The following is a 71532-nucleotide window of genomic DNA, read 5'->3' on the forward strand; positions in this document are numbered from 1 at the left end:
ATAGTAATAAAGGGTTGTTGCCCATGTATGGGCTTGATAACTGAAAAATCAAGTGAGCCTAAGGGCCCAAGAGCACACTAGATATCTTATGGACTTTTATGTTATCTATTGTGGACATGTGATGTGGATATCTTATGGACTAGTTGTGGACCTGTGATGTTTGATCTGTGTATGACTTATTGTAGGGATCAGTGACGTCCTAATGGGATGAATTAGGACACTTAGAACTATTTTAGCTCCAAAAATAACACAAGATAAAACTATATCAATTTATATCTAAATATGCTCTAGGTTTATTTAGTATGTCTACTCTATCAATTAAAGTGCTTGCAACCTATCTAAGAAAGTAAATTATAAGTAAGTAAATGTGGAAACGTAAATAAGGTAGAGAGAGCAAACTCGGCACAAGGATTTTTTTTTCCCGTGGTATCGATGGTATGAATGCCACCTCTAGTCTATGTTGAAGCTCTATAAAAGATATGCTCCCAATCGGCACATAGTCACAACTCTTGAGCCACCAAGTCACAAAAACAAGGCTTCCACCCGAATGAGCCACCAAGCCACCAAGACAAGGTCTCACCACTAGCCTTTCTTCGAGTTCCTTGTTGCCATGATCACTTCAAAGCTTGAGCCACTAAGAAAAAGGTCTTCGTGTCCCCGTACACGCTCCTCATCGCCCCTCCACACCAAATCGAAGGGTTAACAAGTTTACCGGCGAGTCACCAAGATTCCAAGATCCCGACGTACCAAGAGGTACAAGCTTGGATCACTCCTTGATCCACTCTCTAGGCAGCAATCACCTAGCAACACACTCTCTAGGATTATAAGCACTAATCACTCTCTAATCTTATACTTAATTACCTTGGATAATCACTTTAAGTACTTTGATGGCTTAGATGGATGTCTTCTCAGGTGTATATAAACTTCTCTAGATTCCAGCTGCACACCACACCATCAAATTACTGAGTGGAGGGGTATTTATAGCCTCAAACCCGCGCACTAGCCGTTAACCCAACGGCTTTGAAAAGCTGTTAACACTGGATGATCCGGTGAGAACAGTAGTACTAACACCAGATCATCCGATGAGTACACTCTCAAAACTAGCCGTTGGAACCCCACTCAAACCACTGTGAACACCGAACACTCCAGTGTATACTACAACATTATCACAGGATATTCCAGTGAGTATATCTTAGCCATTTGAGCCAACATCTTCTCTGTATAATTGCTCTGGTGCCTTCTCCGGTGCTTATCAATCTATCAACGGACTATCCGATGAGCAATCCTCAGCCATCCAAGCGAAATGCAACCCTCTCTAGAAAATATGCTTCGGTGTACACATGACTTCATCACCGTACCATCCGATGGCTTGAGCTTCGCCTGCCTCTTTGTATTGTTCATTGTCCGGTGTATTTGTTTGCTGTACTCTTACTTCATCACTAGACTATCTGATGGCATCTAGTGACCTACAGCAGTCTCGCTATATGGCTTCTGACATTGGGAGATATGCACATTGTTGCCTATCCAGTTTAACATGGTGGAACAACCTTAAAATGTTTGTCTATTCCGTTAATCCATTGTATGCCTTCCTCCGATTTGCATATCAAGACAAGGTATGAACATTGAGTGAGGTACTCCTGAGATACAACATTGTCAAGCAGGAGTACGATTCGTTGTATCACAATGATAGGGATTCCTCTGAAAAGTACATGGTAGTTGTCGATCGCAGAATGTATGATCTAACGAATGGAAACTACTTGAATGCCGGTGATACACTCTTACCAATTGCATTCTTATTATATTAATGCTTATGATACTAATGCTTTGATCATTAACCTTCAGCGGTCGCATTGAATCCCTGGATGCACTATACGTATGGCATGGGTCCAACCTTTCTAGAAGATCTCTGGGAGGCATTCGAGAGGATGACCGATGTTAGTACTGCTGAGGAAGCACTTAATGAGGTTAAAATGTATCGGATAAAGTCTTAGTCATTCGTTGGTCCGCTCGCTTCAAGGATGGCATGTGGCGGCAGGACTCCACCTAGTACGAATTGCGTTGACATATCTAACCGTTACATCTATTTATCTACTTTTCTAAATGTTAGATCACTTTACCTACTTGCAGCGCAATGGTGGTCTATGTTTGGTTCATCTGCACCTACACTAACGATGCTTGCCAGACGCCTACTATCTCAGTGCGCTTCATCTAGTGGGTGTGAGAGGAACTGGAGTACATTTGTATTTATCCACATGAAAGTTCGCAACCAGTTAAGCTACAAGAAGCTTCATAAGTTGGTATATGTAAACTACAACATGAGAATACATAAAAATTTGGATGCAGGCATTGGGTCGACTGTTGATGACGATCCATTTCAATGGGTTATGGATCTCACATTGAATGAGAAGAACAATCCACTCAAGGACTGGATAGAGACCGGTAGATCAAATGCTACCCCAGAGCTTGATGAGGAGGACACAGATAGTGACATACTCTTGCCAACTCACATGGCGATAGACACAGTGAACCCACATGATTTGCAACGACATACTGAGGAACGTACACTATTACAATAGGCTGCTAAAGTATTAGGTGACATACACACAGGAAAGAGGAAGAAGCAATTTGCGCATCCAAAGAAGAGCAAGAAGATTAAGGGTAAGGGCAAAAGAAAAGTGCAAAGCGATGAGAGCACGGATAGTGCCTCAAAGAGCCTAACTTACCAAGAGTCTAATGACAGCAACTCAAACAGATAGCGGTAACGATGATGTTCAGGGAGGCGGTGCTCCTCCATACCCATCCTCTGCCATTACCCCCGTGCAATTCACTGATGAGAATCAGTTTATACATACCACACAGGACGAGGACCACGGTGCCCCATCCTCACAAAGGCATGTCATGCAGAGTGGCCATGATGGACCACAAGATAGTGCAAGCTATTCCAGCAACTATAGCATGGAGAGTAGTTTCAGATCGTATCCGTACGACTATCCTGTCCCCCATGCTCAGTCAGAGCCTCCTATTCAGTGGGTTTATGAGTGGTAAGACCCTGAGTTTTATGCCTTATTATAAGGACAATAGTCAACCACTTCTGCATGAACGGGGCAAAGTTGGGCAGAGTTTAAAACAGAGTTGCTATCTACACGATATATAATGCTCATGTCCACCTATGAGTACAATACAACTTAATTTAATCACCCCCCCTTTGAAGCTGGTAGTACTGAAGGTGATGATAATTGGGTAAGTATTGATGGATGTCATATGATTGTGTTTCTAGCTTTTGTATTTCCAATTCGACAAATTTATTAATTTGAGGTGCTACTTACATAATGTATGCATATATTCGATGAAACAATTATATGGTCATGCTCGTATTGCTATTAGTATCTATTTGTTTCCTTGAAAATGTTCAAAATATAGCAAAGATCATACCAAAATTTTCCCTCATTTTTTACATTTCCCCCCCTATGTGTGATATATGCAAGGAGTAGATATTATGATTAAACAAAATATAGCAAATCTCATGCCATATTTGTTTCTATTTTTGCTGAATGTTTTTGTTATTTTTATGATTTTTTTATTTTCCTAGAACTTCATGGAAATTTGAATAATTTGTTCGATAACCGCCAAAATTCAATTGGTTATCGTCCAAAATCGCTCGAATTTTGACTAGTTCGGTTATCATAAAAATCCTTCGATAAATCGCATAAATCGATCGGTTACCGGTCCAATTCGCTCAGTAACCGACAGTCCAATTCGGTCGGGTTTTGGCATCGATTTGCAAATTTTACCGATTGAATTTGTACGAATTTTCGCTAAATTTTGAGCGGTTATTGCGATAGCCACGGTTTTTCGGTAACCACTCGGCCTCGGTTTTCATGCACCAAACGAATTTGTAAACCCAGCGTCTTGACCATGGAAGCAGCCATACGAACAATCTCATACTCCCAGCGCTTAATAGCAGTAAACAAATATATATTCTATGCATATCTGGAATGTACAACAACAACACTACACTCAGTACATAGATTGAATCAAACCCTAATCACCTTAGTACAGAGAAGGGGATTCAGAGCTCAAATCTTGAACTCCATCGCGAAAACAAACCCTATAAATCATTACACAAGGGCATCAGATGGCAATGAGGAGAGCGAGGGAGATGAACTTCTCATCACTTTAGTGAGGAAGACAAGCGGTTTATGTCTATGGGGCGTAATGCGAAGTAGAGAGCAAGAGGTCAAATTTAAACATTACTCGAGTCTTTAACTGCTGACGGTTTTTCAAAAAAATCTATCTATATCTATCATACATACACAGACATATCTTATAAGAAACTGTCTATGACAATATCACAGATAAATTTTTCTAAAAGGATAATTCCTCACATGCCACTTGATAAAACCTAAATCCCTAATATGCCACTATCGGTGACTGAGGTGGACCCCACACGTCATAGACATACCAATGACATATCAGGGATTTGTGAGTTTTTACAGTGGCATATAAGGAAATGCCTATTTTCTAAACTTCTTCTGTTTTTCAAAGCATTACTCTTCCTGAGTGCAGGCTCGGTATGATAGAAACATACATATTTGTAAATACCGTATGTAAGTTCTGGCACATCCAGATAATGGTTATGTATGGATATGCCTGTCTTAGTAACCGTCTAGAAGTATTTTGTTAGTGATGGATCCTAAGAAATAATCTGTGACACTATATCTACTTTTATTGATTATGTGATAGTGCTGTTAGCTCTTGAATCAGCATGTTGCTAACAAAATAAAATCAATAATATTGCAATGAGTAACACAGATGCCAAATAGCATCACCAACAAAGACGATTAGGTCCAGCTAGAATCTTAAATGTAGAACTTAAAAAACAATTACAAATCAATCTCAAACAGAAATAAGCCCCCAAAATAGCTATTAATTAGTATAGTTGGAAATAAGATCTCCGCACTACTATAGAAAATGTCATAAGTGCTGACTTAAAAAAGTCATCAGTGACGTTTTTGAAACTAGCACTCATAGTTCATGACTTTCAATGCCGTTTTAAGAATCGGCATTGATACTCAGACTATTATTATAGTTTTGTGGAATAAATCGACACTGATAAGGAGACTATCAGTGCCATTTTTTTTGTCATGAGCTGGCATTGATACCCCCTAATCTAGTTGTTCTATGATGCAATACACTCTGCAGAATGAAAGCTACCAAAAAAAAACTTGATAGAATAATTGTATAATAATCTTGTAGAAGGATCTAAACAAATTGGTATTACTCTGCATACAATTACTCATGATTACACACATACTCAATTGTGAGTTCCATATCGTTCTTGATATTTATTCTGTTTCACGGGAAATTGTTATAAAATATGCAACCGAGTAGAATTTTATTTTATTATAATAATGCGCATATTTCCAACAACGTGGACGTGCACCGACGGGGCTCTTTTACTTGTTCAGCTCTCAACGGCGCCCAGCCGCCGTCTCCTAAACGTCTAGCCAAACGCCGACCATCGCTGTTGCCATCTCCCCTGGTCTCCGCGCCGCCGCCCTCCACTCTTACCGCGTAGGCTAAACTGTGAAACTACTTTTTTTTTTATGACGAACTGTGAAACTACTTGAACACCGCCACACTTACAGCGGTGCGGCCAGCAAACCTTCGCAAAATGAGGTGGGTCTAGAAAAGAATGAGTTCGTACTTTTATATTAGTATATATTGATAATTAGAAAAACATCTGAGAAGAAAATCAACAATAGATCCAGTACGGCATGTACACAGAGGGTGGGCAAATAAAAGAACAGTGTTGCTCATTTTACAGTATGGTCATGGACTCGTGCATGGGCTGGGTATTCTGAGAAGTAATCTTTATGGCCTATTTGGATAGGCGGTTTGGGCCCAAATTATAGAACTAATTTGAATTTGAATACCAAAATTTGTCAGAGGCATCTTCATCATGGATCCAAACACCCAGTGGACTGCCAGCAATTTTCTCACTGGGCTATGAATCGAAGAACCGGACGCCTCGTCTCTAACATCGCAGGCCTTGTCCGTACGGCCCGTCCGAACGGAGGCCAAGAAAAGCTACTCAGGCGAACACAAGTATAGAAGTGGGGAGCTTTTTTTATTTTTATATTTTTTAATTAAAAATTTAAATAAATAGATTCTTCATTAAAAAAATTACAAAACTAACACCTACCACTAAAAAAACGGTAAGTGCCTTACCACCCTGAAAGGACTGTAAGCAATCTCACACACTCTTACCGCTCTCTAAGTGGGCGGTAGCCTTACAGCATACGGAGGGGCGGCTAGCTACAGTATGTGAACAGTAAATCTTAATGAACAGTACTTCAAAGTTTAATTTTGCTCCTATCTTCTCTATTCATAATATTCATAATAGTGATGTCCTGTTGCTCCAAAACTCCTAAAATTTTTTGTACATGTTACATAATATATGTGCAACCCATTTTAATTGAATTCGCTCAAAAAATCCTGTGTAGAAATTTAAACTAAAATTCTCCAAAAAAAAAGCTACTTTTATAACTTCTAGCAGTTGTTAGCACCGCAAATAAATTTCTAAAAACCTGGTAAAATTCACTAATATTCTTCTTATGTGATGTGATAATTTCTAAAATTATTTTCAGCCTGATTATATGGTAAAAAAGTGGATTCCTTTGTAATGCACCATTTATATGTATTTTTATAATTTCATGTGATATTTTTCTTTTCACTTAATTTGAATTCAAACATATATAAACCTAGTGCTAAAAATAATTTTAGAAATTATCACATCACATAAGAAGAATATTAGTGAATTCTACCAGATTTTTAGAAATTTATTTGAGGCGCTAACAATTGCTAGAAGTTATAAAAGTAGTCTTTTTTGGAGAATTTTAGTTTAAATTATACATAGGATTTTTGGGTGAATTCAATTAAAATGGGTTGCACATATATTATGTAACACGTACAAAATTTTTTAGGATTTTTGGAGCAACAGAACATCACTATTTTGAATAGAGAAGATACTAGCAAAATTAAACTTCAAAGCACTGTTCATTGAGTTTTGGGTGAATTCAATTAAAATGGATTGCACATATATTATGTAACACGTAAAAATTTTTTAGGATTTTTGGAGCAACAAAACATCACTATTTTGAATAGAGAAGATAGTAGCAAAATTAAACTTTGAAGTACTTATTAAGGTTTACTGTTCACGTACTGTAGCTACCCGCCCCCTCATAGAGCTGTAAGGCTACCCGCCCCTTACAGGACGGTAAGAGCCTGTAGGACTGCTTACCGCCCTCTCAGGCGTCTAGTTTTGCAAAAAAAAATTCACGAGGAATCTATTTATTTAAATTTTTAATTGAAAAAAATATAAAAATAAAAAAACTCTAGAAGTGGGAGTAGCTGGATGGTGTGTTAGTTGTACTCTAAAGATGTCAACTGGACCGTGTCTATTAGGTCGGTCTGAGGCACGGTACTGTAAACACGGCTCAAGCACGGCCTAGGCACAAGGTTAGACGGGTCGGGTCGGCACGACACGGCTAGCTGGGTCGTGTCTGGGCCGACATCTCGGCACGGTGGGTCGGCACGGCACAACCCAGTTTACACGGGCCGGCACGGGCACGGTCAGCACTGGCCGCCTGCCCTTGCGTCGCTCGCCTCCGCCCTGCGCCGCCCGCCGCCTCCCTGGCCGCCCGCCCCCGCCTCGCCTCGCCGCTCGCCCTTGCGCCGCGGCGCTGTCTCACCGCTCCACCCCGCCCCTGCGCTGCCTCACCGTCCTGGCCACTGACCCCGCCCAGCTGCTCGGTCGCGTCGCCCCCGCCCCGCCGCTAGGCCCCACTGCCCAGCAGCCCAGCACGGCTCGTCGTGCTGCAACCGTGCCCGGGCCGAGGGCGCGGCACGCGGGCCGGCACGACACAGCCCGTTATAGTATTCGGGCCTATTGGACCGTGCCGTAGACGGATCGTGCCGAGCCGGACCCATGCCGGGCCGGCACGACTAGCCCATTTGGCCATCTTACTCCCCTTCTCTGTCACTCGGCAGCGCGTGCCCTTGACGTGTCCATCACCTTCACCTTCACGAGCTGCAACGACCTGAACCACGACCTGCTCCCGCACGCGAGAGTGCTCCGGCGCCACCTCCACGTCCACGTCCTCCGCCACCACCTCCTGCTCTTTAATTAATACCTAGCCACCACCAAGCGAACTGGAAGAGCCACGCGAACAGGGGCAGAGGAAGATCAGCCCAGCGCATGAGCGGACTCAGCATGGAGGGAGCGGGGGCACAAGCCTCCCCTCAAATTCTTGTATATTAGTGAATTGTAATGGATTTAGCTCTTTTTCGTTAAGTTGTAAAGGACTAATCGCCGTTGTACTCTCGTTCAATTTCTTTTACTAGGTCCACCCCTGGCTCGATACTTAGGGTTGGCAGCGCTGTGAGAAAGATGTCGCTTGATCTCCGACGACGGCCAACGTGGTCAGTGACAGACACATGTAGGCCTACGATCACTCTAAGATCTGATCCAAATTTAATTTAGTATATGGTCTAGCCTACAGTTTGTCTAAAGAAAAAAAAAGAAAAATCTAATCAGGTGTGTACCTAACGCTCTAGCACTAGTTCCGCCAATGAACGTGGTGGTGTGGGCGCGAACTGTATGTATGGCGATAGCGCCGGTAGAAGAATATATAGATAATCTCTACTACTTAAAAAGCATGTAGTACTTTCTTTCCGTGATCTGCCTCCATGTCCTACAGACTACCTTAAATTTTAGAAATTACTCACATCATATCACTCGATAAATACTCAATTTTCTCTCCTCTCGCACCCTCCCGTGTGGGTCCCACAGCCCCCGCGTGCTCTGCTCCGAGTCACTCGTGCTCCGGTAGCTTCACGTGCCCTTCCGCGTAGGTCCTATGCGCTCCCATGTCTAATGTGCAAAGCGCATGCAGCATACTAGTAGAATACGAAATTCTCCACGCATGTTGTAAAACAGATGTGAATTAATTTATATCGAATTTGCATTCCTCTTCCCAATTATCCGTTCCTTTTTTTTTTCTTTTGGAGAACGTGCTTGGCACATTTTCATTAAGAGAAGGTCAATGTTTTTACACGACGACAACCAGCAGGTTACGGGTGATCGTCAACTGACAAGGATTAAAGCGTATTACATAGGAAACTGGAAAAACAACCACGGCCTACTACGGCGGCTACCGCTACTGAAACTTCAGAACTGCTATCCATTCTGAACAAATTCCAACAACAGGCTATTGCCGGCCTGCATCCAGCAACACGCCTCCTCTCGTGCCTTTTTCACCAACATGACCGCCTGCATGGTAGCTCGCCTGAAGACTCTCGCATTCCTCTCATTCCAAATGCGCCAAAATCCATCCCTTCGCTACTACAGAATAGGTCATAAATAGCAGAATATTTCTAAACACACCTGCAATAAGCTTGTCACAGACGGCTCTACAGGGCATCATCTACAAATAGCCAAACAAAAATTAGGCCAAACAGAATAATTGACTTGAATGCAGACTCATACTAAAACAGACTGCTTGTAAACAATGGCATATAATAGACGGTTGATGAAAGCAGTCATATGCAATCGGAGGAGACAAAGCAGGTGGTTGGGATAGAGCCATCCGAAACATATTGCAGACGGTCTACTACAATACTCACTGGTATTATGCCAATATGTTGCAGTTTGCTTTATCTTGAACCATCTACCATATGATTGGAAGGTGAAACATCATATTAATGCGGATATCTTTGTCTTATACCTATCTGCATTATGTTTGGCGAGAATAATAGAATTGCACAGAAACCAGTTAGGGTTTTCTCACATTTCACTCACTCCACTCACTTTGTCGTGGCATCCTCATCCTAATTGTTGCCATGCCCACTAGAGTCATCGCCTCTGTCGTCATTCAGCTAGCCCTCACCTATGATTTCCTCCGACCACGACGAGGAGGTAGACAATAACTGGGCGGTGGCTCTCTTCACTGAGGTGGGATATGGTGGTGAGGAGGTGATGCTAGCCGATCTGCCTACGGGGGTGAGGAAGAAGCGCAGTACCTTAAGGAGCTCATGGAGGTGGGTGGCAAGCTCAAAGAAGAGGAGAAGGAGGTGGCCGAGAGTGACGAGGCACCCAAAGATAAGGAGGAAGAGGAGGACACTAAGCTCATGGAGGTAGATGGTGATGAGACTGAGGAGGTGACCGAGACCGACGATGAGCCTAAAGAAGAGGAGGAATTGGTGTCTGAGACTGACAATGAGGACCCGAGGAGTTCGAGGATAACAATGAAGAGCAGTCCGATGAGGAGGAAGACAATGATGATGACAAAGATGATGAGGGTGGCGACAGGGAGGATCTAGAGGTGGAGTACGATGGCTACAACAGCGATGATGAGAGCGGCCCCAGCTGCACAGGGTATTTGACTTTTTTGTGTCATCGTTGCCATAGAAGCTTCCGAAGATATAGTAGCTAGCTAGCAATAGTAGATAGAGTAGTTGTAGTATATATAGCTATTAGTTGAATATAGTTGAAATTTTTTTGCTAGCTAGTGCAAGAATGCAGTGACCTAAGGGATATATCTAGAGAGATCGATGGAGATGTTATGACTTTTGCTTCATTTTGGCTAGAAATGTATGCACAATGCAGTGAAATGCATGTGGATCGGATGTCTAACTTTTAGAATGTATAATTATGAACCTATATACTATATTTGGAATGTCTGGATCTACATACCTACATTTTACTCATTCAAAAATGAGTAAAAAGTAATCATAGTCTTCGTTTATAAGCTTCCCTAAAAAAAGAGCTTCGATGGTGCGCATGGATCATCATCAGCATTATATGACTTTGATCATAGGTGGTTTTATGATGTATGCATCTGGAATATGAACTGACAACATGATATATGCATCTAGAATATGAATAGACGGTTGTTAATTTTTCACACAGGAAACATCGCTTCTGATTCATCTTCCTTGTAGTTACATTCTTGCTTCCTATTGGCCTCTTCTTGTTCCCCACATTCAACTGCCAATAGTCTCTTCTTGCGCTAACGGCTTCGTCTTCTCACACGCCATCCTCTCTAAATGAGTATCCCTCACTGGTTTTGGTGGCCGACCTAGAAGATAATGTTGATTGGGACACTCTTGAGAAGGAGGTTGACGAGGAGAATGTCGGCATGATGAGAGAGAGGAGAATAAGCATGCCATATGAACCGACAAGGCTATTGCGCTTGCACTGCATGAGGAACTCATGTTCGCGAATGATGCTACCCACAGTGACCAAACTATAGTGCATGCCCTGCATGAGGAGGTCATGGCTGCCCAGACGAGGCCACCGCCGCCAATGATGAAGCTATCGCGCATGCCCTCACGGATGAGGAGGAGGAGTACGAGAATGTGGAGGAGATGATTGAGGAGGAAGATGAGGATATGAAGATCAGGACAAGGGGTCCACAACCGACTTTGACTTTGATGACTCTAGTGACAACGATGACAGTGGTGGAACTGGCATCATTGCCATCAGCCACTCTGCCATCCTCAACGAGATGAGGAGGCATATGCTAGTGCAGGATTAGTGTTAGCATGTAGGGAGTGACTTCCTATGATCCTCATCATAAAGAACAGGCTCAAGTACGCTCCAACATATCGTGAGGTGATTTCTATCTTGATGCAACGCCATGTCTTGGTTGATGGCAAGGTAACCTACCCAACTGGGTTCATGAATGTTCATGGGTTTGTTAGTGTGCAGGTTATATATTTCTATGTATTATCTCAATCTACAATAACTTTTTTTGATGGATCTGTGATGAACTTGCCACCGAAGCTTAATAGTTAAACAAAATGAATTTGCTATACAACACCATCTGCGATGCATTACAGAACCATCGTGATTATCAATATTTGCTGACGGATTCAAAGTAAAGCCATCAGAAAACTAAAACATCGATGGTTTCCTTTAGCAACTGTTTGCTATGTAGACTCAAGTTTTTTGTTATTTTGAATTGTGTGAATAATTTTTGGTCTTCATACCATTTAATATAAAAGTGCAAGCATTATATGCATATGGGGAGAAAATATGCATGGCTTATTAGTAGATATTTAAATGAATGATACTGCATGACAAATTGGTTGACCAATTGACTGTTCAATTGTTCATCTAAATTGAGCTATACATTTAAGAAAATTTGTTGCCAAGAAATTCTTTCTATTTGCTTATGGTGCTTTTGTATCATGCTAATGAAGATACCATGCTTGTCCAGATGATTATCTATGAGATGCTAAACCTCAAGCAGTATGGTTCTTATTGTAGGTGATTACGTATGCAACCACCCGCAATACAGTAAAGAACCGTCTGCAAAATATGTTAGAACTGTCTGTTCTATGACCATTTGCTGATGGTTTTGTCTGGATCCATCGGCAAAAATCAAATATAAACGGTTTCTACTGGGAACCATCAACTATTTATGTTCAAAAAATTTGTTATTTTGATTTTGTGGGAAGATTAGTGAGTTGATTTTTTATTTTCGCATTATATGTTATAAATGTGTAAGCATGAAATTCATTTGGTAAGATATATTCATGTTTATACATACACACACACATATATACATACATACATACATAATGTATGTATGTATGTATGTATGTATGTGTGTATGTATCGTGCTGCGTGACAAATTGATAGATCAATTGCTTGTCCAATTGATCATCTACATTGAGCACAGTTGAGATGATTCTTTGCAAAAAAATAATTTATTTCTATTTTTTTATGCTTTTGTATCGTGGTAATGAAGATCTCATGCTTGTTCAGGTGTTTATTTGCGATATGTTACATAATCCTCAAGCCATACGGTTCTTAAGTTATATATGCAACCGTCTGCAATACATTAAAGATCCATTTGTAATGAAGGAAATAACCATCTGCAATATATTCATTAGCAAGCAACCACCTGCAATCTAGTGGGGAACCATCTGCCTGTGATGACATATAGTACAAACGATTCTTGTTGCGAACCATTAGGAATATAAAGAATTGGGAAGCCGAGAGGACATGTGCATGTCTCTTCACTATATATTCACACATGAGGGAGGCGGTCGGTTAATCTCACAATCATTCACTTTGCTCTCTTCTTCTCATATTCCCACTTTCAACTGCAGAGGAAGAAATGACGTCTACCAATTCTAACAGCATGAAACTGTGCTGCACCGCCACGTCCTCCTCCTCCTCCTCGAGATCCACCCTCGCCTCATCCCAGAGCCAGCTTCCTCCTTGTCCACCAAGCATCTCCACCGTGCCGACTGAGGTAGAGGGATTTTAGAGTGTTTTTCCATGTTATACCATATTTTCTTGTTTTAATTTTATCAATTCCGAGACGAAATCATAATGTTAGAGTGAGTCGTGTAGTTGCTAGTTACATTGGTATCATTCTTGGTCCTCAGGAATGTCTTCTGCTTGCCAGTAGACATTAGGCTTATACAAATTGGTTTTTGAATTTTTCTATTATTTTGCAGTATGGCTTAGTTCATCCCAATGCTAAGATTCCATTTGATCAGCAAGACAACTGATGCTTTGTTCTCTACCCTTCAGTTTCAGATGTTAACTATCTCAATGCATATATGTATACCTGCGATGATGACATGGTGACATTTAGCCTTTTCACATACTACATCGTGTACATTGAGGATGGCGTTCATGCATTCAAGAAGAAGCTCGGGAGGGATTTCTAGAATGTATATGTATTGCATATATGTGTAATCTAAACAATTGATATATGTTCTAATGATAAGTGTAATTTTTATCCTTTGATTTGATTGCATATGTGTGATATGATAAACTTCTATGTTTCTAAAAAGTGTTCTTTTTTCTTTTTAAAGAACTAGTCAGTGACACTTCTATGTTTCTATGTCCTTTTTTGTTTGTTTTAAAAAAACAAAGTTTCAAAGATATCATAGATGGTTCTACGGAGAAATTCCTTTGCAATGACGTATTTTACAAACAATTTTCCTATTCAATCATCTACGATATATTGGACAAGGCGGATGGTTGTTGGACCAAAATTGACTGCTTTTATCTCTTATAGCCAAAATTTACCTCTAAATTTTCCCCAAACCCTATATAGCCCCGACATCGTCCATAATGCTTTGTTGTGGCCCCAACCTCTTCCACTGCATGCCACACTAGCCCTTACATCCACCGTGTCGCCCTGGTTCCAACGACCTCCACTACGCTACCCTAGCGCTGACCTCATCCACCGCGCGCCACCGCTGCCTCGACATCCTCCACCGTGTTGCTTGGGCATGGCCTCCTCACTATGCCTCCTTAGCTTGACATCCTCCACCGCGTTGCCCCAGCACCAACCTCATTGACATGTGCCACCCCCGGCCTCATACACGACGGTACCGCTGCACCTATGATGTCCCTGGCATCATCAACTCCGGCAACCTTGTCCACATTTCCAGCCTACTCCACTTCCCCGGCCTCGTCCACACCGTGGGATTCGTTCACATTAACACCAGGGTTGCCCCTGCATGATGCCACCCCTATGTTGAGGCCCCAACGCCACCCATCGTCTGCCTCATCCACACCAACGCTAGTGTCATCGTACCTGCCACCTGCCGTTGGCCTCCTCCATGGTGATGCCAATATCAGTGAGGCCTCCTCATCAGAGCTAATTTTAGCTAATTTCATTAGAAATTAAAGTTAGTATTTTTAGTTAGGTTTAGAAATTTCAGTCAGAAATTAGAGTATAAATGATGTTGATATGAGGCCATAATGAATTGACTAGGCAAATTTTGGGACACATAACAAAAGTAGAAATGAATATTTTTTTATTTTACTGCAATTGGTGAATCCAATAAAGATTATGTAAAGGGTGGACTAGGATGAATTGGTAATATCCCATCATTGCACTGTATGTTGTAATGCCATGACTGTAGCCAGTCCGCATCTTCTTCTCCATATGTCATCCCTACTATCCCTACTACAATATGTGAACTGGGGAGGAAGAATGTGCGTAAATGACCACAATATGTGATCTAAGGCTATCTGGTTTACTTCTTTGCTTATATTGGCCAATTTAGGTTAGGAATTCATCTTGATTGGCAAATGATACATCTTAACCTTTCTTTGTATCTTTTTCATTAGTAATGTTAAAGTGTTCGCAATCTTGAAAGCGTGGACATAGCTAGTGGAAAAGATACAAAGAAATATTTCATGTTACGGAGGCCTTTTGTGGGATTAGTTCCAGGAACATGGTCAATTTCTTCCTAAGCATGCAAAGGTTACTGGGACTAGTTCCAGAAACATCTGCATGGATATGATGAAATTCACCATGCCAGAAACTTGGATGTGAGTTGAGAGAAGATATAGAGCACATATCGACGAATGATGATGTTGATTTTTTGTTGAATTTTTTGCTATTATTATCATGGTTTTTTGCTGTCAGTTTTTTGTTGGCATGTGATAATGAGACAAAGGGTGAACTATGATGAAGTGGTGGTCCGTGACACTATTGTGGCCATTTCCCTTTCTTTAAGAAGGAGAGAAAGAAGGTGTGCAGTGGCCATGATATGCTCTTACTTCACATCTTAGTCCACCTATATGATAGCTATGTCGACTTGTGCCTTAATTTAAGGCACATGATGTTGCAAATGATGAAATTTAGATGCCTTTTGTGTTGCTTTCCTATTTGAACATGCAAGTGATGAAAGAGGAGACAATTATATATATATACACACATACATACATATATTGAACTTTCCTAATAGAGCTTGCCCTCACCCACTCACCCATAGGTGTCTCCTTTGATGCAAATGCTCAAACACTTGAATTTCCTTTGCTTATATTGTCATAGTTTTTGTCAATGAGAAATAGGAATAATTTGAAATGGGCCGATGATACGAGGTCACATATTGGCGAATGATGATGTTGGAAACATATTTGCTTAACTGAGACATTTTTGCATCTATGTGCAGGTCAATGGTGTGGTATGTCATATTTCATGACTGAAAGCTTGGGATTTACTTAACTTGGCCCGAATGTCATTAAAAGGTTCATGGTTACTTGAGTGCTTGTTTAGGAAGTATCAAAATCATACATATGCTTTGGAAGCATTCAACTCAACCTTTATTAACTCAATTGATATATCCCTGGGTGATAGGTCAGAAAGTAATAGAAAAGGGGGAACCGCAAAGAATGATTGTAAAAGTAATATCATTGTTCTCCTTTGTCTAATAATTGTAATGCTTTGCTACAAATTGATTAAAAATGGGGATTGAATGCCAAATGAACTTGTGACGTGATAGTTCGTATGTACTTGTAATATTATGGTTCATCTATGTTTTTGTATTGGTGCTATGATATTTGTATATATACAGAGGGCAGGGCTAGCATTCCTGATGCTAGCGGCCGATATGCAATTATATGAATATAGTTGGTGTTAGGGTTATTCCAGACAGTAATATGGAACCAAATGTTATCAGTTTCCAAAGGAAAATTGTTTGTGATATGCACTACTACAAAAACTATTTTTTATGACACTCAGGGTGTCATTCCACATGCGGCTCATATGACAAACCGCCTGAGCAGACCCCTGCGGCCTCCGGCCACCTATGAAAACAAATTTTCATATACGGCCGGTTACGACAACCGTCTCTAAAAATAGGATGATTACCGCATGCGGTTACTTATGTGAACCGCATGTGTAAAAGATCATTTTCAGAAGTGGTTTCTTACGTGATCTGCCTCTGAAAATGGGATGATTACCATAGGTGGTTTCTTATATGAATCATCTGTGTAAAAGGTCATTTCTAGAAGCGGTTCCTTACGTGAACCGCCTTAAAAATAGTATGATTACCACAGGTGATTCTTTATGTGAATCGTCTCTGTAAAAGTTATTTTCAGATATGATTTCTTATATGAACCACTTTTAAAAATGGAATAGTTTTCACAGGCGATTCCTTATGTAAACCGCATCTAGTAATGGATAACATGTTATCTTAAAAAAATCATAACTGTTCATACAAAGTTGGATAAGAACAAATTTTATATGGAAATTATATACTTCGACGAGATCTACAACTTTATAGTTGAAAACCTTTTCATTTTAGGTCATTTAAATGTCCAAATAATCGTTTGAAGTTTTAGACAAAAGAGATCAAAATGATTATATATGCTATTAGTATCACTAGTACTTCTGTGGTGAGATGGTAATGACGTATTGGTGCGAGCTGAGAGGTCCCGGGTTTGAGTGCTACTGACTTGCGATGGCGCGGCCGTGTGGGGAGGGGGGGTGCTTGGTTAGGAAAAAAATCGGGTTTCCGAACAAAAAAGTCGATTCAGGAACCAATTACCAGAGGCGGTCCGCTAGAAACCGCATATGGAGACCTATTAACACATATAGTTAACATATTAACACATGTAGTTCCTTAAATGAATTGTCTCTAGTAATAGATTTTCACAAGTGGCTATTTTGCGCATGTGAAAATCTTTCATTTTCACAGGACTTTGACCAGACATGGGTGGCTAAACTCGTATAGAAATAGGTTACCACCCACTTCTAGAAACTGTTTTTATAGTAGTAATAGAACCAAATGTTATTAGTTTCAGAGAAAAAACATCTATAATATTGAATCAAACAATGTTGGTTTTGTAGTAAAATCGTCTCCAATATGGAACTAAATGATGTTGATGCTTAGGATAGTTGTCTGTAATATGGAAACAATTGTTATTGGTTTTATAGGAGAATCGTCTCTTTTAAAGCAAGTAATGCACACAATGTTTGCCATTTAGCCGTCTCCAATGATTTATCATAGCAAACGGTTGTCTGACCATCTACAATATCTTATTTATTTTATTTTTTATCCTTTCGTACAGACGGCATGAAAACCTTCCGCTTTGTACATTTTAATCCGTCTGTTTAATTTTTCTTTTGGTTTAATGTTTGACTTTTTTTTTCAAGTGCTTAAAACCAACTTGTTAATAGCCAAACCGTTTGTTTAATTAGCAAGGGTGTTGCTAGCTTAGCTAGCATGCGGCGGCCACGATGTACGTCGTGCGCGCCGCACCGCACCCGTCCTCTCCTCCGTCTGTCTCCAGTCGGCGTCAACAGCCCCACCGCGGCGGTGCCAGGCGATCGACGAGCTGGTAGAATTGAAGAGGTAGCTAGCGCGCGCTGACGAGTTGCTCCGTCAGATTAATTGGCCATCAGATAGCTGTCTGGACCTTTCATTACACTAGCGCGCCATTTCCTGTGGCCCCTTGTTGATAACTTCATTTCATGTGTATTTGACTTTTTAGATCACATTAATATAACGGCTAGGTAGCTATCGGCTCGTCATCACACTGCTGCTATCGGCTTGTCTCGCTCGATCAACCCCCCGGCCCCTGGATGACAGAAAAAACTAAGCCTCCGTTGCTAGCTGCAAGCAAGAGATACCAAGCGTATTTGACCTGACCAATGAACTGGTTGCGGTGCTTGCAGTAGGCGTATAATCAAGGACGCACGATGCATGCCTGTTCTCCAGAAAAGTCGACGCGGAAATTACATCGCAGCCCACATCTAAACCTAGTTAATTAAGCGATAGCTAGCTAGCTAGCGTATGGCATGCGTGACCGAGAACCTTCCAATTATCTCTCTATATATATAGAGAGAGAGAGGCACAGACACTACATAGATCTCAATGTCTACCTACCTACCTACGTACACAGCCACTAAGCCACAGATAAGGCCGGGTTCGTGTGTGCATGTGCAAACATACATGGCTGCTTAGGCTTAGCTCCCAGTCCACCGCCAGCTCGCGTCTGATCATCTTTGCATCGATCGACAAGCAGAAGCAACACCCACGTGGTTGGGAATCGCTGCCATGGCAGCATCTTCGTTGTTCGCGGCCTTGGACAAGGACGGCGACGGCAAGGTGTCCGCGTCCGAGCTGCGCGGCTGCATGGCGGCAGCGCTCGGCGAGGAGGAAGCCGCGGCCATCGTCGCGGCGGCGGACGCCGACGGTGACGGCCTGCTGGACCGCGACGAGTTCCTGAGGCTGGCCCGCGAGGCGGATCAAGAGGCCGATGAGGACGGCAGGTGGCGGTGCCTGAGGGTGGCATTCGCGATGTACGCGGACGCGACGGCGGTGGAGGGCGAGGGGGCAGGGCAGCACATCACGCCGGCGAGCCTGCAGCGGATGCTCAGCCGCCTGGGGTCGCAGGAGCCGGGCTTAGACGAGTGCAGGGCCATGATCTGCAGGTTCGATCTCGACGGCGACGGCGTCCTCTCGTTCGATGAGTTCAGGGTTATGATGCATGATGGTCTCATGTGATACATAAGCGGAATACTTGATGTTTTGGATATACATGTTGCTAGACTCTTCTAAACTTAAACTTTGAATTTTGCTTTGAATATTTAAGTTGGAATGTAATTCGTGGTGATGCTTTGTGTGCGGGTGTGGCTGTACATTGTATTCTCCTCTCGTTGTAACGAATGACAGTGCTCGTGCCCTAGTTTCCAAAAAGAAAATTAAAAACATGGGAATCATATATGTTGATTTGTTTTGTAAAATACTTTTTTTAATGTAATTTTGTTGAAAATAAATATATTACAATAGAAGCTAAGCTGAGGGTCAAAGTGTTTTGAAGACCATATCGATGTTCAAAACACCAAATATTTATGACCGGGCGAGTACTTGTGCCCTGCATGGATCTTAGATAGATAATGCCATAAATTTTGAACTTGTATTTTTTTTTATAAAGAGATAGAACTTATGGTGTAGTCCATTTGAGATTTGTTGTAAAACATGAAAAATTGAATGAATTGTATATTTTATGATCACAACAATATATTCCTAAAAACCCGATAAATCGATATTAGTATGAACATACTTTGTGAGGTAAATCTACACATGTTGTTTTTGTATGTCAATTATGGATATTCATAAATATATTGATGACAAAACTTCATTAAGTCTGAATGCACATCCTATAAACACCATTATTTATGACTAGATGAAGTACCAGAACTTCAAACCCACACATCGTTGAGTTACTCTAAGAAACTCCAACGATATAGTTACAGAAAAACAAGTAATTTTGGTGTGCCTTAGAGTATATGATCACAGTTATAAATATAATATATAAAGATATAGTCCTGGTGTGCCCTATACGGTTTTTTGTTTTTTTTTTTGTTTTTTGCCATTCCCTCTACTTCTTGTTCAGGGGCCTGCCCTTGCCGGCCTGCTGCCGGTTTATCTTCACATCAGCTATGCCCCAGGTGCACTCGCGCAGATCCATGTCATAAGAAATCAGCCTGAGCACGCCGTCACCTTCCTGAGGCGTGGCCGTCTCGTCGCTTGTCGTAGTGTATCTGACATACATCGCAAGTTCTTTGAAGCGTTCAAGCTCTTTGGGGATACGGACAACTCTCTCCACACCAGGGGATGACACCTTGAAAGTGATTAACCAAAGAATGTCTTAAATCAAGTACAGCAACAGGCACAATCTTGTTGATGCTTGTTTCTTCAAGAGGGTAGAAGTCTTTAACTAGTCATATATACTGTATACAGATGGGAAATACCTCCAACGATATGTTCTTCGGTATCCTTCCTGCTGACTCTGCATCGTCCAACTTTGCACGGTATGCAATTGTGTATGCTTGTGTATGCCTCAATGTCATCTATTGTTGGAGAACCATACCTATATCAAGCACTTGAGAGATATTAGATAAATCATGTCCACAGAAAGAAAACTTTGACCTGAAGGTTATCTGCAACTGACATTTTATATGTTCTATGCTGTTGCGTGTGAGTACCATGTAAAGTGTTAATCCATGTTGTTACTTCCATAGACAGTTCGCTGCCTTCTAATAAGAAATAGAGCATTCTCTATATCTGCATTTGAGTACATGAAAATATGGCATCTTCCAGTATCTACTGCATTCTTGCCTTTTGATTCATAGGCCCGAACTTGGTTTTAAGAAAACCTCATCCTTTGAACACATGATTGATTCCTCCTCAAAATTCAAAGAACCAATCTGTCGACCCACTAACATTTATATCATTTTCAAGCTCCAACAAACTGACATGAACATGACAAACTCTGAAGCTAGTGCATATGGCAGCAATTTGATACATACCTAGTGGACATCTTCTCAATGCGTACTCTGATGGTTAAATTTGAAGCTGTCTTGAAAGCATAAATCTTCAAGTCGTCATCAAACGATGCTGATACCTGCTCTGCCAAAGCCGATGCTTCCTTGTCCCACCATATGCCAGCAAGTGATATTCCACCACCAGCACCTCCATCTCCAACCTTCAGGATGTAAACGCATATGCATGATCGTTGGCTAATATTATATGGAGTGGTTTGTATTTTTCAACAGTTCAGGGTAACGCTTACATAAAAGTCCTGTTCATCATCATTCTCAAAATCATCTTCGAAGGAATAGTAGTCATCTTCATCATCCTCGTCATCGTCCACTACATCTGCATGGTTAGGGCTACAGAGTTGGCTTATTGGATACAGCAAACTACTATTCCTACATGGTAAGCTATGAAATGAAATTATTAATAGCAGCTTTGAGTGGACAATGTATGCTGGTTGCTGAAAGACTGAATGCTTAATAGTGCATAAATTCAGCGAATATAAACGCTAACCCTTACAAAACCCAGATCATTGTCGCACATATTAATAATTTGCATTGGGAAGCATCAGGTTCAACTAGGAAATGGGCTGTGCAAAGGAGCAATACAATCTGCTCGAGAACGTGTCTGCATATTGCAGCATTACCTATGGTACTGGATGAAAATAATCTACTGCACCTCCCTGTAGGATGGATGGTTTCTAATGACTAGGGATGAAAACGAATCGGATACAGCTCATCTTGTATCCTATCCCATATATTTTGTTGGAGTCGGAGTCGGATATAGTGTCGAATAATTATTTCTTCATCATGTATTATATCCTATATTTTCTCTCCGAGTCGGAGTCAGAGTGGATAGTCAGATAGATATCGGTTAGTCGTATAGATAAAAAATTAGACTTTATTTATCCCTGCATATCACATTAAATAGTATAGGAGTGTATTATCATATTTTTAAATAAAATCATAATAAATTTTTTCGTAACACCTAATATTAAGATACTTCGGACAGATACTAGTCATCATATATCATATCTATATTTTTTTCTTGATTCAAAATCAAACACGGATACCAATCATCTTATATTTACTTCGCAAGCCTTCGAATAATCGAAAATATCCATCCTATTTTCACCCTTACTAATGGCTGCCTAACTAATAACAAATGCAATGTTATACCTCACACGGGCAGCATGCATTTCAGGCACATGAATATCTAATGTGCAAATTGCAAAATGCTTTACAGTATGAGCACTCGACCAAGTGACCCAAGAAATGGAGCCAAAATGCAGAGTCCCCAACAACTCTACTTCCAAAACTCCCAATCACAGGAGCGCAAAAAACATTTACCGGGACTCGAAAAACCATTACAGTCACCGTCGTCGTCGACAAAATCCTCCTCCTCTTCCACCTCCTCGTCCTCCATCTCATCAACTAAATCAACGGCTGGCTCCTCAACCGGAGGCTCGTCACTGTACCCCTTCCTCTCCTCCTTGGCGAACGGCACCACCGCTGGGGCATTCCGACGAGCGATTGGCGGGCATGGGCACCCAGGAAAGGCGGCGGCCGCCGTCCCAGCAGGGAAAGAGCTGGGCAGGAGACGAAATCCTGTTGATGGCTTGATGGTGTAGCCACAAGGCAAGCGCCCGTAGAGCACTCTTCCGGCGACCAAATCCATCAATTAACCGGATCACTATCAAGCGTGGGCGCGCGCCAGTGTCCGAACGAGACCAGACTTAAAGAAAACCGCCTTCCCTAGCGCGGCCGCTCCCACCCCCTCACGTCCCGCTTTCTCAGCTCCCTTGCCCCGCGAACCCTAGCCGCTGCTGCCCCCAACCCTTCCTCCGCCGCATTCCCGGCACGGATCCGCCCGGACGCCATCGTCTGCAAGCCGAGTCCGGCAGCGAAGCCGTGCGGCTACTCGACCGTGCAAGCCGCCATCAACGCGGCGCCCAACTACACTGCTGGCACTTCGTCATCACCGTTGCTGCAGGTATGTACAAGGAAAATGTCGTGATTCCGTACGAGAAGACCAACCTTTTGCTGGTGGGGAGGGCATAGGGGCTACCGTGATCACCGACCGCATCGCGGAGCGTGGGGATTGACCGGCTGAAAGCACATTTTATATAATTCTATCTTAAAAAAAATTCTCGTACAATTTTTTCTATATTTTATTATAAAAAAGATGATCTGTAGTATAATAGAATCTTATAGAATTTAGGCTTGAACTTGATTCGTGATGGGTTCCGTGTCAGGGATATAACATTTGAGAACAGGGCGGATGCTGGCGCTCATCAGGCAGTGGCGTTCTGGTCAGTGCTGGTCTGACGGAGAATGTAGAGTTCCGTGGGCACCAGGATACGCTCTATGCTCGCACCATGCGGCAGTTCTATCGCCGGCGCCGTATCGTTGGGACAGTGGATTTTATATTTGGGAATGCTGCGGTGATGTTTGAAGAATGTGTGATTAAGACCGTGCCACGGGCAGAGGGAGCTCGAAAGAGTGCACGAAATGTGGTGGCGGCGAATGGCAGGATTGATCCAGGGCAGACGACAGGGTTTGTGTTTCGGAATTGCACAGTGGATGGGAACAAAGAGTATGTGGCTTTGTTCCAGGCAAAGTCACAGTCGTACAGACTGTACTTGGGGCGGCCATGGAAGGAGTATTCCAGGACAGTATATGTCAGTTGTTATTTGGGGACGGTTCTCAGACCGGAAGGATGGCTTCCTTGGCGAGGAGATCTTGCACTCAAGACATTGTATTATGGGGAGTTTGATAGTCGAGGTCCTGGTGCAAACTACACGGCAAGGGTTGATCGGAGCAGTCCGACAACAGAACAGCATGTCAGATTCTACTCAGCGGAGAACTTTATTCAGGGCCATGAATGGGTTGCGTACTAACTATAGTCTATAGAGTGAATTGAATGCTTAGATTAGTGATTCTTGGTGGCCTTTCAACAGTACAGTGTGAAAAAATTCTGGAACTGGAAATACCTTCAGCCATTATCCTAAGAATCTGAAGACGTATCACGTATGTGTTTCTTGGCACAAAAACCCAAACAGATGTGGTTTCTTTTTCCTTTTACCCACAGCTGTACCTCTTTTCTGTATATGTATGTTAGTTGTTTTTTAATAAGTTTGTAGTTGCAATTTTGTTATTACATTACCCCTTCCATAGAGTAAAGACTGAAAGGTTTGCTGCAGAATATGAAGAACATCTTTACTTTCGTTACTCTTGCTCGTAAATTGTTGTTGGCTTACTGTTGTCTCTGAATTTTTTGTCTTTAATTTCCATGGTCCATTGCCCATGAAACATTTATATATTTTTAGGACAAAAAGATATATTCGTAATACTTGGTAAACCCATGGAAAAGAAAGATCAATAGATTCGTCATCTGTTGTATGAGCTGAATGACTACTAACAACTAGCAACTCCTTCAGAACTTTTGTCTGCATGAGCGGAGGTAAGACCCCTCATTTCGAAATTCGAATAGCAGCTGCAGGCCAGTTCCTTGTATGCATTTTCAGGTAGCAGAATATCCACAAACCTTAATGTGAGTCATTTGCTTTGATGCAGTCTGAGCTTTGGTGTGTCAACTATATATGGATGCACCATCTGAACCTTGTCGACGTGCAGCGGCTATGCGAGTGAAGTTTACTTGGGTTGTATGCGATGTTGAACTGTGTCAATGAGCTCCTGATGAATTGATGAGAGAGCTTTTGTAACACCCTTTGTTTTAACATGTACTAAAAATCACTAAAATTTTAAAAAAAATCGAATTTGCTACAAACTCAAATAAGTAGGAAGTAAATTGGGCTAAGTATCCCAAATTCACTCCAAATTTGAATTTTCAAATTTTGAAAACCTACACAAATTGAGCCCTTATTTATTTGCTTTGGTGATGGATAAGGATATTTTGGGATTTTAGACAACAGACACCGCCGTATTTGCGAAAATAGACAACATGTTGACGTATTTACAAATTTAGTATCCGTATTCGGAACCTCAAACGCCGAAAACTGACTTTCGGTAACTCAGAATCCGAAAACAGTCCGGTCCCACAATTTTCGGCAATTCAGTTGTCGAATACGGCACTGTTCACCGTATTCGGCAACTCAGTTGCCGAAAACACTGTAAACAGTGCCATATTCGGCAACTGAGTTGCCGAATACGGCCTGTGCATGCGTCGGCGCCCGGAAGAAGCTAGCAAGCAAAAGTGTATAAAAGTGCATGTTTTTTATTTAATTCACGATTTTTTTTGAAAATACAAAAATAGTCTAAAAATTCTAAATGTTTTCATGATCAAACTAGAGATCACCAGCAACCCATTTTAATTAGTTTGGTCCAAAAAGCCTGAGCCAATATTTAATTAGAATTCTCCAAATAAGTCAACTTTTATAAATTCTAGCAATATTTAATGCCTCAAATAATTTCTAAAAATCTAGAAAAATTCACTAATATTGTTATAATGTGATATACTAATTTATAAAAATATTTTCATCCCTATGTTATTTGGTGAAAAAGTGAGTTCCTTTGTAATGCTTCGTTTATATGTATTTTTATCATTTCATGTGATATTCTCTTTTTAATTCAATTTGAATAAAAATAATGCAACATGCACAAAATTTTGGTTCTCATATTAATATTAAGCCTTTGTAATGCTCCATTTATATTTTTTTTATCATTTCATGCCAAATTATCTTTTTAATTCAATTTGAATAAAAAATTCAAACATGCACAAAACTTTGGTTCTCAGATTAATATTAAAGCCTTTGTAATGCTCTATTTATATGCATTTTTTATCATTTCATGTCCTGTCAAAGGTATTATTTTTTTATTTTGATGTGTTACCTTCTTTGTTCACTTGCTCCATAGTTTCATCAACCAGTAGGATCTTCAAATGATATTTCATATTATTGCTGTTCCTCACAACATGCTCAAGTTGTGTTCTTTTATTAGATATATTCTACTAGTGCTTGATGGTATCTGTTTTTTTCACCAGTCTGGTTTGTTACCCTGTTTCATGCTATTAAACTTTTACCACCTTTTTGCATTGCCACAGGTGGTGCTCTCAAGCCAACAGATGTTGACCAACTGTGGGTTCATGTTACATGCGCCTGGTTTCAACCTAAAGTCTCTTTTCTAGTTGATGCGACAATGGAGCCAGCAATGGGCATACTGAGCATCCCTGTAGAGTATTTTAAGAAGGTTAATACTTTGATTTGGTATTTTCTCAATTTTGTGCAAGATATTTATTGTCTGTGCTTATTTGTTCAAATCTCACTTAATCTTTGTTAACGTGATGCTTTCATGTCAACTCCAGACATGCGTTATATGCAAGCAGATGCATGGTGCCTGCACCCAGTGCTGGAAATGCTCTACTTATTACCATGCAATGTGTGCATCAAGAGCGGGATATCGCATGGAGGTAGACTGCTTCTGTCACATTTTGTGATGGACATTTATGATGACAATTTTGTTTGTTTATCCATTTTTATAATTAATTCAGCCTGTGCAAATCTTATTAAATGAGCATACAATTATTATCTGCTCTACGATTCGCAGTATTCAAGCACCTACTTCTCACTAGGCTATCACTTCATTCTTAAGATAGTTTGTGCTACTACCTTTTGTGTTTAACATACGTCATGGAAAAACTAACTTCTGTAACTATTTCATTTGTATTAATGTCCAAACAGTTCCATTGCAGCTAACACTTAATATAACTTAATGTGCTGTCCTTCAAGCATAACTTGTCACATTTGTTTACACAATCCATCCTTTGATGTAATAATTTTTTATTCAAATTGAATTAAAAAGATAATTTGGCATGAAATGATAAAAAAAAAATGGAGCATTACAAAGGCTTAATATTAATATGAGAACCAAAATTTTGTGCATGTTGCATTATTTTTATTCAAATTGAATTAAAAAGAGAATATCACATAAAATGATAAAAATGCATATAAACGAAGCATTACAAAGGAACTCACTTTTTCACCAAATAACATAGGGATGAAAATATTTTTATAAATTAGTATATCACATTATAACAATATTAGTGAATTTTTCTAGATTTTTAGAAATTATTTGAGGCATTAAATATTGCTAGAATTATAAAAGTTGACTTATTTGGAGAATTTTAATTAAATATTGGCTCAGGCTTTTTGGATCAAACTAATTAAAATGGGTTGCTGGTGATCTCTAGTTTGATCATGAAAACATTTAGAATTTTTGGACTATTTTTGTATTTTCAAAAAAAATCGTGAATTAAATAAAAAACATGCACTTTTATACACTTTTGCTTGCTAGCTTCTTCCGGGCGCCGGCGCATGCAGAGGCCGTATTCGGCAACTGAATTGCCGAAAATTGTGGGGCCGGGCTGTTTTCGGATTCTGAGTTACCGAAAGTCAGTTTTCGGCGTTTGAGGTTCTGAATACGGATGCTAAATTTGTAAATACGTCAATATGTTGTCTATTTTCGTAAATACGGCGGTGTCTGTTGTCTAAAATCCCAAAATATCCAGAGACATTTAGGGAGACATCCATTGATGTATGTTCTTTGCTAACGATGTGGTTCTAATTAAAGTATGATAAGGGTTAATAGTAAGTAAATTAGAGTTATAAAGATATACTTTAGAATCGAAATGTTTTAGATTTGGTAGGATCAAAACCGAATATATAAAGTGTGATTTCAGTGATACTAGATATGAGGGAGAATGTGTTAGTCTCGGTGGAGAGGTGGTTCCTAAAAATAATACCTTTCGATATTTGGGATCAATGCTACAAAGGATTGTTCATATCGATAAAGATGTTAGTCGTAGAATTAAAGCCGGATGGATAAAATTGCGCCAAGTTCTAGCATCGTTTGTATGACGTTGAATGTTGGCCAACTAAAAGATGACATGTCCAACAGTTAAGTGTAGCAGATATGTTTATATTGTGATAAATTTATGGTCATAAAGAAATAATTGGATCCGAAATAATGATATACATGATAGGGCAGAGGCAGTGCCAATTGGAAAAAAAAAACTCATCCAACATCGATTGAGATAGTTATGGACATATCCAACGGATGTCTCCAGAGTCACTTGTGCATAGCGGGATACTGAGACGGACTGATAATATGAAGAGAATCAGGGATCGATCAAACCTAATACAGAAGGAGTCTATAAAGAGAGACTTGAAATATCCCCAAAAAACTATCCACGAATAGAAGCACGTGTAAATTAACAATCAATGTATTAAAATCATAACTTATGCATCAGCCTCTTTGTACCATTATTACTTTTATTTTTTTTATATTACTAGAACTTTTATTATCATTATTATTTTCTTATTATCTTTTTAGTTAGATTTTGTGGGTTTTATCTCTAACTTATCCTAATTTGCTTGGGATAAAGGCTTTATTGTTATTGTTATTGATGTTGTTGTTGCACAAAGTGAATCACATTGCATTTTGAAGTTTTATGGAGTTTCTTAAAAAAAATCTTTGCAGTTCAAATTTGAATGACCCCGACTTTTGGGTTCCGACAGCTAGGCCTGATGGGAGGCAGGAAATTCATGTCAAAAGGACGCTTAACTAGTGGCGTACCAGTTGGAAACTTGGAAATTCGAATGCTTAGGAGTTAAAACAAAACAACTACTCTAGGCTATGTGAATCTTTATCTGACCTCTATTTTTTTCAGTTTGTAGATACAAATGCGACTTGCTGTTGGAAATGGGAACTGGTACGGTTCCTTTCGAAAACACGGTAAAGTATCGCGTCATGTATAATGTTGGGTGCAACTCATGGCGCATGACAGCGGCGAGTGAAGCAAACCCCTACCAAGTTTCAGTGCATGGGAATGAGACGGAAGAGATTCTTGATACCAGCGAAGTGAAAAGATTCCGCCCTTGGAACGTAGACGGCTTACTGTTGGTTGCTAAGTTAGCTAATCAGGATAAGTCTTCGGTCCAGAGAGAAAAAGCTGAAGGCGGTGAGATACAATACATGTTTATGGGGGAGATGTTTAGTCTTATTTATCCGTCTCATCAGTTACAGTGTAAATCTATTTATAGCTCATACTCAACCATTTCATACCATAATTTACAGTATTACCCTTATAACTACCACATTCTCAATATATTCGGGGGTATTTTGATACCATTAAGTACATTTGCACATTTACAATTATATCCCAGACCGTTACATGGGCTTCGAAGGACGTGCACCTTCGCCCGAGCTCTCATAAGGCCAGTCGCAAATGGGCCTTCAGAGAACCTTCAACCAGCCTTGATGCTGCATCCCGAGTCACCCTTCGGTCTCCGTCCGAAAGCCCGCTAAGGACTTCGCCTGCGCTGTTACTCGGTGTCGCGGGTCGACCTTCGGTATCCGTTCGAAGGCCTGCCAGAGGCTTCGCCTGCGCTGATATTTGGCGCTGCGAGTCGACCTTCGGTCTCCGTCCGAGGGCCCACCAAAGGCTTCGCTTGCGCTTCCTGAAACACAACTGCATTATTTGTCATTGTACGACCACTAGTGAACTTCGCCTCACCATCCGAAGGGGCGCGTGAGACCATTCCCTAACAGTAGCCCCCTACAGGTAAGGTTCATCTTCGATGGGCCAAACCTGTGAATCAAACAATATAGCTGAATGCCATCCCCTTCGGCCCGTCGAAGACCCCTAGGGGCTCATTTTACCTTTTAGCAGATAGCCTCTTCATGTTGTTCATCATCCTTTTTCTTTATATATATATATATATATATATATATATATATATATATATATATATATATATATATATATATATATATATATATATATATGACCATTCTGCCTCCAAACAACGGTCAGGGCTCGATGACGCTAAATGTCTTCACCTCAAGCTGAACCGTCTTTTACGGCAACGGTTCAATTTCTGACGCGTCTCGTTTCAACCACCGTTAACCCTATCTTTCACCACTATAAATGCGCTCTACCCGGCGCTTCAATTTTCACCGCTTGAATTTGCTAAAGTTGTAGCTCTTGTACGAAGACTCTCGCAGTCACACTTCTTTCTGAAGCCCAGTGAGAATGGCTCCGAGAGGCAAGACAAGCCGCCTGAAGACCTATTGGATTGAGAAATCTAAGGTTGATGAAGAAGTACTGGTTGGACTAGTAAAAGAGGGTTTGATCAGCGATGTTTCGAAGGTTAGGCTCCCGAAGGGCAAGAGACTCCGGAGCTCGAAGATGACGAAGCCATTGTCTTCATTGACTACTTCCGAGCAGGGCTTCGCCTTCCTTGCGATGAGATGATGCCGAAGGCTCTGAAGCTGTTTGAAATCTACCTCCACCAGCTGACGCCGAACGCCATTGTTCGGCTCGGCCTTTCCTCCTGGGCGGCGTGTTTCGAAGGAACGAAGGCATCAGCCAGAGCCTTCGCCGTAGCGCACATGCTCCATCACCAACCAAAGCCGGTTTTCGCACGTAACGTGCAAAGCGAAGCCCACTATGGCTGCTTGAACTTCACTTATCGTGCCGGCCTGGCCACGCCAGTCGTGACATACAAAAATAAATGGCCGAAGGACTAGACGCAGTGGTGGTTCTACCACATGGTGGACCGAGAGGAGTTTCTCGTATCCAAGTGCGAAGAGGTGAAGGGGATCCGCGCCCCCGATGTACAGCTGAAGGCCTCTCAGAAGGCGGCATTTGAGGCCTTCACTAGGTGCGCGGAGCATCTGACCATGCGTGATCTCGTAGAAGAGTTCATGACGTCTAGGGTATGGCCCCTTAGCTAGGGTTGGACCATCCTGAAATTCGGTGGCAAAGGGTCGGAGGGGCTCTATTGTCCCCAGCCGGACTTCCGATGTTTCACAGGTATTTTCTTTTATCATGTTCTTAACTGCACTTCGGCTCTCTGTCATTTCTTTACATTGTTTGCTTTGTGGCATGCTTGACGGTGGCTGAAGTGGAGACTAAAGGCATGCTTCTTTTTGGGAAATTTACCCAGGGCGAAGCCCAACTCTGTGCCGACCAGGGGCTCGGTCGGCAACTTAACCGGATTGTTGAGTTACGAGGCTTTGCCTATAAAGACAAACCAAAGGTGACTATGCTCTCTTCAGGTCAGGGCGAAGGAGAAGGCTCCCCCGAATGACGAGGCCAGCGAAGCATCTGCTGGTGACAGCAAAAAAAAGAAAAGAAAAATCGCAAACCCTTCGTCGCGAAGGGGCAAAAGGAAGAAGACACTTACCCTGAAGAAGAAACCTCGCGAAGTAACCCTCGACAACCTAAGCGAGAAAGTGACCCCCGAAAACTCAATGACCATTCGAGTTGTGCCCCCTCGACGGGAGCCTCCGAAGGGGCACAGCTCCTTCCCACCTGTTTTTTATTTGTAGTTTAGGACTCAAAATAAGTAGTCTTCAACACACATGTTTCACTGTTATTTTTTATAATTATTTCTCAGTAAAACTTGTTAAAAGTATTATGGTACGTAAGTATTTTCAAGACAAATATGTTAACATTATTTTTATATATCAAATCTTAATAATTTTATATGTATTAATGATAAAAAATTGCCTGCAGAAATTATAAAATAACGTCTATTTGAGAACAGACTGAGAACAAGGCCACCACTGCCGTGTTCACCTGCCACTTTTACACACACGCGTGCAGGCCAAGCTCGGGCACCCAACGTCCAGTGCGCGCGGTGGTAGCCTCCGGCCTCGATCGCGGGGCGGACCGTGGAATGGGACGCGCGGAGCTCCACAAGACGGCTGAATGCCCTGTGTCCCGCCGTGAGACTGCACCTCAGGCGCAGCCGCGGAAGACACGAAGGAAGAGGGCCTTGCCGAGCTTGCCGTGCCCCGCAGGAGGGACTGCGCCGGAGCTGGCCAGGACGCGGCGTGCTGGAGAGCCCACCCGGACCAGTAGAAACCCGATCGAGCCAAGCCAAACCACTTCGGCGAGATCTCGAGAGAAGAGGATGTGGGAAGAAGAGCCCAGCCTGCAATACAGTCGAGACTCACATACATACACTACAGCCAACAAAATGAGCTGGAGGAAAACCGTTCTTGTTCACATTTTCTTTTCTTTTTTTCATCTCGTCTGACAGCAGTGTACTAGTAGAGGTGGTGGTGAAGATTTCATTTCCACCTCTCTACCTCCACGCTGTAGCGTTAGACCCTACAGCGTGAGCGTGGAGCCAATGAGGCATGGCATGGCAGCCAGCAGAGACATTTGTCGCGTCTCCAAGACGGGCTGCTGCTACCAAGAAACTCCTGCTGCCATAAGCTAAGAATCACGAGTAGACGAACAGCAGGATAATCACATACACGTGTCCATGGGATGTCCAGGCTTCCAAAGGCGCAGCAGGCTAACCTGCACGGGCAAGTTCTTCATTGCTTGCATTGCTAACGGTACCAGAGTACGTGTACAAACAAATTCACAAGTTTCAATGGACAGTGGAAACATGGGAGGATAACCAGGGGAGAAGAAAAAAGAAAACTCTATATATTGAACATGTAGCATGCTTCCATTGTAAAAACGATCCCACTAATCCTAGTGTAACTCTTCTCTTATCCCTCACAAAGCAGACAAGATCGAAAACATATTCTGTCAGTCCAGAACCAGGTCATTGCAAGAATGTTGGGATTTCAGTGGCAGTAGGAGTTTGATCCAAGGTTCATGTACGTTGCACTATTGAGTCCAAGGAAGGTGCCCAGAGTAAGGCACCGGACCGCAATAGGAGAACAGACCCTTCAGTTCAGGGCAACCATCAGGGTACGGAATGGTACGGTGAAATGGGTCCCTCTTGAGCTTCTTCACATGAAGAGAACCAAGGCATCCATATGGATCTTCCAGGAACTGAGACCTGACAGATGCTTCACCTTTCACAGCAGCCTCCCTTGCTGAAGGTGTTGCCGGGGTACCTGAGAAGAAGAATCTTCCTTCTGGAAATCCGAGTGCGGATCTGTGCAATTGTGCGAACCGTTCCTCCTTGAAATCATAGCTTACGACCTAAGAAACAAATGTTCAGATGCGCCCATTAGTGAATGGTATCTGTCAGAACTCACAAAACATGAATTAAAAGTTTGGAAAAAGGATCATCACTTATTACCATATTGATACTGATAAGTAAATAGGTGATTCAAGGTTTTCACTAGAGCGTTCTGAAAAGAAGAAACGCTTACAGTTATGTTTTGTGGGTATCTTCCAGTGAGTTCTCTGAAACGGCAGACGCTAAATAGAAGGTTTTCAAAACTATCTCGCGCATGCTCCTCAGTTAGCGCACGGCTCCTTACACTCTCATCATTTCCTGTGCATGTACACACAAACAGTAAGTAGTTTACCGAGGATAATTGGCAAGTCATTCAGAGATCAAGAATAACCAGCAAACTGAAACTTCAGGCATGAACAGATAACAGATCGGGAAGTAAGCAATATAAACTTCAGGAAGCATCTAATTGTCTGAGCCTATATTCTGATTTATGACTATTTATGTTTCAGGGATGGATTCATGCACTGAATTATATTTTTCAACATAACCAGGATTGAAAATTTCAGACACTGCTTAGTGTTATAGGGGCCTATAAACAAGTAGCCAACAATGAGGCATACTGAGACCATTTGAACTATCCACTCTCAATTCCGAAATCTCTATCATACAGATATGCAGTCCCTAACACAAGTTTGTGGTTTGTTTTGCATTTTATTAGAGCAACTGAGTGTTTAGTAGTCAGAACTCATAAGTTAGAAGTACTTGCACATGTTGGCTTAATCTTTACTAAAGCACGTAAAAGAACAAATGTTCAAGCAGCTGGACTCACCGAACCAGCCTTTTGATTCTGCAATTGCCCAGTAGCTCTGCGCCTCGCTCCTCGGGCCGGCATCTCTCCTCGTCTCTCCACCGCTGAACAGCAGGAGCGCATCCTCATCCCTCGCAGCGATCTCTACCCCCTCCTTGATGTGCGCCAAGAACGTGGCCACCTGGCCAGGGTGCTTCTGGTACGGCTCCAAGAACCACGAATCCTCGCGGTCAATCTTCCCGCAGCTCGCGCTCGTGTAAATCGAATGCCCAGCCACCATGACAAGGTTCCGGAGGCTCGGGAACGGGTACCCCCCGACCTCATTCGACCACGCATTGCTGCTCCTCATCGTCCTGAACCGGGTCTCGTACACGGACAGGAGGATCAGGATGCTGAGCCCGAAGGACAGCAGGATGAGGGCGACCGCGACGGGGTGCGCCTCGTAGAAGTATCGGACCCTCATCAACGCCGAGCTCACGAGGCCGGGGGCGTCGAGGTGAGGATTCTTGGGCTTGCGGCCCTTGCGGGGGATCCCGGACTCGAGATCGAAGTCTGCTCTAAGGTAGCGGACGGACTTGGGGCTCCCCGGACCGAACCCCTGGCTGCTCATCGCGCTCTCAAGAACCCGGCCTCTCACACCATATCACACCAGTAGCAAATCAAGCTGTTCGTCGCAGGTAGGTGTACTAAGGCAATCCCAGATCCAAATATTGAACTCAGGTGGGATGCTGTTTGGTTTCAAAATCAAAATCACCAGTTGTAGCGAGCGCAACGAGTAGGGAATCCCAGGAGGCAGCGGCCTGCGAAGAGGAACATTTTGCACCAGTTAACGCGACTACGGATCAAATCGATAATTGCTTGAATTGGCAGTAAAGATCCCACCTTTGGGTGCCGCCGAGAACAATTTGGTGAGGAACCGCGCGCCGGGGCGGATCTGCGGAGGGGGAAGGGAACTGGCGACGCCGAGGAGGGAGGGAGAAGCGGTCGGGAGAATCCGCGGGGAGGGAGGGCGACGCGGCCCGGCGGGATGGCAGCGTGGCCGTGCGGCGCTACTGGGTGGGAGGGTGGCGTCGACCGGCGCTCGGCGCTCGGCGCTCGGCGCTGCGCGTGCTCCAGTCGGGTCGTCAGGGAGATGTGTCGGGACTCGAATCGGGAGGGGAAGCGAAACTTGGTCGGGACTCGCGGCGGACTTGGTCCGGCTGGACCATGTCTCACGAGGGGCAAAATTGGCAGTTCAGTGTTCTAACTGTTCACTCGTGAAAATGAATAAAAAGGCGAAATTGCCCTCAACGGGACGGGAGTGTAATTATGTAGCTTTACGGGGTATTTTGGCAACGCATATATTTTAGTTGTATTTTTTTATTTAGAGCAAGGCATATATTTGGTACGAGGACAAAAATTGCTTGATTAGCAGTAGAGATTCCACAAATTGGCCAGGAATCACGCAAAATAAAGAGAGGAATTGCAACTTGATCGAATAAACTTGGATTTATGTGGTTTTGATGGAATTCTAGGTTAGGGGTGAGGGTTTGGGAGCGACTAGTCTGCACGCGTTTGTCAGCAAAATAGCTAGTGTGCTATCCGGCTGGCCCTCCCCACCTTCTTTTTTTTTATAGGGTGCAAATTAATTAAATTAAGAATATCTATTTATCCTCTTTTTAGTTTAATCAATTACTCTATTTTTTTATGTTATTAGTAGAATTAAGAAGGGTTGATGAATACCTTAGATTTATTAATTTGCACCCCTAGTTTTTTTCTTCTCCCTCTTTGCTTCTTGCTTCTTCTCTAGTTCTCTGCAGAAAAATTGTTTCAAGTAGCAAATTGTTTCTGTTGAAAATGTTTTGAGTAAAAAATTGTTTCAACTCAACAAAGTCAAAAAAAGTTTGAACGCGAAAAGGACAGAAGTTTCAACTGGATAATTGTTTAAAGTGAAAATGTTTCAAGTCAAAAAAAGAGTTTCAGTTCAAAATTTTCAAGTGGAAAATTGTTTCAACTGAAATATTTCAAGATTTTGTAAATTGAACTTGTTCAAGTCCTCATATTCCTACTTTAATATAATGTTGGGAGGACGTCTCTCCTCCCAATCCCTTTTTAAAAAAATTAAACTTGTTGGCCCTTTTGTGTGCCGTGGCACTGCACCGTTTCGATGTGTTGCGAGCGTACTGGCGTCTGGCGAGCCTGGCTCAGATTTTTTTTTCTCCGTAACAGGAAAAAGGAAGCTAGAATAAGGATGGTCAAGCACATCATCGCCTAGGCAGTAACTTTTTTTTATAAGAACAGGAGAACTACCCGATCTATTAATCGGAAAAAAAATTGCAAAAACACCCCAAAATCATTTGGATTTTGACTTTCCCTCTATAAATTATTTTGTTGGAAAAAAAACTCCTAAAATTTAGCTTTGTTGCAAACACCCCTGTCGGTGACATGGGAACCAGGGGTCCCCGAGTCCCGAGGCCAGAACAGCAGAGTGCCACGTGACGCCCTCCCTCGGGGGTTATCTCCCCGAGGTCCGAGAAGACCAAGTCCCGGGACCTGAGCAGTCAAATTCTGGGAGAGAGTGCTCGAGGCAGTGAACAGTGGTTCCTGAGCACCCGAGTTCCCCAAGGACTAAGAGAGGGCATATCCGGGAGAGAGTGCTCGAGGCTGCGAACAGTAGTCCCCGATCACTCACAGTTCCCCGAGGGCCTGAGAAGTCCTTCGCCGGTGGTCCCCACAAGGGCTCAGCGGTGAGGTGTCAATTGGTGAGAGGCCCGATGCTGCATTTAAGAGGGCGTGTGGCCTGTCACTTCCAACCACTCTCCCCACGCTTGCTGTCAGTCTCTGCCATGGTCTGGCAGGGAGGCATGGGGACATTTAATGCGTGGGTCACATCACGCGTCATCCGGCGCGTCTCGGAATAACACCTGCCGCCCTGCTGTGTCAGACTCGCTCTGACCAGGCGGGCACGCGGGGCTGCTCGGTGGCTGCTCGACGGGCCCTCCCCGTTGCACCCGCTGAGAAGCGGGATGATGACGACAAAGACCGGACGGGGGCGCGTTTTCAACTCTCCCCGTCACCTCAAGCTGCAGTCTATGATGGTTGCTTTTCATTTATGGCGCCTTGGAACTTACGTCAATCCTTTCTGGCACGCCACCTGCCCTGCCGGGTATAAAAGAGGGGCGGGCTCCCCGGAGAAGAGGAACACTGAGACTGAGCTCTGAAAACACCGGAACACGTCAGACGAACTCGGGCGACGGCGACGGAAGAAGCATGAAGCTCTAGATTTAGACAAACATTCTTGTAACACAGCAGATCCTCAGAGAGACATTCTCAGAGCATTTATAGCATACACACAGGAGTAGGGTATTACGCTCAGTGCGACCGGAACCTGTCTAAAAATCCCCTGAGCATTTATTTCCTCCGGCATCCAATCATTCCTTCCACCTGCATCTCATTTACTCCCATTTATTTCACGTACGAGACGGACTCAGAATCATCCCCCGGCCGAATCTCAAAAGGGGTCCCTCCGGATCCCCGCTTAAGGGTTCTCGCTTAAGGGTTCACCCTCCGACACCCCCCAAAATTAAAAAAATAAAAAACCATAAAAAAAAATCTTAAAAAACTAGAGACAATTTTAAGACCTTATGTTATGTTTTTCAAAAATAATATCATTTGCATCATATTTTATGGAGAGGAAGTTTAGAAAAAAAAACGTACAACTCATTTATTAACTCATGTTATTTTAACTTTGTTATGTCTACCATTATTTTTCCTACACAAATAATTGTTTAAATAAACTAATAAAAATAGTTTCCCTAATTTTAGGTGTTATAGATTAGTTATGAATTAATCTATCTGCAATACATTTACTGAATCCTGCACGTTACAATAACTATTTCAAGATTTCATATATTTTTAGAAGATAAAGGATCATGTAAGAAGACTAAAAAAATTAGTTTCATGATTTTTAATTAGTAAATAATTAACTATGCATTTAACTTGAATTAATAAATAAGTTGCACATTTTTCTTTTTTTTCAAACTTCCTCTCTATGAAATATGATGCAAAAGATATTATTTTTGAAAAAAAAATTCACAGAAAATTGTCTCTAGTTTTTTTAGAATTTTTTGTGAATTTTTTTTTAAAAAAATTGAATTTTTGGAGGTGTTTTTACAACAAAACCGAATTTTTAGGAGTTTTTTATTTTTCCCCTATTAATTAGAAGAAAGAATCTGGCCGGCTGAGTACAGACTATGGCAAAAATTACAGTGAGGAGCTTACATAGCCCGCCTAGACAGTAACTTGTACAGCAGGGGCACTGCAGATCTTACCGTCTACTCTACGAGAAGACCTATGTACAGTGGTGGGCCTACCTAGAACAACAGCTAAAAAACGGACGGAAATAAACCTTTACAGCACAGGCAAACTGAACCAGGGCAATATTCACAGAACGGGAAGATGACTTCGGTTTGCCGTCATGTCGACTTGAGCTTGTCCAGCCTGAACTTGGCCTGTGAAACGGGCCATCAGCGGTCAGTATATGATATGAATTCGAAACCGAACGACTTTCTAAGGCTGTAACATGAATTCCGGAGCAGTGCTAACCATCATGGAGTGGATGTCATCAAGAAGGGGCTGAAGCAACAATGCTAGCTTTTCAATCTCATCCTTCAGGCCAGTGCCGTCTTGGCCCATCCCTACGAGCATGCTGGTGAAGATCTTCCTCTCAGGAATCAGCTTCATTGCTATCTGTTCGACAAGTTATCGGAGATTCAGAATTGCCATAACTAGTCCAAGATCAATCAGGCAGAAACTGAGAAGTATTGGCACTGTCCACAGAAGATAAAACCAAAAAAATTCAGTATTTCCTGACTTTATATGCTGCCGAAGATATCCAGCCATGCCATGGCTTCAGAGTGACCGTGTATGCAGCTTCGACAAGCTGTGCAAGGCTCTGCTGATCAGAGTCCTCCAGTCTCTGTAATAGTGTAATAGTGAAATCCATGGATCTGGCGACGTTAGAAAAAAGATGAATACAAATGAGAAGAGGCGTTTTTACAGTCTAAATCTACGGAAGATTGCAAGTAGCTTAACAGCACAAGGAATGAATAGTGGGGAGCTTTTGCTGTGCTTGGTTACCTAGTAAGCCACAGAACAGCTCTTGCGCAGCTATCGACCTTCCTTGCAGTGCCCTCCTTGACCTCCTTCTCCACTATCTCCGTTAGAGTAGAATACTTGGGTGGGTCCAACAAGTATAACTCCTGCAGCCTCTGCAACAGGCATCAGCTGTTCAGAAAATTTTCTAAGGTAGCTTGTATGTTTCGGAAAAAGATAAATAAATAAATCCAGGCAGTATGCCTACGGATCAAGCTTATAGGCACAAAAGGATAGAGGTAACAAAAGAACATGAAATCCTCTAAATCTACAGAACTTTTCAATAAGATACTGTACGACTCGCTTGATGGGGGCTCACACGACTCGCGTTCCGCCGCTGCCACATCTTTGTCCCCCTCATCCTCTTACTCCGGCGTCCTCGCTGGTAGCGAGGGGGAAGAGGACATGTCCTCTTCCTTATTAGTAGTATTTGGGTAGATTAATCCTCAAATATAATCCCATACTAGTTTTGATCTACTAAGGTTAGGGTTCATTTTTCTCACAGTAACAAGTGCGCTTGGGACATCTGCTTCCTCCATCTCTTTGTTATCGGTGATGGCGGCTTCCGCGAGTTATCCCGCAAAGATTTGGGAATGTATGTTTTCCTCGGTCTGATTGTGAACGGGTTCGATGGAATTTTGCTACACTAGTTTTGATGCTCCTTCCGAGCCAACAATTGATAGTCGGTCAAAATGGGTCAACCCATAGTCCTACAGGTGATTAAAAGACTAATGTATTCAATGAGTATTTGAATAGGTGAAAGTATCATGACGTTGGCGACCCCAAGAATTGAAGGAAGAAGATGGCGAGTGGTTTTTACCTTTATAAAGTACTATTTTGTTTTTGAATTGAGTATAGGACCACCGTACTAGTACTATTAAGAGGGGTGCAATGTAGTAACTTTGTCATGAACTTAGTGATCAAAATGATCCACACTTAGTTTAGAGAGAGAGATACAGTTCACAATACGGATACCAAGTCAAATGCTTCTTAGTGAATCGGAAGTTCTGATCAAGTTGGATAGTCCGAACTTTGAGAACTCTGGGTTCTTGAGTTGCTATTTTAATTAACATCGGAAGTTTCGATGTTTTCATCGAAAGTTTCGATCAGGGTTGGAACCTCCGGTTTCTACCAACTTACGGGTTTGAATTAAATCTCCTATATTGGATGTTCCAATATTTGGATCCGAAGTTCTGATAGGGGTTAGAACATCCGGTTTTCATGAACATAGGACTCTCGGTTTCTATTTAATTTCTGGATCGAAAGTTCCGATCCATATACATCGGATGTTCCGATGTGTTGAATTTACCGGTTCTAGTTTGGGAAGTGAAGTTCAAAGTTGTTATTTTGTATACATCGGATGTTCCGATCGTGGGGATCGAATGTTCCGATGTGGGCTAAAAAGGTGTCCAACAACTAGTTTTTAAAGGGGTCTATTTATACACCTTTTGCCCTCTCCACTTCTAACCCTTACCCATTTCGAATCTGAGTACACATCTAAAGCAAAAGCCCCTCTCCTCTCCCTAGAAAGTGATTCATCTTTAGAGAGAGATTTGAAAAAAGAGACTGAGTGCTAGAAAGAAAAGAGTTCATCTTTGAGCACTAGGGTTCATCTTCGAGCTTCTACGCTTGCATTTGTTTCTATTGGAGATTGAGGGCTCCTAGATGGCTAAGAGTTACTTACAAGCCACCAACTCGTTTGTGGTACGTCATGAGAAGGATTATGAAGGCCGAATTTCGCCTCCGCAAGGAAAGAAATACCACAAGAACGCCGATGAGTTCTTTGTGCAACATCGGGAGGAAAATGGTTGAAAGAGATCCTGCTCAAGTGTGATCGAGCCCCTTAACAAAGATATAGGATCCCTTCAAGGAACCGAACTTTAGGAACAACATCGACTTGTCTCCACCTTTAGTTATTTCACCTATTTCCTTACTTTATTGCAAGCTCATATATTGCTTAGTGTAAATCCTAGTTGTGTTTATCTCATATAAGATTGTATCTTATAACTTGCCTTAGAGTAGCTTTAATTTTGTAATTAATTTTGTTAAGGTGAAGTTTTAACTTGTTTTGAGGAAAATTAGAAAAAGGCATATTCACAACCCCCTCTAGACTGTCATCTCGATCCTTCAAGAATACTCCATAATTAAATAATATGTTGGAATATTAATTCCATGTAAGACCAGACATGTCGACGTCTATTCAGATGTAGGGTTCACTTGCAACCATTTCTGGTTGACCAGTTGGCACAAGCCATTCCGCTCGACCCGAGAAGTTATCCCTCCGACAGTTGCCACGTGCGGATTAACATGGCAGTTGTCTCTTCTTAGGGCAGTTTTACGTCATTCCAGAGATGGCAACATCCATCACCAAGGGACAGGACGCTTCGCCAATCAACATCACCAACCGCCTTCGGCACAAGTACAAATCTGTGGTAAGCGCGCCATGGAGAGAGATCGGCTTCATTCACCATCTATTCTAACAGTCTCAAGTTCATTCACCGTGATGAGTGCGCTTGGGAACATCTAATTCCTTCATCTCTTTGTTGGCGGTGATGCTGGCTTCCATGAATTCTCCTGTGAAGAATTGGGAACATATGTTTTCCTCAGCTTGATTGTGAACGGGTTCAATGAACTTTTGCTACCCTAGTTTGTATGCTCCTTCCGGGTTGTCAATGCTTCAATCGGCAGAGCTAGCTCTGTGTTTCATGTCACCGGTTTGTTCGATGGCACCGGGTTGATGATTTTCCAGGGGAATGAATATGGTGGTCGATGCTCATTTATAGGCTTTTGCGTGTGCTAAAGTTGGTAAGCATTGCGGTTACGCTCATCTACATGTATCTCTTGCGGCGTACCAAGAATTGAAGCCTCTTCATTTTGTTTTGGTAGATCATCCGTGTCCCTCATCCTCGAGGTTCTTAGCCTCCACGCACTCTTGCGGTTGTCTACCCTGAAGGTGGTCGAGATCTGTGTTAGATTTGGAGATGAAAATTGGTGCTTGTATTTGTGTAACTTTGTTAATCTCCAGAGTCTTATGTAAAACCAAGGTTGTAATCTCCGTCATTACTTTTATATAATATGTGCCCTGTTCGGGAAAAAAAACTACAAGGCGGTGTTAGAACTGAGTATTAGCCCTCTGTGTGCGTCACTGCTGTATTGCAGTTTGTGCTAACTACAAAAGGATCACTGCACTCTACAATAGTACTACGTTGCAGCGTCAATTACTGGAATTCCATGCACAGCCCTGCCACTCAAGTCTTCATACCAAGACAATTTGTAGCCCACTTGGCCATCTCCATCACTACCTTGTCTATAGGTTACCCTCTTTTTTTAACGTCTACAACCTTCTTGCCCTCATCTTTATCTTTAAAAAGAAAAAAAATGACAAAAACTCCAGCTTCTCGTAAAGAGAAACGTCATAAAAATGGGACAAGAGAAGTTGGCGTCCAAAAATGTGCCAAGGTTGGATGTGATCGGAGCAGTTGAAGAAGGCCTGTGTGCGGCACACGTAAAGGGCCCGTCCATCACCCTCTAGCGAAAGCGAAATTGGGACGAAGAAGACGCTCTAATCGGTCCATGGCTCAGTGGGGGTAGAGATTTTTTAGCATCGGAACCCTAATCCTATCACCTTTGTCTTACGCTTCCCTCCTTCAAACCCATCGCTGTCTGCGGTCCGAGAATTCTGAAACCGATCCATGCACACTCCTCCTGGATAAGGCTATAGCTCCTGCCGTGTGCTGCTTGGACATGGAAGTCGCAAGTGGTTCTTTCACACTCACTTTAAGATGCAGAAACATGAATCAGTGGTGCACCCAATCAGATCCGAGCTATCCAAAGCACTGGTTTTCGAATAGGATGGATCCCCCTAGTTTCGGCTCGTTTGAAACGCATGAAATTCATAAAAGCATTATTCGAACTTTACTGGAAACAATTAAGCTACTGGAAAAAAATCCACATGTTCCAATGATATCTTTTGTTTACAAGGCACATGAATTTTTTTTCTACGATATAAAACACGAGTTAATTCTCACATCCATCTCTTTTCTTGCTCTACTCTCATCTAATAAAAACTCCTAAAATTAAATTATTTATTCACCTTTGTTATTCTCATCCTCCAACCTTCTCATCTCGTTACCGGCCATAGATATAGAACACATTTTACTAATAAAAATAAATAAATAAAATTAAAAGAGAAATTAACAGATAATATATTTTTTTAAATCTTATCTAAAATAAAACTGTTCCAATGATATCTTTTGTTTACAAGGCCCATGAATTTTTTTTACAATATAAAACACAAGTTGATTCTCACATCTCTCTTTTTTTCTCTCATCTCATCTAATAAAAACTCCTAAACTTTAAATAATTTATTCACTTTTTGTTATCCATCCTCATCCTCCAACCTCATCATCCCATTACCGGCTATAGATATAGAACTCATTTTATTAATATAAATAAATAAAGATATTATAAGAGAAATTAATAGATAATCTTTTTTTCAATCTTATCTAAAATAAAACTGTCGCGTCGCTCTCATGACGTATTATTTATGTGTGAACTCACGGAGAATTATATATGTGTGAATTCACGGAGAATTATTCGTCGTGGAGGGGAGTAAAATAAGCAGAGATGACATGACCCAATGCGGCTAAAAGGACCCAGTCGTTTTGGTGTGTACCCGTGTGGCCGGCACGAGACAGGGGCAACCAGCCACAGGGTGACGTACCCATAGCTACAAGCTTGGGACCACACCAACAGTTGAAGTCTTGACGATGCGAATTCTTGCAGCAATTGGATTCAAGTTGCAGTTTTTTTGTTGTTTTTTTGCTCGCTCAAGCGCACGAAATCGAGCAGCAGGTAGGCCTCTGATTGAGACTCTGTGCCTACTAGTTCGACAATCGATACCACTTCCTGATAATATTTTCTACCGGCAGATTTAATCATGGGATTATTGTTAATCCGGGAGACAAGATGAAGTTCTTGCTCACTTACCTCGATGTTGCGTTGGACGTCGAGCCTCAGCACAGCCATGGTCGGGCCGATCTTATCTGCAAGCGACACCATGGACCAATCACCAATGAACAGTCAGAAAAGAAAAAGGAAAGGCAAGAGAAAGCTGCAGCCAAGATCAAGAAGTTTTCCGGCAGGCCAGAAGTTCGGCAGTGGAATAGTAATGGCAAGCAAATCAAGAAGCACACGCATGAAATGATGCTACTAGTGAGTATCAGAAGAACCAAGAAATGAAGGAACTTCAATTTTTCAATCAAGAAGAAGAACAGAGAGCAAGCAAATATCAAAGACACACCGAGCGGTGAGTGTCAAATGGGGCAGTAGATTCAGCTAGCAGCTGGTACCCTACTCACCGAGTACTCGGAGGAGCAGGTGAGACAGGCCCAGGAATGGCAGGGTGGGCGGCGGCGAGGCGGCCGGCATGCCGCCGCCGTGCTTGAGCTTGGCCGGCGGGGACAGCTCCTCGACGGCCAGCCTTATCTCGGACCACTTCTCCTCCTCCTCTTGCTGCTCCTTCCGGTCATCTTCCCCGTCTCTTTCTTCCTTGCCCCTCTCGCCCTCCGTCTTGTCGGGGACTCCTTCCTGCGGCAGCGGCCCGGCGCTCAGGGCCTTCGCATCTCCCTCATTTCTCTCCCTCTCCACCATGAGTGCCCGTTGGAAGTCGCACCTCACGCTAACACTAATGAAGCATGTTGAGCATCCTCCCTGTTCTTTCTCTTGATGAGAGAGAGAGAGAGAGAAAGTCAAAAGCCGGGCCCTCAAAGATTTGACGAGGCGCATTTTAATTACCTCCAAACGGTAGCAGATGCCTTGAGACTGTTACACGCCAGGTGAAAAAATTATAAAATAAGTGAATTATAAATAAATAAGTATTAAATAGGAGAAATAAACAAATAAAGTCAGGTGTGTATGCATAGGTGGGAGCAATGTTCATAAAACCATTTGAACTCCGAAAACTATTCCCTAGCGGTAACCAGAAATTCGCGGTTATCACAAAAAAGTTCAAAATTTAGTAAAAATTCGCTCAAAATTCACTCGATCAGATTTAAAATTTAGAGAAAATATCGATCGAATCGGCATCCGATAACTGATCGAATTACACCGGTTACCAAGCGCATTCGACGATTTATCGACTGATTTTTTTTATTTTTTCATCGTCGGTAACCGTTTCGTTTTAGCAATTTATCAAGCGATTTTCTCGAATTTCAATGAATTTCAATAAAAAAACAAAAAATGACTTAATCTTATAAAATCAATACTAATTCATCTGAGCTTCAAATCAAGTTAAAAAAAATTTACATGTAACATGATCTACATTATAAAAGTATTTATACTCATAAAAAATTAAATATGTTTTATGAGAAAATATATTTGCTAAATCAAGTTAAATGCATGATTTACTCTTTACTAATCCAAAAATCATAAAACTAATTTTGTTAGTCTTCTTACATGATCCTATATATTTTAAAAATACATAAACTTATGAAATAGTTATTTTAACATGCAAAAATATGTACATGTATTACAACTGATTAATTCATAACTAACTCATCACACCTCCAAATTAGTTAAACCATTTTTATAAGTTTACTTATACTATTCTTTATGTACGAAAAATAATAGTAGATATGAAAAAGTTAATTACTGAGAAACTAAATTAAAATGCGACTTAGTTGGTATGTGATAAGTCATTGACAACGTTGCTTTTGAAATGATTTTGATTAGCATGAGGTTGTGTTTGTGAGATCTTATTTATGGATAACTAAATTTTAAATTGGAGCAGACTGTTTCAGAGTCAAGAAATTATGTCTCATAGAAATATCCAGTGTATTTTTTTTTACCACACCGGATAGCCCGATGTTATGGTGAAATGAGTACCGGAGCATTTTTCAGTGCTGAAGCAGAAATAAAAGCAAACACCGGATGGTCCGGCGATGGACTTTGAGAGCGTCGGAGTATTTTCTACAGAGAGAAGATTTTTGGTGCCAAGTTTGATTATGTATGCCGGATAGCCCGATGCTGAGATTGTGAACACCGGAGAATGCACCTGACCTTTTGTTATAGAGAGATTGCAGAAGGGTAGTTCGGAGGATTGACACATACTAGATTATCTGGTGATGGATATGAGATCACAGGAAGTTTTCACCGGACCTTTTCTTGCAAAGAGCAAAATTTTCCTGTAACAGATAGTGTTACACCTAGCGGATGGTCCGGTATTCATGAGCAGAACACATCGGAACATCCGGTGTTCACGTTTTCTACAATATGTGTTATGAGTTGAAGTTTTTGATTTTTTGCTAACCTGAAGGTGTTTTGGAGTGTGGAGAAATTTGTTTGTTTGTTTCAAGATGTGCAGGTGATGGATGAAACTTGACGATTGATAGCGGGTGATCAGGGCTAAGCGGATGCTTGGTGCCGGATGATCAAGAAGGCCGGACGGAGTTAAGAGTGATCCTAGCTGTACACGTGAAAGTCAAGCAAAATATGAAACGGAGAATGAAGATGGCGTTGTGATAAAGTCAAGTGAAAGAGATACCAGTGCAAGTGATAAGGTGGCCTGACGAATCTGGAGCGAGAGACTTCCCGATGGTCAAGATCGCAAGACGGAGTACACATGTCGATATCAGAGCGCTTGCTTAAGGTGTAAGCAAGTAGCGAGTCACGCTTTGAAAGGCGTGTAGAGGATTTTGTGGTTTGACATCAAAATCATGGGAGGACTGGAGGAGTGTGTGGCACCATTGTGAAGCTTGCATCGATACGAAGCTAAGTCATTAAGGCGTCACGGACGTCCAATGAATGGAAAAGAAAATAGACTAAAATATCATCGTTGGTATGTAGGAGTGTACTACAAGAGAGGGCTATTTTGGAAAAAAGCTAGAAAACTTTAGTGTCAAGTTTCGTAGGTTCATAAATAGAGTGGTAGGGCTATGAGAGAGAATGAACTAGCCATTTGAGAAAGCATAATGATAGGTTTTAGATGTGAGGAAGATGAATGCTTAGACTACGTATTAGGTGAGAGCTTTGTGAGAAAAACTCTTTATGATTTGTTTAAAATAGGGTTGACCTCTGTTGCAATAAAATTTAATTTTTTCATGTTATTGTGCTCACCTCCTTCTAGTTTCGCTCTATTTGTTCCGTTACAAGTTTGCAAGTTTTTGTTCGGTTTTCGGATTTGATTTTCGTTTTAGTTTTTGGGCTGAAATTTCAGCACCTTGTGAGGTCATTATTCTTGTTACTAGAGGTATAAAATTTGCATACACACGCTTATGTGATATTCTTAAATTCTATTGCATCTAGACAATCAACTTGTAGAGTTTCATTGCTCAGTGTTCATCTTTTCTTATTTCTTTACTAGTTATGATTTTTCGAGTGCTAAGACATATGAAGTGATCTTAAATGTAACCTATGATTCATATACCATCTGTGAAGTTGTGTAACTTGATTTTCTCTTGTTAAAACTTCTTTATTTTTGCTTCCGCTTGAGTTTTGAGGTGCATTGAGTAAGCCAAATATGATAAGACCATCGATTCCGTAAGAAATTTGTTGAAGCGCATACTCACCCCTTCTCTAGTCGTCGATCTTTTTCCTACAATTACAGTGTTGTGTCTTAACATATTCATTTTATGCTTCTGAACTTTGTAAAAATCATGAAGAAATTAATAAAATTTTAAATAAATTGAAATCAATTTTAAAGATTCTCTTAAGAAACACCCTATATAAGAAAAATATATGTTTACATGCTAGTTTTTCCTTAATATAAGTTAATAAATAAGTTGCACGCTTCAACTTTTTATTTTTTTTAAACTTCCTCCCTATAGAATATAATACAAACAATTTTTTTTTACTTTTTTCACATAAGGTCTTTGTCTCTAGTTTTTTAGGATTTTTTTTAAACAAATTTAAATTTGGATTCGAAAACTATTTGGTTTACAATGTGGTACGGTTCGGTAAGCTCGATAATCATGATCACCAAGCAGTAACCGATGATAAGTTAAATCTTGAGGCCACCTCCAGCAGCGCCCTTAAAACGGATCGGTATTATTGTGCTGATCGTTTTGCTGCTCGCCTGGAGCTGTATCCGCCTCCAGCAAATCCCACTTCCACTGCTACAGTGTTGTGGCCGTGACACTGTAGCAGCGGGTGGGAGGCAAATTTACCGATGGTTTAGAGGAGCGGCAACACTGTTGTCGGTGAAATAGGATCGGGGGGTCCCCGAGTCCCAGGGCCAGGACAGCGCGGGTGCCACATGGCGTCTTTCCTCGGGGCCCACCTCCCCGAGGGCCCGAGGGAAGCAAGGTCCGGGAGGGGGTACTCGAGGCCATGAGTAGTTGGTCCCCGAGTACCCAGAGTTCCCCGAGTACCCGAGAAGAAGCCAAGACCGGGAGGGGTGCTCGGGACCAAGTACAGTTGGCCCCCCGAATACCCAGAGTTTCCTGAGGACCCGAGGAGAAGCAAAGACCGGGAGGGGGTGCTCGGGGCCAAGAACAGTTGGTTCCCCGAGTACCAAAAGTTCCCCGAGGACCCGAGAAGAACCAGGCCCGGGAGGGGGTGCTCGGGGCCAAGAACAGTTGGTCCCCGAGTATCTGAGAAGCCCCTTGCCCCGGTGGACCCTGTAAGGGTTCCACGGTGAGGTGTCAATCGGTGGGAAGCCCGATGCTGCATTTAAAGGGGAGCATGACCGGTCACATCCAACCACTCCCCCCCCCCCACGTCTGTCGTACTGAGTACGTCAGTCCCTACCACCGCCTGGCAGGAAGGTGTGGGGACAATTAATGCGACGGGTCCAATCGCACGTCACCCTACGGGGCCCATAAAGGAAGATAGCTTGAAGATATCGACGATGGGCTCGAGGCGTATCTCCTGTCGCCCTGCCGCGTCAAACCGTGTCAGATTTGTTCTGACCAGACGAGCATGAGAGAGTACACAGAGGCTGGCCGGTGGGCCCCCTCCTGCACCTGCTAATGATGGGACGTGAAGACCGACGAGACCATCCGAGGGGCGTATTGTCAACCCCTGTAACATCAAACTGTAGACCCATAATGGTTGCTTTCCATTTATGGCTTACGGGAATTTGTGCCCTCGATCTGGGCACGCCGAGCCTCCCCCCAGTAGGATAAAAGGGGGGAGCACTTCGTAGAAAGACAAGCTAAGCAGAAGCAAAAAGGGGGTCAGAAGATCAGAAGCTAAGCTGAGGCTGGTCGAGGATTGAGAAAGCTAAGGGCAGTGAGAAGTTCAGACGAAGCTCAAGACTTAGAATAGCAGCAGCTTGTAACATAGAGATCCAGAGAGAGGCATTCCAAGAGCATTAATAACACTCCAGACACACAGGAGTAGGGTATTACGCCTTCGTACGGCCCGAACTTGTCTAAATCCCTTGTGCATTTACTCCTACTAGCCGACGATCATTCGTCCCGCCTAGATCTCATACATTCGCATTAACCCCACGCACGAGGTGGATCCAGAATCAGCTCCTCGACCGAATCTCAAAATGGGGCTCCTCAGGATCCCCGCTTGCGGTGTTCATCCACCGACAGCTGGCGCGCCAGGTAGGGGAGTTGCATTCCTGAATCCACCTCATTTTTTCGAGAAGAAATGGTGGGTGGACATTGTCTTCAGCGCCCTGATTCGGGCTCCTACGAGGAAATGGAAAACGGGGCCCACGGAGGGGCCCCAGCTCCGGCTTGTCCTCAACAGCGTCGACAGCTCCGGCTCATCCTCAACGGCGCCAACAGTCAGCTCATACGGTGCTTCCTCGCATCGGGAACAACGGCGCTGGGCCCAGTAGGGTTGCGACCGCCGCGGGCGGGCCGCCGAACCCGCAGCAAGCAGCAATCGTCCCTGCCGCAAGGTCGGCAGCTGGGCAATGCCGCGCGCCCATACGACGCAAACTCAGCTTCGATGACGCCAGCCCTGGGAGTGCCTTGCTTGCGACGTAGGCACTCCTTAGGCGCCCGCCTGTCCAGGCAGCGGGAGGAGCGCCAGAGGGTCGTTGGCCGATACCAACCCTATAAGTTATCACTCGCTATTTAAATTCATCACATCAGTATAAATCATTAATATAAGCCTATATTGCTCTTGTTCCGAGTTTTCCTCTGGAACCCATATGTTAATCTGCTTGGTGAGATGCTCGACTTGTGCGAGGAAAACACGCTCTCATTTTCCCGCTGATAAAAATGGATCACGGTCGGTATGCGCCACAGGCAGTGACTGCTGACCTAAGTCTGTTGTGGTAGGCTGTGGTGCCCGACTGCATGGCAGTACCCCAAGCACCACCGAGCCTCTGGGGTTCTCGGGTAATCCTACCGCTTGAACATGAGTGGTCGGGACCGCCTAACCCCTGGGGCAGGCTGTCGATGTTCAACCTGGTCAGTCCTACCCCGGGCACCACCGAACCATGAGACCTCTTGGTCGTATCTCTGTCTGTACACTTCGCTGTTCCGGGCATTCGAGAGGTCTCGAGTCAAAAACGAGAGCAGGCTATAATAAGTACCGCACTGACGGAGCGCACCAAGCAAAGAATCATTGCCTATTTGAGCTTGCAGGGAAATGCGGAGCCTCTGGGGTCCTCGGGTAATCCTACCGCTCGGACATGAGTGGTCGGGACTGCCTAGCCCCCAGAAAGTGCTTGGGTGCTAAAAGGATGTCCTGTGAGCTTAAGCGCTCTGCACAAGGGAATCCATGTTCTCAGGCGCCCCGAACTCAAGGTGTCTACCCTTTCCTGGCTTGATCGGCCGGAAGGCTGACACATACTCGGTGAGTCACTAAAGTCACATGAATTTCCTTTCATACATACGCAATAAACTATTGTTCCCGAGTTATATCGGAACCCTCGTATGCTAATCTGTTCGGCGAGGCAATCTCCTCGCGTGCAAAACCCCGCCCTCGTGTTCGCTTTTCCGAAACGACAAAAACAAACGGTAATCGGTGTACCGCACAGGCGGCGATTGCTAATCTAGGTCCTTTATGGTGGCTGTGGTGCCCGGCCAGCTTTGCAGTACCCCGAGCACTACCGAGCCTCTGGGGTTCTCGGGTAATCCTACCGCTCGAACATGAGTGGTCGGGACCGCCTAGACCCGAGGGGCGGGCTATCGGTGCTTGGCCTGGTCAGTCCTACCCCGGACACTACCGAACCGTGGGGACTCTTGGTTGCATTTCCACCTGCGCGCGTCTCCGGTCTATTTGTTTGAGGGGTCGCGGGGCGAAAAGCGTTCACGAGTCGTGGCGTGTACCATGCCAGGTAGACTCGCTTCCCAGGCAAAGAAGTTTGTGTCTGTCTATGTTTATTTGACTCAGCAGCAGCGTACCCGCGAGCACCTAGGGGCTGCGCGCCCCAAGCCCAGGATTCTACGTGCGGGCTCGGGGGCTGTGGCAAGGCCTCAACCGAGGCCACAGTCGGGGCCAGCCGGATGCAACGATCGACGTACTTTGTCGATAAGGTCCTCCGAGATACCAAGACAAGATACCCTCCAAAAGTTCCACCACTTCGGTGGCGACGTCGCAGACGGCTACCCGGGCGGCGACTTCCTTCGCCTCCACGGAGCCCACGCCTGCCGGAAAACGTCCTGCATCACCGCCTTCCTTGCCCGCAAAGACTTCGGCACCAGGCGACAGAAAGCCACATGGCACCAATGTTGTAAGCGGCCCCGAAGAAATCAGGCCCCACCCGCAGACTCTGGACCATCACCTGCCGATGGGCCCGGGGGCTGCTGTCGGTGAAATAGGATCGGGGGGTCCCCGAGTCCCAGGGCCAGGACAGCGCGGGGCCACATGGCGTCTTTCCTCGGGGCCCACCTCCCCGAGGGCCCGAGGGAAGCAAGGTCTGGGAGGGGGGCTCGGGGCCATGAGCAGTTGGTCCCCGAGTACCCAGAATTCCCCGAGTACCCGAGAAGAAGCCAAGACCGAGAGGGGGTGCTCGGGGCCAAGTACAGTTGGCCCCCCGAGTACCTAGAGTTCCTCGAAGACCCAAGAAGAAGCCAAGACCGGGAGGGGGTGCTCGGGGCCAAGAACAGTTGGTCCCCCGAGTACCCAGAGTTCCCCGAGGATCCGAGAAGAACCAGGCCCGGGAGAGGGTACTCGGGGCTAAGAACAGTTAGTCCCCGAGTACATAGAGTTCCCCGAAGACCTGAGAAGCCCCTTGCTAGTGGACCCCGCAAGGATTCCACGGTGAGGTGTCAATCGATGGGAAGCCCGATGCTGCATTTAAAGGGGAGTGTGGCCGGTCACATCCAACCACTCCCCCCACGCTTGTCGTACTGAGTACATCAGTCCCTACCACCGCCTGGCAGGAAGGCGTGAGGACAATTAATGCGACGGGTATCATCGCACGTCACCCTGCAGGGCCCATAAAGGAAGACGGCTTGAAGATATCGACGATGGGCTCGAGGCGTATCGCCTGTCGCCCTACCGCGTCAGACCGTGTCAGATTTGCTCTGACCAGACAAGCATGAGAGAGTACACAGAGGCTGGCCGGTGGGCCCCCTCCCGCACCCGCTAAAGTTGGGACGTGAAGACCGACGAGACCGTCTGAGGGGCGTATTGTCAACCCCTGTAACATCAAACTGTAGACCCGTAATGGTTACTTTCCATTTATGGTTTACGAGAACTTGTGCCTCCGATCTAGGCACGCCGAGCCTCCCCCGGTAGGATAAAGGGGGGGGGGAGCACTTCGTAGAAAGACAAGCTAAGCTGAAGCAAAAAGGGGGTCAGAAGATCAGAAGCGAAGCTGAGGCTGGTCAAGGTTTGAGCAAGCTAAGGGTAGTGAGAAGTTCAGACGAAGCTCAAGACGTAGAATAGCAGCAGCTTGTAACACAGAGATCCAGAGAGAGACATTCTAAGAGCATTAATAACACTCTAGACACACAGGAGTAGGGTATTACACCTCCGTGCGGTCCGAATCTGTCTAAATCCCTTGTGCATTTACTCCTACTAGCCGACGATCATTCGTCCCGTCTAGATCTCATACATTCGCATTAATCTCACGCACGAGGTGGATCCAGAATCAGCCCCCCGGTCGAATCTCAAAAGAGGTCCCTCAGGATCCCCGCTTACAGTATTCATCCACCGACAACTGTTCTCTGAGTATGCTTGTGGGCCTGAAGGGATGAGGAGAGTAATAGAAGGTAGGAAATAGGGTGACTGCTGAAGATAAGAAAAAATAAAAGATACTGTAATAGTATTAAAAGATGCTGTAATAGTGTTATAGGAGACAAAATTTTTAAAATGTCTGTTAGAGATGGTCTGAGTGGGAGTAGCTGCATTTCAGAAGACCTCTCTGGTTGGCTCTTCAACTATGACACCCTTGTTTACACTTCGCCAAAACGTAAAAGTTACTGGTGGCAGTACAAGCTAGAAGATCTAAAGTCTGTTTGATAGAGTTCATACTAATTCAAATTCAATGAGAAAAGTAATTCTTGTAAAAAAATAATTTTATAGTTGAAAATGATTTTCTATGGATAAAATGATTCAAGAGAAACTGTTTTTTTTTCCAACTATCAACACCTCCTTCATTTAAAGAAATCTAGTTTATTTGAAGAAATCACTAAGAGCTAAAAACTGCAAACACAGAGCTGAAAACTGCAAACCTTCCTCTTGTTTGTGTAAACACAGAGAGAGTTTCGGCGATGAGTTAGACCTCAGTAGTTTACAATCATGGTGCCAGATGGCTGGGTACATATCTAAAATAAATAAGGAAAGGACGTCACGTAAACTTATCAAACCTGCAAAGGCCAGAGAGAAGAGAGTTCATCTGAACGTCACAATACTTAAGCACTGACGTAAATAGTATAGACTGCCCTCTGCCGATGTCATTTGCTGTTCTTTAGTATCAGACAACGATGCAGGAGTGACGCCGCAGATGAACGAATTTTTTAAAACATTATTATTTTATTAAAAAATTGCAAAAAAATAATACTCAAAATCTGATATTAAGTAGAAATTGGCAGTGGGCCCTATAAGCACAGGGTATTTTAAAAAAATCATAACTTTTTTATATGATCTTAAATAGAGATGATTATTATATAAAAATTATATCTATTGATGATATCTACAACTTATAGTTAAGTATTTTTATATCTGAAACCATTTAGATGCAAAATAAAATAGTTATAAATTTTAGATCTAAAATTTATAACCACTTTTTAGGTATCTAAATAGATTCAAATAAAAAAATATTCAATTACAAAATTATATATATCATTAATAGGTACAATTTTCATATAAAGATCATTTTCATCTAAAATTATATAAAAAAGTTTAATATAGTTTGCAGGACACAAGTGGCCTACTGCCACGCAACATAACGACCCGCAAAGTGCCAAAAATATCTATTTCTGTGAATATCAGATTTAGATATTATTTTTACAATTTTCTAATAAAATAATATTATTTCAAAAAGTTCCAGATGAACGACGCTTTTTCCCGTTACTCTTTACCAAAAGCAGCGAGAACGACCTTGACCGTGCTTGCTTTCTCCTGCGAAGATAGTTTCTGCTTTACAGCTACAAATGCAGTCACAGGCAAAGTTGGTCTCTGTAAACCGAGTTCAAGCAGCACCAGTACAATGGCGCGTTTTGCATAAATCATATCACTCGGCTCGGCTCTTCAGACATCTTGTTGTCCCAATTAACTCGGTAGTAGGTACCGCTGTTCTATTTTGGCATCAAGAATACCAGAATATCCTCTGGTGCCTGTTTGAACCAGCAGCCGGCGGCAGAGAAACATCGGTTGAAGAATTGAAGTATAATGACAAAAGAAGTGGTGCTAAAGAAAGCCAATAGCGCACACAGACCAAATCAACTAGGCAAATACATAACCACACGTGATCCCCATTAAAAAGGAGTGCCTACTCTCAAGCACTGAGTAAAGTTCAAGCAACCATCTGAACATCACATGATGATAGTATCTTTTTATTCCAGGCATACATATCACTTTTAAAGGCTTTCATATTCTATGACACCTTAGCAGCACAACAGCCAGCGCAGCTGCTCTTTGGCAGCAGAAGCAGAATGAGCAGCAGAAGCAGCAGCGGCACTCAGACTGAGGAAACAAGGAGTACCCATTTGTTAAAGAGGGCTAATAGCACTGTAAATTAGATTGACAAAAATAAATACTGTGAACTTTATGCCTGCACTTTCTGGTTCAATAAAGGGAAAGAATAAAAGCAGAGTCTTGATTTTTAGACACTAAACGGTTTCTCAGTGGATCATTACATAGCAACAGCTATAGGGACAATTAATTCTATAACACCCACTGTTAGGCATGAAATATGTCAGATGACTCGGTTAACGAAAATAAATAACTGCAATGGCACTTGAAAGAAACTCTTGACCTAAAATGAGTCATTCATTTATCAACTCATTACTTAAAAAATTAGTTGGTGGGAGGGAAAACGCAGGAGCAGAGCAGATCACAAGGCCATTTTAGCAGCAGTTTCAACTTTCAACCTGCAGGCCCAACACCATAAACTAGAATATTTCTGTAGCAGTGGACTCATACTACAGGTTATTTGTCATTGTTGTGGAGTTCAAGCATCTAAGAGCAACTCTAGTGGAGGAACTTTTCCGGTTAATGAACAGAATTGATCATACCAAACTCATGCCATCAGACGTGGAATAGAAGATAACGAAGCTGATCAGACAGAAGATCACTCAAACGGTACATGTTAGCTTAGCCAAATGGCATGAGCATCCGATGGACAAAATTAGTAATCTTATATAACCAACATTTTCATTGAACTGCTTTGTTTTGATTGGACAATAGTTGTATTCCATGATGAATATTTGGAGGGTATACAATAGTTTACCCAAGTGACACGAATACTCGAATGACGAAAATCGGCAATCTTAATTTTGTTTAATATATTGCTCTAGCTGGTTTGAATGGATAAACAAAACATCCATAAAGAAATTGAGGTTAAAGTTAATTCTGTAAGACTGTAACTAGGTATTTCTGGGGAGAACTCACCATGTATAGTAATTTGATTCTGGATCTAACCAAAAAAAAAAGAGTTACTGGGTATAGTTTACTTTACTTTAGCTAACAGAAACTTCAGCCTGCGTATGGATGGTAAAAGCGACAGGTAGGTCGATTGCATTCTCCTCGTTTAAAATCACGGCAAACTTCAACCTTGTCATTCATTACCTAGAAAAGATGCAGAAAAAAAAAAACTTGTTAATTAGCTTGCAAACTGGCAGAAACACATGGCAAAGGAAAAACAAAAATACAAACCGAAGTATGTGTCTCAGGGTGTGCAAATCGGCAGGATTCTCTATTACACATATTCTTCAAGAAGTCCCTACAAACTTCCAATGTGTTCTTATTATCTGTGTTTTTCAGAAGAGTAAGTGTTTCAGGGTAGTTCATCAAGACTCGATAGCAACAATGATGGTCCAAGAAGAACAGAAAAAATAACAGTATCACCGTATGTTATTTACCAGCAAAAGTTCTAGGAGACGAAGGGGGAGGCCCCATCATCATAGGTACTCCAAGGGGTGGTGGTGGTGGCATGTAAACCTTCAGGATAATGGATAAAAAGGATGTGCACTATGTTATTCATAATCATAATCATCTTCCAATTAAATAATAATACATAATACAGAGCATGAAACACTTTTTTATACAAAGGCATGTCTTTTGTTTACAAATTCATTTTTATTGTAGATGAATTTCGAATAAATGGCAACAAAGTTAAGTTAGTTGAAGCAATACTTTCAGTTTTCTTTTCCAAGGAATTTACTATCTTATAAAATGATGGACAATTGATCATAAAAGAAATTCTCCATAATGAGTAACACGGTATTATGTTAGAGTGAGACTAAATTCAACCGAAGCACATACCATCTCAGGGTATTGAATAGGAATATTGCTCATTGGCATTGGATGTGCAACCACATGAGAGTACCTACATGATTTGCGTTCACACCGTCCACGCAAGAAATCTTGGCAAACCTTTAAAATAATTACAAAAAAACTAAATCAGACAGAATATTTTTTAAGAATTATGAGGTGTCAAATGGGCAAAGTCAGTTACAAATAGACAATGTTCTTGTTTTGAAAATTGAGTAGGCAGAGGGTATGAAAATGGAGTAGAAAAAAACTGTTTTATCTCTGTTATTTTTTGCTCGGCTATTTAGTAATATAACACTTATCATAAAGAGGTAATCTTACAATTGTACAATCTTCAACAGATGAATGGTGCAAGAATCGGCACTCATTTGCTGATCTTGAACATTTCCCACGTGCAAAATCTCTGCAAACCTGCTAAGTTTCAGAAAAGTATGCTAAGTTGGCAATCCAGAATGTTATATGCAGAAGAGAAATACTATGATAAGATAGATATATCAGCATAACTTCTGCGAAATTCTATGGAAACACTGTGCATCTAATATGAAGCAGGACTTTACACATAGTTGAACAAGACAGGTTCAAAATTCTTTGCACCTCTCCCTTGAGTTCTAATAAAAGGCTATGCGTTCCTATGCCACACTGGGCAAAACATACACCCTAATATCTAATTTGTGTTGTCGTTATGAGCACACAATCAACTATTCAACTCTTATAGTCAGCAGTTGGCGCTGAATAGTACGGAAACCTTAAACACATAGAAAAATGCCATCAAATGCATTTACCAGAAAAAAATATATGAAAGGTCAGACAAGATAAACTTACCATCTTCACCTTTGTGTCTTCCACACCAATTGATCTCAACAATAACCTACACAGAAGAAGCAAAAAAGGAGTGGAATTAGAAGGTTACAGCCAAAAACTCTGATTTCATATAATGACTAAAAAATATATCGTCCTCCCACCAGATAATTGCAAAATGCACTACAAATTCAACCAAGTTATAACATCAGAAGTAAGCATAACACACATGACACACTGCATTCTGCATTATTCTCCTCCAAAGTTTCCTCTATTCTAAAAATCCAAACTTCCTCCTAGATTGCAACCAGAGCACATATATGTGTGCATGCCCATAAGAAAGTTATATCATAAGAAGAGTGCATGATAATCAAGCAATGAATGAACCTGACCAACCTACAGGAATCTGACCAATCTACGGGACCCAAATGAACATGATGAACTTTGGATGGCTGAAGAAGCTAAAGGCTTCCCAAAACAACAGAAAAGGAGGTTGTGCGGGATTCTGTTTACTTATGGTGGAATGTATGAAGAAGCATAATAGATGAATTTTCGAAACCGAGGAGTTCATGGCATTGCAAGTGGCATTCAGAACTAAAGCGGAGCTGGATCTCTACACCTTCATAACAAGAACTTAAAATACCTATTAGTCGTGTGGCTCAGTCATCTGTAGCTTTTCTCTTAAAGTGGTGTAGTAATTCCCTTTGCTCGTCAGGGGTTTTACAGGATTTGCTACAGCACAACTGCTGGTCAGTTCCGACCTAGCAGAGCGACTTGTAAAACTCTGATTCTGCTCTAATTAATAACCGCAGAGCTCCTGCCTGCCTTTAAAAAGAAAAAAATAAGAGCAGAATTTTCAAGGAACAATGTCAAATTCCACACCAAAACAGAGCAGGAACCCAAGCTCTCTCCTAAACCAACACTCCCCAGCAGCCTGTGCACACATAAAATGTGTGGAACCACCCCTATGAGTCTGACACACCAAATGACTACATAGGTACACATGTCCGCAAAAACATGTCCATCACACATATAAACCCATCTCGATTGCAGGCACGAAACACATGTATGGACATGGAAAAACTGAGATTCTAACATTTTGGAAATTAGCCCATACAACAGGGTCATACAGTTAGCAGTTGGAATCAGGTCCAGGTGTAAGCACAAGGTTACAAGCAAGTGCCAAGCAGCTATCAAATATATATACCTAATACTGCTAGTCTGCATAAGCTTGTACATCAGTACCGGACTTCCACAACCGAAGCATAAGTAGCAAACAAAACTAATAAAACCGAAGAAACAACAATGGGGGATCAGCTCATACTCCTGGATGTGGGGAGGCGGGTGGTAGTAGCGGCATGTCCTCCCGCGGAAGCAATTGTTCCTCAGCGAATCCGCGCACGCCGTCACCTTGTTGTCCCTGACAAAATTCCACGCACACCAAGACCCAAATCAGAACAGCACCCCCGGTATCACACGTGCCCGCCCGTGGGGGGGGGGGGGGGACACGAGCAGGAGGCGAGATTTCGCGCGTTCGTACCGGTCGACGGAGACGGAGTGGTGCGGGTGCGCGTATCTGCACTCGATGTCGGAGCGGGCGCACCTGTCGCGCAGGAAGTCACGGCACGCCTCGACGGTGAGGTCGTTGTGCCGCCGACGCTTGCCCTCCGGGTGGCACTGCGGGCTGCGGCTCCGGCTCCGGCTCTGGCTGCGGCGGCCGCGCGGGGAGAGGGAGCGGGATGCGGAGCGCGGGGAGCGGGAGCGGGAGCGGGATGCGGAGCGAGTGGGGGATGGGGACGGGGACGGGGAGAGGCGGCGCTTGCGCGGTGGGAGCGGCGGCGGCGGCGGCGACGAGAGGGCAGGGGCGGCGGCTGGGTTGGTGGCGTCGGTGTTAGGGTTGGGGGTTTCGCCGGAAGCCATCGCGGGGGACGTGGTCTGTAGGAGAGAAGATCCTGACTGACAAGACGGGGATCTAGGTTTGCAGAGTTGATTTCGTTTGGAGGGTAGGGTTTGGTTGGTTTTGTTGATCAACTAAAAGACACCTCCGTTTCAAAATGAACACCACTCGAGTTTTCCTTTCTTTGGAAAGTGGGATTGTGAACTTTTTATCCAATTTCTCACGTATTTTCCATCTTTTATTCTTCTTCTATTGCTCACGTATTTTGATTACTCATATTTTATGGGTGCAAATCTCTATCACTACCACTTAAAAAATACGTAGTGGTTATCGTTCTAAGATAGATAGAACGTTCTACCTCTCCTCCTCTTTATTCCTGACAGGTGGTACCTCTTTCTCGTCCAACCTCAATCTCGTGTCCATTCTAAACTGCCTCATTCCTCTCCAATTCATACCGCCCTGTTCCTCCTCCCAATTGAGCGAAAGTGGCACCGTCACTATTTTCCACGTCTTGCCCCTACGACGCCATACCCAACGAGCCACGATCCAAGACGCAGGTCAATGCCCTCGTCGCCACTGTCATTTCAGATCGAATCGGTGGCTGAATGTCATCGTCACCGTCGTTTCTGATCAAATCGGCCACCGCAGATCTTCCCCGCCATCAACGCCCACTCGCGCGACGCCCATGGTGGTGGTGCCCAACACAACTCTGACTGAGGACCAGGCGCCATACAGAAGAAGCTATCGGCCATCGCCACTGCCAGGAGGCACTCGCGTGACGCCCAATCTCTGCCTGATCCACCAATGTTGGACATCAAACTGCCACCACTTCCCTTCTGCTTGTGTCATTTGTCTGTGTGACGGTAGCGTGGAGTGCCCGATGCGAAGGCTCCGAGGGATCCCAAGGACGGCGGCGCAGTGGATCTGGAGACTAACATTGAGGCCCCACTCATCTCCTCCGGCTCATTGTTCTTCCTGTACCCGGCGTACGGGTACGATGACAAGGGCGAGGCAATGAGGAGCAGTGCCGACGGCGGTGTTGGTTCCTCCTTGGCGGGCGCTTGTAGTCCAACACCACTTCCCAGGTTACGCTCATCGGTGCCGACGTCTGCCCCATCGAGAGCCTCGACTACAAGTATAATATGGCTCCCCGGCCTCCCGAATCTGATACGAATTGTTTGCTTCTACTTGGCCTTAGCCTCGACCAATCGATGTGTGTGCTACGCGTGCAGGATGATCGAGAATGACATGTTCAAGCAGGATTGGGGGCATGGGGGCGGGCCACATCCCGCATTACGTGGCGCTCAAGTGGGCCCTCTGCTTCCTTGTCGGGGTCCTCACCTCCATCATCGGCTTCGTCACCAACCTAGGCGTTGAGAATTTTGGTGGCACCAAGTTCGTCGTCACCTCCAACCTCATGATCGACAGTAAGTAAGAAGCACTAGCAGAGAGGTTTCTAGCACTTGATCGATTGGAACTTAGGTATGGATATGAGCTTCTGATGTTGACTCAGGACTTAGTTTGGTTAGACACGGGTTGGCGTTTGCGGTGTTCCTGGTGTCTAAATTTGGGCTCACGATGTTAGCAGTGGTGCTGATGGTGTATGTGGCGCTAGCGGCGATAGGACCAAGCATCCTGGAGGTGAAAGCCTGCCTGAACGGTGTCGACACCCCCAACATATTCTCTCTTAAAACTCTGATTGTGAAGGTATTAATTTCTATCTCTTTCATTCATACCATTTCAAGAAAAAAAATGTCATTGGTATTTTAGTGTGACACCATGTATCATTGATGGCCGACACTTGGCTGGGTGCTTAATGTGAAGTAATGCACTGGTTGATTGATTTAACGGTCTGTCATTTGAATTGTGAAGCACTTTTATAGGTTCTGATGTAGTTCTGTTTCTATTGTACTTCATTATGCCGCTAAAGTGAAATTCGATCATGTTAGAGATGGTCTACATAAGCTGGGGTGGTGAACATGATCAGGTTTGTTCAGGCTAGAAATTACGATGCGGTATTGAGCCATTCATAGAAAAGTTGAAATATAGAATACAAGTTGGATATTTTCATTGTGCCCTGCTACAACATCCATCTCTGTGTATCCCATAAAATAGTTGAATTTCACCTTAGAACCACTCTGTTTGACATGTAAAGATTTCGCTAATTTATAATAATTTTTTAGGGGAGATGTACAAGGCATCTAGGAAATGTGAACTTGTGATATGATAGCGTAGTTTCTTAGAGTAACTTTGATGCATTTAAGTAAGCTTTTATTTGGAACATGAGCCATTAATCTGCTTGACTCAACCAGTTTGATGAAAAAGTGAACATAACATGGAGAGTACTGTTGACTAGAAAATGTGTTATCTGCCATGGAGAGAAGTGTTGAAGTGTACAATGGAGTTCACATAGTGTCATGATTGGTCATTTTCGAGGAGAGAAGGTGGTGTATCATAGCTTTGATTGCGCAGAAGACGACCCCACAAGCTAGACAAAATAAGTCAGAAGGTGGTGAATGAAGTTGATGATAAGTTAAGGAATCAGATTTCGTGGAGGATGACAAGAAAGTGGGTGCAGATAATGGCTTGGCATAAGGATACCTCAAAGAATGCAGCGGCACTGTACACAAGCATTGGTGGCGCGCCGGAGCAGGAGCTCCATTTGATTGTAGCTGCTTTGGACTGTAGCTGCTGTATTACCTTCTAGCCGTGATGGCTTAGCGCATCTATTGCATCTTAGTGGACTACTGAACTGCTGCAGTACCTGCTAGCCGTGATGGCTTAGCGCATCTACTGTGTCTTACTGGACTACCGAACTAGTGGCTGCAGTGCTGGTTGAGTATTGGAGCTGTCATGTACTCGTAGTAGTACTAGTGTTGCGAACAACTAATCAAGCATGCTGCCATTTGAATCTGTGACTTGTGAGTTTGCGATGAATTGCATGCTTGATGGATGTACAAGTGTTTATCTACATGCTGCATTTGTGAGCTTGTGATTATTGTACGGAAGCTAGAATTGCATAAATGGATGCTGGATATTCTGTTGGTATATATCTATTGTCTGTTTGTACAGCTGTTTTATTGACGACATGGTAATTGTTTCTTGACGGTGAGCCCGACAGAGAGGATGCAACAAATTCCTGTTGGCGAGTTAAACCATCCTTAACCATATTTCCTTCATTTCGTTCCCTTCCCGATTCTCTTCTCCGTTCCCATTCCTTTTATTTTCTCTCATCTCCAACAGCTTCACTTCGAGGGGAATCGCGAAGGAAAATGAGAGAGAATCCCGTCTTGAAGGGAATGACCCTGGGATTCCTGTCGTGGCCTGGGCTTCCCTTCGCGGACGAGATTCCTATCGTGAAGGGATTCTCGTTCCCTTCAGCACTCTAACGGTTTCCCTTCACGGTTCCCTTCACGACAGGATTCTCAGGGTCATTTCCTTCAGGATGGGATTTTCTCTCCTTTCCTTTCGCGATTCCCCTCGAAGGGAAGCTGTTGAAAATAAGAGAAAATAAAGGAAATAGGAACGGAGAAAGAAATCATGAAGTGATCGAAATGAAGGAAATATAATTGAGAATGATCTTAGAAATGGCCGTAGAACAAACTACATACTATCCTGTCACAGCACCCGTCATGATATATAATTCCTGACACTTAATGTTTCCTGTCAGTTTGTTTCCCTGTCACAAAATCCTGACGGTTTGCTGTCAGTCACTGTGTTTGACCTGTCAAACCTCAATCCGTCAGGAAATGTTTCTTGTCAAGTTCCCTACGGGGAAGATGGATCTTTCCTGCCTGACGGTCATCGTCACGGATCTCTATTGTGACGGTTTTCAGATATTTCCTTTCGGGATTTGGTCGTCTGTAATTTATGTTCAGTGGTAGTGAACATGGTACAATTTCATGCTTACATTACATGATTCCACAAGTACGAACGGTTAGAACATATGGTCTTCGTCCATTATATTTGAGAATAATTCCCAATAAATTTTAAAAGCTCAATATATGAAGGGATAATGTAGTTCTTTAGTTCAATCTTACTAGTGAGAATGAAAAGACCAACTTAAAAGGAGTTGTATCTTCTATCTCATTAGCTTATATGGATAGAACTAGAAGAACATAAGTGTGCTCGTCTAGACGAGCCAGGGTAGGGATGAAGGGTGCACAACACATGTGTCAATAGTCCATTGAAATTAGATCTAGTAGCTTGTGTAGGTACAGCCTTATTTTACAGTTTTTATTCAACGGTCACCACAAGATATATAGGAGTTAGAGGTTTTTGCATCTTCCTCTCTATTGCGCTGCCACATGTTGACTATTCCATCCCACTACACCGACGTGTACCGACAATTAGAATAGCAGGTCTTCAGAATCTATCGCCTAGAGATCCTACACTAAGAGATGACGAATAAGGTTCTGGAAAACGCTCGGCGCAACTGCTCACCATCTATTTCCGTACATGCTCTTCGTCATTGTCTGTTGCATCGTCATCACGAGGGTATCTACATTTTTTCTGCTGATCACTGTGATCAAATATCTTATTTCTCATATGTGTCATGCTTAAGATTCTGTTATTTCTGTCATCGAACATATTAGGGAGATATATGTGTAGCTTTGCTACATACATATCTAGGATATATATATACTTCTACTATATAATTATAGTATTTTATCGGTTTGTATTCATAATTTATCTATGGATTAAATTAAATTTGAAAGTGTTCTTTTATCTAACACAAACTCAGGTCAGTTGTCTGATAACAACATGTGCCAACCTAAGTAGCACTGGATAGGCTGAAAAGGAAAAAAGAGAGTACATAATCCACTAGTTGTCAAACGATGAGCGCACATATGCAAACATTTAAAGACCAAGTAGCTCCGGAATGCAGATCAGCTGGCAAGCTGTGGTTGGCCAAGTTTTTGCAGCTTCCAAAATCTTCAGATCAGGCCTGTTCCTCTTAGCACCTTTGGTCACCTTGTTATGCTCTACGGAAACGTCCCCGTGGTTGCCGAAGCTGATTTCTTTCTTCTGCGGTAACGCCCCCCTGCAGAAGCTCTGCCATGTCAAGCGCCGGCTGATCCATGGCGAGTTGTTATATCGCGCGCGTGGTCGTTCTCACCAAGGCTCTTCTCCAGCTTGGCGTAGCCCATTCAATGTACTTCTGGTACAAAATTCTGCAGCGGTCAACGTTGCCGAGCTGCAGCTCAATGCCGATGTACTTCCTGAAGATCTTGTCCTTCAGAGCCACTCCAATGGCGTTCCCAAGGATTCACCGCGCGGCCGCGAGATTCTTCTATCGAATTTCGAACTGGGCCGCCATGATCCACACCTTCAAGAACGAAAACTTCCCTCGTGGGATCAGCCGCATGCAGTCTCTATAGACGGATTTTGCCCTCTCCACGTCCTGCGCGTCTAGCTCTTCATACAGAGCACGCATGATCCAGAGATAAATGTAGCGCCGCCAGTGCCATTTCTGCTCCGTCGGCGACACGTTGGCGACGGCCCTCTCGTATGCCTCCCGGACCCTGTCGATCCTGCTCCTTGCGCTCTCCTCCAGCCTACTAAGATCGAACCACCCGTCGTAGTCCAAAGGGTTGTTGGGCACCGCGGCCTGCTATTGCAGCCTACGCTTGGCGACACGCGGTCCAGCGCTCAAACACCTGACGGCGCCAAGCGCCTCCTCCACGTTCGCATACTTACCATAGCTGGTTGACGCGCGTGAGGACGACAACCGCGCGGTCCCAGACGTTGCGTGCGCGAGCGACCGACGTAGCGGTTGCGCGCCTCGAACGCCGCGTAGTTCACCCACAGGCCACAACGCATGGTCGCGTCGCGCTGCGAGGTGGCGTCCAGGGCATGCTCAAAGACGGAGCGCGAGCGCGGGGCAAGTCGCGCCGGGCCTCCTCCCAGACAGCGGGCTTGGTCAGCGTACGTAGCTGGTCCACGTGGACGAGGGGGAGGCGCCGCCACGGCGGACGAGGGCCTCGAGCTCCTGGCGTTTGCGGAGGCGGTGCCCCGAGAGCTCATCCGAGTCCGCGATGTCACGCCTCGGCGGCTGGAACTCGGGCTCCCGACCCTCCCGGGCTTGGCGGAGTAGCTGCTCCTCCGCCGTGCATGATCTGGACCGGGGCGGAGTAGTTCTTGTTTTTCACGTGGCCTCTACTACTGGAAACACAGGCCCTAGCCATGCTCGACGAAGGCGAAGTGCTTCGCTTCCGATTACGTGTTGCTCGAAGGTATTGCCTCCTGTCCTTGATGAGTCTGTGTTAGTACAACTCTTGGATAAGGTTTTTAGATCGGGATCCTACATATGATCGTTTTTCACTGAGCAAGATCAGATGGTAAGATCACGAATCTATGGAATTTTTATTTTTCGAAGTTTACATTATTTTTTATATTAAAAATATATTTAATAAGTATGAAACATCATTAAATATAGGTTCTAAAGATATAAACTAATAAAACTTAATTATATATAGATCTTAGAGATTTTGTGAGATACTATAAAACTCTCATATAGGATTATAGGATTGAGATTCTATATAGGATCTTATTAATTCTATGAGATTGTACAAAACTCTCGTATAGGACTATGATACAATAAATTTAAGATACATAGTAAAATAAATATTGTTTTGACTTTATAATATTATAAAATAATAAAAATTTTAGATCTGTATCGGCATCCTAACAACCTTGCTCCCCCTAATACTTGTAGCCCATTCGTAGTACGACTCCGACTCAATACGACATATCCAATTCAACTCAATGGCCGTACGAGCACCTGCGCCCCCGACAGCTGTGAAAGCTGACGGCCCATTAGGGATGCATGTGGATCTAGCCGCGCAGCCCACTGCACGTGTTCTTTTTTTCCTTTTGCTATTTTTCTAAATTTTTATGGGCCTTGTGTTGTATGTTTTCCGAGGGGACCCTTTATTGTAGATTTTTTTCTAAAATTTGTTTATTCATTATTAATTTTACAAAATTAGGTCTCCATTTGGAAATTTTACATAAAAAGTCCCCTATCACCAAATCAATAGGCGACAAGGCCTAATCGCCTAAACATTGGGCAACTTTTGCAAAAATCACTCATTTATTATGCGACATTTGCAAAAAAAAAAAATCACAAAAAATGCCGTGTTTCTTTGTTCTTAACCTTCAAAACACTATCTAAATAATTATGAAAAATTCTTATAAAATTTAGTGGTATAGATGATACTTCCTTCAAGTTCTCCACTAAATTTCAGACTAAATAATGTCTTGTACAATGCGAAGCAAAAAAGGTAAGTTTTTATTTTCCTGAAATTTGATATTTTACTTCTCATTGTAAAATTCGTTGTTACAGCTGAAATTTTATGAAGCACTTGAAGAGATTATACTCTGGAATACTATTTTTTTAGAATTTTTTGTGATTATTTGGATGGTATTTTGAAGGACTAAGTAAAGGAACACAATATTTTCCTGATTTTTGGAAATAATCTCCAATGAAATGGCGAATTTCCCTTGTCGCCCAATAGTTAGGCGATATGGGTCTATTTGTGTGAAATTTACAAGCATGAAACTAATTTTTTAATATTAATAAAAAGTAAATATATTTCCAAAAATGTATGTCTTGTGGGCCTAACCGAATCAGCCCAATCAACCAAACACAGCAGCATTACAACCCTGAAATATGCCTCGTGAAATAGGCAAATAGCCAATGCCCAATGCTTCTCTAGAGATTTTGTGATAAGAAGTTCTAGCACAAGATGATAAAGGTTTCTAGTGTCTAGAAGAGAAAATGTGACATATTAGATTGTGTATTAGATCAAAGTATGTCAGTACTAATAGTTTGACCTTTTTAGAAAAACAAATAGAGGCTCAAATATAACCCCAAGACTCCAAGAGAATTTACGACGTTTAGGATATCGATACGGACTTTAATATGACACTTTGACTCGTAATTTCTAAAAAAAAAATGACATTTCAAATAATGATAATTAAATATTATGAAAATACTTTTCATGATGAATATAGTAACATCTTTCTTACATTATCAATCTAAGTAATTCTTTATATATTGATGATCAAAATTAAAAAAATTGATCGGTAGGCAACGGAGCTAGAAAAAAAAATCAAATGAGAGCCAATTAGGATGAATTGAGTATTAGAGATGCTAAATAGAGGAATTTTATTATTATACATATTTTTTTGTGTTATAGAAGAAATCATCAACCATAGGGAGGCCAGGGCTCCTGCTAACCCCTCCCTGGCTCCGTCTGTCGGTAGGAATCCTAAAACAACATACATTCCAAATCAGATAGGTAGAATATCCAGCAGCGCGGGACGACTGTCCTAAGGAACTCAAAAATATGATTAATCCATTATGCAATAACAACTACGTCGGTTTATGTGTAGAGGTTAACTATGAAAAAAGGTTTTTCTTAGCTGGGCAAAGGGGCACACAATCCTTTTTGACGTCCCTCCGCCCGTTCTACTTTTTTTAAATAATGGAATAACAAAATTCCTCTCTTGTGATTCGTTTCCGAGTTTTGTTTCCCACCGTAACATTCCGTTATAGCTGTTCAGAAATCAGAATCTTGGCGAAATTTCTATCGAATCCTGGGGCCAGCCGCGTGGATTCCAAACTAATCACCAACTCTCAGCTTTCACAAGCCAAGCATAAGAATCGAAAGAAAGCATTCCGGTCGGGCAATCGATGTTTTTCTCGCACACACGGTTTAGCATCTCACACTCACAGCATGCAGCAACTGACAGTATCAATTATCGAACTTATTCTGGAAATAAACCTGCTGTTTGCTAGTAGCTAGCTCAATGGCGCCAACAAAAGGAGGCGTTAGCCCGTCATCACAAGACCCCCAAGGCATGTCTCGGTCCCGGAGGAGAGGCAGCCATCATGGTCCCGGCGTGGTGCTGGTGCGTGCCCTCCCTCCTCCGCTACGTCGCCACCGCGGGCGTGTCGTCAGGCGATGGACCGGTGGGCCGTCGACGCCGATCGCCAGGACCGCGACACGCGATCGTACGTCACGCCGCAGGGAGTGACCACCGACCAGGGCAAAGAGTTAAGCAGCAACGAGAATATACGGTGTTAGCCTCTAAAGACTAGTCTTAAATTATACTATTACCACTATTATTTTTTTATTTGTTTATTATATTGTGCACAGGTATTAAGAAAAATATCGGGCACATTACAACAAATTCTCTTATCTACGACGAAAGTGCCCGTGACGAAACTTGAAAATGTCACAAAATATGTATTATTTGATGATGATTTAATGAATTTCGTCATTAGAAAGGGGCGGGTGGTTTTGTCACGTAAGTTTGCGATGAAGAAAATTATTTGTCACAAAATAGTGAACAGGTAATGACAATATGCTACATTCGTCGTAGAATATGATATGATTTGTGATGTTATAGAACACTATTATCATCAAATTTATGTGACAACCCTACTAAAAGCTCATGACGAACGTGGTTTGATCACAAAATGGTTATTTGATATTTTTCAGAGTTTATTTGATCTTCTTTGAATTTACCAAAATAGAATTATTTTAATTTATAAAATAAAGACAAGCCAAGACCCATTATTATAGGCTGAAAGACCATCATCCATCAGCTAATTATAGATCAAGACATTTAAATTGAACTCGGATATAAAACTTCATAAAAACAAACTTTGCATAATGTTTCATGTGCTTAATTGGTTGCTTATGTAGTTTTATTGGATTTTTGTTTGAGAATTTAAACTTGGACTTGAGTTCATAGTTTAATCTAAAAATAATTTTACAAAAGGTAGTTTCCCTACATTCTCTTTTTGCCTAGTTGCTTGTGTAGGGAAAGTTTGTTATATTTTTTTTTTACAGCATGGTCATTTCAATGTATTTAGACCCATATAAATCAATTAAATTGGCAAAGCATCTAGATATTAGAAACATGTTAGAAACATAATTCTTTTGGAATCAAATTAGACCAAAGTCAAAAATACCTTTTTTTGAGCGGAAGGGGAGGGATTTTGTTTATGTGCTAGCACAATACATCCTATTTTACAGCCGAAAACTTGATCCTCCACGACCACCTGCAAAGAAGCCTGTGGCCTGTAACTACTACCCACCCAAGAGATGACAGCAAGACCCAAACCCTCCGCAAACAAGGCTAGCAGCACCAGTTGCGACACCGATGCCCCAACAAAAACAACACCTAACACACCCATCACATAACCATATACAAACTTCGCACAACTCCCACTAGAGATGAGGTCACAAATACCGACATCTTGTTCGAATGTACTCATGGTAGTTCTTTACATCAACTTACTACACATGTGGACCCCAGTAAAAATCCCAACTAAGTTCGGTCAAATTTTTGATTTGGCGTCGGACCATCTAAATTTTTCCCACCTCCCGCGTCGGTGTGGCTCAATCCAAATCAAAAAGCGCACAAGTACAACCCATACCCAAAACCCTATCTAGTTTCCCTGCCTCCCAGCTCCCACCTCCTAGCCGCCATTCGTGTGGTCGTCTCAATGGCTCACCACCTCCTCCACCGCGCCTTACTCCACCTCCAGCCTCCGCGCGCCCGGTTCCCTGTTGCCTCTAAGGTCTAACCATCGGTTTGGTGGATTGATTCAGATGTGGCTTGGCCTAGCTTGAAGTCCTGCTTGCTGGTGGGAAAAGGTGTGGCATTTTTAGGGAGGTTTGGTGCGAGATCTGGCGAGCAACGAGATGCAGCACAATCAGCGCAAGAAGGTGGGCTCGGATTGAGAGATCTTAGTTCGTTTTGAGCATTTCGATGCAGCCGTGTTTCAGCTTGGGTTGAGCTCCTCCTTCGGCTGCTTTGTTATGTTGATTTGGGTCTCTGTTCGCCGAACTGAACTGCTTGCTGGTAGGAAAAGGTGTGACCTCCCAAGTTCCTACCCGTCCATGCATTCCCACTTTACCCTCTTCTTCTTCCACTCCCTCTTCCTGTTCTCCCAACTTTTTTTTTTGTTTGAAGATGATTTGGGTCTCTGCAAATTTACTTGCACTAGAGCACCCATGTGTGCAATACATATAAATCCAATTCAGCCCAAAGAAGGAAACTTTGTTTGGTGTTGCAGTGTCATCGTATCAAAATTGGCTCCATTAGGGGATTTCTATATAGTACCTTTTAGTTTCTTGATTAGAATTTTGATTCCATGTATATGAATGCGCATGTTTATGCTCCAATGCTGTGTCCAGTGGGTGCCAGGATTCCTGCTACCCAGGTATAGGAGCAGGAGCTGATTGCATACAAGGAGATGGAGCTACGAAGAATCAGCTACTGTTTGGATCGGTTCCTACTCATGTGTGCACAAGAAAAGGTCTGCTACTCTGCTTCATCCATTAATTTATGATACCCCCTTATCTTCAACTCTGGAATTGGAGAGAAACAAAGCTATGTTTTAAGTGTAATCTCTCAGAGTGCAATGCAAATAATCATTTGCCGCACGAATATACCAATGCAAGATTATACTGTAGGATGTCATCTGACTAATCCATCCATCATGATTATATTGCAGTTTCTTACTCTGTTCCTTATTGTTTTGGTAGAACTTATCAGAAAAATTAATTCTTATTTTGTCATGTAGATAGAAGAGACCAATGTGAAAAGTTTTTACCAACCTTCAAAGTTTTGAACAAACACAAAGTCACTATCCAGTTTGATGTAGTTCAGTTCATCAGTTAATATTCTATTCTGTTTTAAGAACAAATAATTTCAGAGATTAAGCTTATGTTGTGTTATAAGTTATTAAAACTAGATAGGTGGGCATATGATGCGTAAAATTATTAGGGGTGAATATTAAAGAGAACTTAATATCTACATTTTCTCAGTAGAAAGAAATTGAGAGCTTGAAGAAGCAAGTTGAAGCAGCAAGAAGCAAAAGAGAATTGATGACCTTTTACGCTTCACGAGCCAATCACC

At 42.9% G+C, this 71532-nt stretch overlaps 5 protein-coding genes and 3 pseudogenes across 8 annotated transcripts; 4 read left to right on the plus strand and 4 right to left on the minus strand.

Moving 5' to 3' along the window:
* Positions 1-18695: 18695 nt before the first annotated feature.
* On the plus strand, positions 18696-19630 carry LOC133923506 (probable calcium-binding protein CML25/26). The gene has a single exon (XM_062368791.1). The coding sequence runs from the start codon at positions 18889-18891 to the stop codon at positions 19336-19338; it is 450 nt and encodes a 149-aa protein (XP_062224775.1). The 5' UTR covers positions 18696-18888; the 3' UTR covers positions 19339-19630.
* Positions 19631-19975: 345 nt separating this feature from the next.
* On the minus strand, positions 19976-22991 carry LOC133925494 (uncharacterized; annotated as a pseudogene).
* LOC133925495 (probable pectinesterase/pectinesterase inhibitor 51) lies at positions 22912-24223 on the plus strand (annotated as a pseudogene).
* A 1921-nt stretch (positions 24224-26144) lies between these two features.
* Positions 26145-26943, plus strand: LOC133925496 (histone-lysine N-methyltransferase ATX5-like; the record flags this gene model as incomplete). Its single annotated transcript, XM_062371408.1, has 2 exons — positions 26145-26360; positions 26476-26943. Coding segments are annotated over 2 exons (348 nt in total), but the record flags the coding sequence as incomplete, so codon positions are not given.
* Positions 26944-32471: 5528 nt separating this feature from the next.
* On the minus strand, positions 32472-35004 carry LOC133924261 (uncharacterized protein C57A10.07-like). The gene is made up of 4 exons (XM_062369713.1): positions 34797-35004; positions 33936-34714; positions 33300-33424; positions 32472-33126 (listed from the first exon to the last, which is right to left on the minus strand). Exons 2-4 carry the CDS (start codon positions 34522-34524, stop codon positions 32806-32808), a joined length of 1035 nt encoding a protein of 344 aa, XP_062225697.1. The 5' UTR covers positions 34525-34714; positions 34797-35004; the 3' UTR covers positions 32472-32805.
* A 3072-nt stretch (positions 35005-38076) lies between these two features.
* LOC133924262 (glycolipid transfer protein 3-like) lies at positions 38077-44801 on the minus strand. Its single transcript, XM_062369714.1, has 6 exons — positions 44408-44801; positions 44037-44092; positions 39033-39163; positions 38767-38902; positions 38499-38642; positions 38077-38404 (listed from the first exon to the last, which is right to left on the minus strand). The coding sequence occupies exons 1-6, from the start codon at positions 44697-44699 to the stop codon at positions 38369-38371; spliced, it is 795 nt and encodes a 264-aa protein (XP_062225698.1). The 5' UTR covers positions 44700-44801; the 3' UTR covers positions 38077-38368.
* Positions 44802-54364: 9563 nt separating this feature from the next.
* On the minus strand, positions 54365-59717 carry LOC133924263 (zinc finger CCCH domain-containing protein 28-like). 4 transcript variants are annotated; one of them, XM_062369717.1, is made up of 9 exons: positions 59236-59717; positions 59020-59115; positions 57720-57765; positions 57219-57311; positions 56889-56999; positions 56486-56564; positions 56280-56374; positions 56083-56192; positions 54365-55088 (listed from the first exon to the last, which is right to left on the minus strand). In XM_062369717.1, exons 1-8 carry the CDS (start codon positions 59613-59615, stop codon positions 56100-56102), a joined length of 993 nt encoding a protein of 330 aa, XP_062225701.1. In that variant the 5' UTR covers positions 59616-59717; the 3' UTR covers positions 54365-55088; positions 56083-56099. The 4 variants fall into 4 exon arrangements, with proteins under 4 accessions (XP_062225701.1, XP_062225702.1, XP_062225699.1 ...); XM_062369718.1 differs by having other exon boundaries at positions 54365-55133; XM_062369715.1 differs by lacking the exon at positions 54365-55088 and having other exon boundaries at positions 55204-56192; positions 59236-59716.
* A 560-nt stretch (positions 59718-60277) lies between these two features.
* Positions 60278-61487, plus strand: LOC133925497 (putative chloride channel-like protein CLC-g; annotated as a pseudogene).
* Positions 61488-71532: the final 10045 nt, after the last annotated feature.

This window comes from Phragmites australis, chromosome 7 (assembly GCF_958298935.1).
Source record: "Phragmites australis chromosome 7, lpPhrAust1.1, whole genome shotgun sequence".
Classification (NCBI taxonomy): domain Eukaryota; kingdom Viridiplantae; phylum Streptophyta; class Magnoliopsida; order Poales; family Poaceae; genus Phragmites; species Phragmites australis.

Coding starts and splice junctions, on each gene's coding strand:
- LOC133923506 (XM_062368791.1), top strand. CDS start 18,889: ATGGCAGCATCTTCGTTGTTCGCGGCCTTGGACAAGGACGGCGACGGC.
- LOC133924261 (XM_062369713.1), bottom strand. CDS start 34,524: ATGAGCAGCCAGGGGTTCGGTCCGGGGAGCCCCAAGTCCGTCCGCTAC. Junction 33,425..33,935: donor AGAATCAAAAGGCTGGTTCG/GTGAGTCCAGCT, acceptor GTACATGCACAG/GAAATGATGAGAGTGTAAGG. Junction 33,127..33,299: donor GATACCCACAAAACATAACT/GTAAGCGTTTCT, acceptor TTTGTTTCTTAG/GTCGTAAGCTATGATTTCAA.
- LOC133924263 (XM_062369717.1), bottom strand. CDS start 59,615: ATGGCTTCCGGCGAAACCCCCAACCCTAACACCGACGCCACCAACCCA. Junction 57,766..59,019: donor CCGCCTCCCCACATCCAGGA/GTATGAGCTGAT, acceptor TCTTCTGTGTAG/GTTATTGTTGAGATCAATTG. Junction 56,375..56,485: donor GTCTCCTAGAACTTTTGCTG/GTAAATAACATA, acceptor TGAAAAACACAG/ATAATAAGAACACATTGGAA.
- LOC133924262 (XM_062369714.1), bottom strand. CDS start 44,699: ATGGTGGAGAGGGAGAGAAATGAGGGAGATGCGAAGGCCCTGAGCGCC. Junction 38,643..38,766: donor TATCTTCGGCAGCATATAAA/GTCAGGAAATAC, acceptor CTTGTCGAACAG/ATAGCAATGAAGCTGATTCC. Junction 38,405..38,498: donor ATGACATCCACTCCATGATG/GTTAGCACTGCT, acceptor CCCGTTTCACAG/GCCAAGTTCAGGCTGGACAA.